We start from the raw sequence: 71,104 nt of genomic DNA on the forward strand, positions 1-71,104 counted from the left end.
GGGTTTTTCTTTCATTTCGACATTTGTAGAGGGTTTTCTGGGTTGGAAAATGGTTTTGCTTTTAACTCTATTTCCCGAACAACAACGACAACAAGTCACCCACACACAGACTGCAGATGTGGCCGTGCAAAGCTGAGTTATTGCACCTGCGGAGACAGTATTTAAACCCAGTCCTACTCAAAGAACCAAGATCTCAACAAGCCAGAAACATCATCATTGTGTGCTTCGAGCCCTGGGGGAGAGAGGAAAACTATCACATAACACCCTCCACTATCTCCTGGGCATTAATAACCTACTTAATTCTCAAGATAGTTTTCACAGGAAATATTCCCCTTCTCTTTATTTTTATGACAAGGAAATAAAACACACAGGATGGGGGTGGGGGAAGCTGCAGGTAACCACACAGAGAGGCTAAAATTCAAATGTCCCTCAGACACAAAATAATGCTGTAAATAAGTATTTAGGAAGAAAAAAAGAACTGGATCTCCCAAAGAAAATGCTGAAATTCTTGCAAAGCAGGAGGGTCTATCCCCTTTTAGAACAAGAGCTGGTGTATGATCAGTATTTTAAAGCCCTACCTCTCAGTTAATGGGGAAAAGATGGAACTATCCTAAGGCAACATGTGGTTCCACAGTGGAAAACCTAAAAACACCCCCCGCCCCAAAAGATAGGAGACTGTTCATGGTTTTGTCTTGAGGACGAGGTTGGAACAAGTTGTCTCCCCTTAGCTACAGAAAAGGGAGTCGTGTTTTAAGTGGATTTCCTGGGAGGTGCCTCCCTGTATGTGGTTCTTTAATAATGAAAGGGTTTCTTTCTCTTGTAAGTTTGTGGAAAGGTTGTCTGGGCTAGGAAGGAAGGAAGGAAGGAAGGAAGGAAGGAAGGAAGGAAGGAAGGAAGGAAGGAAGGAAGGAAGGAAGGAAGGAAGGAAGGAAGGAAGGAAGGAAAGAAAGAAGGAAAGAAAGAAAGAAAGAAAGAGAAAGAAAAAGAAAGGAAGGAAGGAAGGAAGGAAGGAAGGAAGAAACAGAGAGAGGGAGGGAGGGAGGAAGGAAGGAAGGAAGGAAGGAAGGAAGAAAGAAGGAAGGAAGGAAGGAAGCAAGGGGGGAGGGAGGGGGAGAGAGAGAGACAAAAGGAAGGAAGGAGAAGGAAAGAAAGAAAGAAAGAGAGAGAGAGAAAGATGGAGAGAGGAAGAGAGAGAGGAAGACAGACAGGAAGGAATAGGGAAGGCAGGAAGTAAGGAGGGAGGGAAAGAGGAAGAAAGGAAGGAAGGAGAGAGAAGGAAGGAAGGGGAGAGAAAGAAAGAAAGTAAGAGAGAAAGACAGACCAAGACAGAGAGAGAAAGGTAGGCAGAAAGAGAGGGAGGAAGAGAAAGAGGAAGGAATGGGGAAGGCAGGAGGGAAGGAGGGAGGGTAAAGAAGAAAGGGAGGGAGGGAGGGAGGAAGGAAGGAAGAAAGGAAAGCAGGAAGGAAAGGAAGAAAGGAAAGACAGAGGGAGAGAGGGAAAAGGAAAAGAAGTAAGGAATGAAGGAAGAGGAGAAAGAGGAAATGAGGGATGGAAAGATGAAAGGAGAAAGGAAAGAGGATGGAAGGAAGAAAGGAGGGGAAAAGGGAGGGAGAGAAGGAGGGAAAGACCTCTTTCCCCTCCCAGCAGCACCACTCTGAGCTTGCGGAATCCATGAGCTCTGTAACAAAAGATCTGACGACGACTCATGGGTGGAAATCATGACAAGGGTGAGCTCGGTGGGGTGACATAAGGGAAGACATCTTCAGAGCATCCTGGCCACTGTCAATGGAAAACAACCCAAACTCCATAAAATAATTTAAAGAGGTATATTCTGAGCCAGATTTGAGGAGGACTGTGGCCCAGCAGAGATACATCCAAGAAGCTGTGAGCATGTGGTCTTGCCATGGCTGGGTCACAGGGCGGTTTTGTACATTTCAGGGAGACAGAAATTATAGGAAAAGTCATAAATCAGTACATGGAAGGTGAACATTGGTTTGGTCCAAAAAAATTGGGACATCTCAAAGTGGAGAATTCCAGGTTATATAGGTGGGTTTGAAGATGCTCAATCTGTGTCATTGGTTAAAGAAATGAGGCTTTGGTTCGGCGCCCATAACACAGTGGTTATGGCACCAGCCACATAAACCGAGGCTGTCAGGTTTGAACCCAGTCCGGGCCTGCTAAACAACAATGACAACTGCAACAAAAAATAGCTGGGTGTTGTGGTTGGCACATTCAGTCCCAGCTACTTGGGAGGCTGAGGCAATAGAATCACTTAAGCCCAGGAGTTTGAGGTTGCTGTGAGCTGTGATGCCACGACACTCTACCAAGGGTGACAAAGTGAAACGCTGTCTCAAAAAAAAAAAAAGAAAGAAAGAAAGAAAAACAGAAATGTGGCTTTGTCTACAGATCAGTGTTAAGAAAGTCTGCTAATTGATAACAAGTCACCAGACACATACCCAGACACAAGTGACCCATTAGGTAAAGGGAGCTGTGTCTTGCATTTTTCATGGTCTTCGCCTGTTGGTGAGTCACAGAGGACATTTCCAAGGGGATATGACAAGGCAGGTCTGACCTCCCCTCCCATGACAGCAACTTAGTATTAGGGTATTTGTGGGGTATCCCTGGCCAAGAGGGAGGCTGGGGACCTTAACAGTTTGCTTCACTTCACACAATGCTGCCTTAGAATGTACATGAAAGGTGACAGCAAATATGTCCTCAAACAATCACGTCCCACCTGCCCAAATTGACCACCAAGCCCTGGAATAGGGATGGTATGGTGTGGAAGTTGGCCTGAGGGGGGGGGTTCTTCAGTCACTGAGGACCCCAGACCCCAGTGTCACTGGTCCAAGTGTGCCCTTCCTGGTGGCCTGGGGCCCCAGGATATTCCCCTCAGTCCTTGAACAGCAACGAAAATCCTGACGTTGGTCTTGGAGGCTGTGCCGCCCTCATAACATCACATAGGAGTTGTCACTTGTCACGAATGTGAATCCCCCAAGGGAGACCACATTGCCACCTTTGGGCAGCTGGTGAGGGAACTGGAGAGAACCCCTAGAGGACTCCTCATCCCCCATCTTCAGGCACACAGGACCCATCGTCTTGGGTACATTGGCCACCTGGACCACCAGGGCATCCTCAGGGCCACAGTCCTGTTCCCCGCCACTCCCCATCTTATTTAGCTGGGCCACGTCCTGGGTGTCTTTGATCCACTCCTGCTGGGACAAAACATTCCTGCTCAAACCCAGTGGAGACATAGCCCAGTGAACCCATCTCAGATCCCCCAGAGAACTTTTCTGACAGCCAGGCAGCCTCCCGATGGTGGCGGAGAATGCCCCTCCCAACGTGTCAGAGGAACCCTCACATATGGAATCTCTAAACCCACATGAAGCTCCTATTTGGGGCATGACGCTCTTACAGAGAGGCTGTTTACCAAAGATTTCTCCTGAGCCCCCAAATAAGATTGGACTCACACCCCTCATTCCTCTGACATGGGAGTGAGTTTTCCCCCCTCTGCTACTGATTCCCTGTGGCAGTTTAAAAGTTTTAGGAGGAGAAATAGTATGCTTCTGGAACCATCCTGTGGACAGAAAGAACCTACAATCTTGCTTAAAGGCAGATTCTGACTCCATGGGGCAGAGTAGAAACTTTCAGAGTCTGCATGTTAGTAAACATCTAGGTGACCTTCTGATGCCACTCAGGAGGCTCCGCAGGGCTCCCTACCAGGGGCAAGCGTCCCTCCCTTCCCTTCCTCCCTGCTCACCTTCTCCTTGCCCCAAGTATTTAAAACTTCAGCTTTTCCTGAAAACTCCCCCCCTCTCCCTTGAAGAGGGACAATGGGCAGCCTCAGCTATTCCATCTTGAAATCAGGATAATTTTGAGCAGAAAGAGGCCTCTGACCTCCCTGCTTCTGCCTGAGTGCAGCACATGAATTTCTTTTGAAAAGGAAATTTGCACTAGGAAGGCTGTTATCTTCTCCCTTACACACTGGACACAACTCTTACCACCGGAGAGGTTTTGAGTCTGCATAACGAACCATAATAAAGGGCCCTATTTCCCTTATATTTTCCCCTGTCACCTTCCCCAAACTTCACCCATTCCTGGGGCCAAATACCACCCTTTGATAAAATGATATGTGAACTTGTGGGCCTAAACATCTGTTTGAGATTTCACTTCTTTTATGTGAGGGCCCCGATGTGAATATAAACTACATGTGAATCTTTTCTCCTGTTAATCTATCTTTTCTCAATTTAATTTGCAGGCCCCCATCACAGAATCTAAGAGGGTAGGAAACAAGGTTTTTTGTCTTTCTCCCTGGACACCCTTGAGAAGGGTTTTTTTCTAGATGTAATTAAATTAGGCATCCTAAAGTAAGATCTTCCTGGATTAGGGAGGACCTTAAACCCAAGGGCAGGTACCCTCCTGAGAGACAGCAGAGGAGACACCAACACAGAGGAGAAGCCACGTGGAGATGGAGGCAGAGACTGGAGTGATGTGGCCACAAGCCCAGGGACACCTGGTGCCCCCTGGAGCTGGGAGAGGCAGGAAGGGGCCTCCCCTGGGGCCTGTGGAGGGAGCGGCCCTGAGACACCTGCACCTCAGACCCCTGGGCTCCACGGCTGCGGGAGGGTGGATTCTTGTGGTTTAAGCCCCCCAGTTAGTGGTTCTGTCTTGGGGTAGGAAAGTCACACAGCTTAAATCTCATTGCACTGTAAAGTCTACACCTGGTGGGTTCCTGACGGTGGGCTCATGCCCCCTCCTCTCTGGGACCCCCACCTCCAACCCCAGCACACACTGAGGACTCTGTATACTTTCCACTACGTGAAGGAAAGAACAGCCATCCATGCTCTGAGACTGAAGCAGATGGTTTGTCTCAGCCCTGCAGAGACAGCGGGTTAAGAACACAAATTCCTGATGAGATGGGCGGGGATAAGCTGGCAACACCCTTGGGGTGGGGGCAAGGAGGGTTCCAAGCTCCCGGGCGGACTTAAGGCAAAGCTTCCTCCCAATGTGTTGAGACCCTTGTGGCTTCTCTCTCTGACCCAAAGACAAAACAGCAAAGCTTCTCCTTTCACATAAAACAGGAGGCCCCCGAGATCAAAAGAAGCAGTGGGGTAAAGTCTATTTCTCAAAATGCTTCCTTTGGGGGATTTGAGGGCCAGCCCGGTGTATCTGTTTAGTGGGGGATGCACAGGGCAGGGTGGTTACCTGAAAGTTTCCTTGATGCTGCTCAAAGAGTCCAGGGAAGGAGGCCTTCGGGTCTGGAATGCTGGGAATGAGCAGCTTCTTCACTCTGTTAGACACAAGGAGAGTACAGTCGGGCGGACTGGAGCCCCCAGGAGCCTCTGTGTGGTGCAGACCCCCTGGCAGGGACCAGGCTGATTGTGATGTTCCCTGTGGGCAGCAGCACCTGGTTAGCACAGTGGAGTGGACCTCGAGGCCTGTGTCCTCCCCCACATGCCCCAGGGAGGTGCCTCTGGGGTCTACATGAAGCCCCCGCCTCCGGGAGAATGGGGTTATAGGCACAGAGCCATGCCATCTGCTCGGTAATGACTTATAAATATTCAATTATAAGTCATAACTAAGAGGTGGTTACTTCAGCTTTGTGGATGTTACGGCTGAATTTTACCACTCTCCCCAAATCTATATATGGAAGGTCTAATTCCCCAGGACCTCAGAGGTGGCTACATTTGTAGACGGGTCTTTAAAGAGGGGAGTAGGGTACAATGGTGTCACTAGGATGAGCCCTGATCCTACAGCATTAGTGTCCTTATAAGGAGAGATTAGGACACAGACACACACAGAGAGATGACCCTGTGAGGACACAGGGAAAGACAGGCCAGATTATAGCATATGGTCCTCTCACCTTAGTCTGTAGTCATGTCGGTGAAGCTGGGACATCTGACAGCTGCCACGTGCTGAACTGTGCCCCTCCCAAATTCCCACAATGAAGCCTTGACCCCCAGGATCTCAGACTGTGGCTGTGTTTGGAGATGGGTCTTTGCAGAGGTGATTAAGGTAATATGAAGTCACCAGGGTGGGTCCTGACCCCCCAGAACTGATGTCCTCATAAGAAGAGATGGGGACACAGACGGGCACAGAGGGACAACTTTGTGAGGACACTGGGAGAAGACGGCGTCTGCATGCCAAGGAAAGAGGCCTCAGGAGGGACCAGCCTGGGACACCTTGATCTCAGATTTCCAGCCTCCAGGATGTATACGGTTTAAACCTCCCAGTCTGTTGATCTCCCATGTGGCCCCCTGAGCAGTCCTAAGGCTGATTTCACACCTCCTTGTGGACAGCGGTCCCTCCTTGGACACAGGACAAGCATTAGTGCCTCTGAGCATTACTCAGTTGTCCTCGGGGGTGATTTCAGCTCTGAATGAAAAACAACTGTCTAGTCCCTGATGTGCCCCTGTGCCTGGCCCGGCTGCCACCCCCATCTGGCTCCTTCCTTGTCACCCCACATCGGAAACATCCATTTGAGCTGCTTTAGGAAATCAATCTAGATCTGGAGGTAATTAAAAATGAAGCATTCCCATGCTGAATCAAACTAGGATGGACCACCTTTTACGTTGCCCACCAAGAGGCAGCTCAGACATCCCACGTGGCTGCCCTGCACAGGACATCTGTGATTCTCTCTGCATCCCGCTAGCATTGCTATAGAAACCTCACCCTGAAAAACTAAAGTGGTACCCACCACCTCCAGCATAGCACCTCCAAATATCAAATGCCCACGTATAAATAAGTTTCTTTTTTTTTTTTTTTTGAGACAGAGTCTCAAGCCGTGGCCCTGGGCAGAATGCCGTGGCATCGTAGCTCACAGCAACCTCAAACTCTTAGGCTTAAGAGATTCTCTTGCCTCAGCTTCCAAGTAGCTGGGACTACAGGTGTCTGGCACAACACCCAGCTATTTTTGTTGTTGTTGTTGTTGCAGCTGTCATTATTGTTTTAGCTGGTTCAGGCCGGGTTCGAACACACCAACCACGATATATGTGGCCGGTGCCCTATCCACTGAGCTATGGGTACTATCCTGTAAATAAGTTTCAATGAAGATGGAAGTCGAGGTGGTTAAATTATCATGTGGGAGATTCACAAAGAAAACTAGTAAGTATTGTAGTTGTCAAAGCCTCTCTTCCACCTCCAAGTATATATATATATTTATGTCTATAATTGGATTTATAAAGCTAAAAATCCAGGTGTAGATCTAATAAAGACAGTGTTAAATCTTTTGCTATTATTCTTGCTGACTGCACCATGTCACCTAGTTTAATGGGTCTTATTCAAAATTTAAAGGTCTTTTATGCACCTGTTACTCCAACTATGATAGAATGACCTGGCCCCACTGCGTCTTCCTTGGACACAAGACAGCCATCTATGGGAACTTAACGGAGGCATTAATATATTCTTTTTTTTTTTTTTGTAGAGATAGAGTCTCGCTTTATGGCCCTCGGTAGAGTGCCGTGGCCTCACACAGTTCACAGCAACCTCCAACTCCTGGGCTGAAGCGATTCTCTTGGCTCAGCCTCCCCAGTAGCTGGGACTACAGGCGCCCGCCACAACGCCCGGCTATTTTTTGGTTGCAGTTTGGCCGGGGCCGGGTTTGAACCCGCCACCCTCGGTATATGGGGCCGGCGCCCTACCGACTGAGCCACAGGCACCGCCCAATATATTCTATTATCTGCAGAAGAATCTCTTTCAGTGAATGCTCCAGAGAGCTCTGCAAATTTTGTGTTAGGTTTCTCAACTTTCTTGCAATGCGCCATTGGCAAAGTGGACATGTGTGGGAATCAAGGCTCAGAGAAATGACCACATCAGGCCACTCACTCTTTCCAACTCCACAGACTCCTCCCTTCCCCCCCCCCACCCCCGGAGCCAGAGCCCTCTCCCAACCAGAGTGAAGTGCTCACAGGACTTGCCCTTACCTCCTCAGCTTCCACAAAGATAGGAGGAGAAGCCACACTGTCAGCAGAGAGACCAGGCTACAAATTAATATAAATTTGGGGAATTTGGGTTCGACAGCCTGTTGCTCCTCTGGGCATGAATCTGAAACAAAATGAGATAATTGCCATTAAGTTTTCAGTGTGATATTACATCCACTCCATCTCACCCCCCCCCATTCTTTTCCTTCATGAATATTGATGTCAGTGAATTATGACGGCTATGAGACACATCCTGGAATGACAGAGGGTGTCTCGGGACTGAAACTCACCTCACATCCGGTCCCAGGGCATCAGTCTGGTTCAACACGCTGCCCCAGGGAGCCTGGGTTCACCACGGGTCTTTAGGGAAGATGGGGTTTGTTTTTGCCTATTGGAGGGTGTGTGCATTGGATTTCATGACCCCCAAAAGGTATGTTGAAGTTCTAATATCTGGAACCTTTAATGGAAATTTATTTGGAAACAGAGTCTCTGCAGGTATAATTAGTGAAGGATCTGAAGATGAGACTGTCCTGGGTCAGGGAGGGACCTAAACCCAGTGACAGGTGCCCTCCTAAGAGACAGCAGAGGAGACACAGACACAGGAGAAGCCACATGTAGACGGAGGCAGAGACTGGAGTGATGTGGCCACAAGCCCAGGGATGCCTGGAGCCCCCAGGAGCTGGGAGAGGCAGGAAGGAGGCTCCCCAAGGAACTGGATACAATTTTAATGGGTTGAATGGTGACCCCAAAATATATATGTCCATGTCCTATCACTGAGAACTTAGGAATAGAATGCAATCTGGCATAAGGTCTCTGCAGATATAATTAGTGAAGGATCCTGTGAGGAGACCATCCTAGATTAGGGAGGCAGAGACTGGAGTGATGTAGCCCCAAGCCCAGGGACGCCTGGAGCCCCCAGGAGCCGGGAGAGGCAGGAAGGAGCCTCCCCTGGGGCCTGTGGAGGGACCAGCCCTGAGACACCTGCAGCTTAGACTCCTGGGCCCCAGGACCACGAGAAGGTGAATTCAAATGGTTTCAAGTCACCTGCATGTTTGTACGTTATCACAGCAGCCCCAGAAAACCTACAGAATGGCTAGGAGAGATCCTAGGACCTGTATTCCTGAGTTCCTCGGGCCCAGTGCCAGCTAGGAATATTTCTTATCCAAAGTGAGAGATTCCTACACAGTCATTTTAGCCTTGAGCAGCCCCCATTCCTGGGAGGGAGGATGCCACGGCAGGCCCTGCCTGGGACTGACACCCACGCCCACCTTCCTTTAAACAAAGACTCTGAGGGTCGAGCCGCTGTGCTGCCCACCTGCAATAGGGGGCTTCCAAATGCCTCCCCCTGCTCAGAACGTCTGCTCAGAGCTTCAGGGCTCCCCAAGCAGCACCTGAGATCTCTCCAGCCCTGGGGGAGACAGGGGCAAGGCCCATGGGCACCACTACCCTGGTGTGGGTGGAGACTACTCTTTACTGCCTGCATTTTGGAAATGCCGGGTGTGTGTGTTTCATTGCTGTTCCTTTGCTGCATAAGGAACGGATAAAGAAGCATGTATGGCCCTGAGTTCAGGTACAGAGGGGAGAGGGCAGACTCAGGAGATAAGGGAACAGCAGGGCTGCCGTAGTAGCAATAATAACAACTGTAGCAAGAACTTAGCAACAGTAGCAAGAGCAATGTAGTAGCAATTATAGCAACAAATTTAACAATTGTAGTAAGAAAGATAACAATTGTAGCAAGAGCAGAGACAACTGTACGAATAGGGATAGCCACATAGGGGCAGCACGGTTCACTCACAGTCTCACCCAGTGGGCTCCTCCCACCCCGCTGGGCAGCTATTAGCACACCCAGCCTTCTGCAATGGCCATGCCTGGTCCCCTCCCCGCTGAAGTCCACTCGCTAATAACAACTATTATAATAGTGCTAATAGTTGTTAGCAGCGAGTGGACTTCAGCGGGGAGGGGACCAGGCATGGCCATTGCAGGAGGCTGGGTGTGATTTTTAACACTTTGACCCAGACGTAGGGAGAGGTGACAATGATCAGGGGCAGAGGAGGGAGGTCCCCAGAGTCCACTGCTGAGGGGCCATGCATGAGGGCCACCTGTCTCGGTGGCCTCTGCAGACCCACCAATTGTTTCGTGGCTCTTCCATGACAATACATAGCAGTGTTCTGTCCCCTCCCCCCAACACAAACCCGTCTGCCTTGCAGGGAGGGATCTAGGCACAGATAAGAGCCATTCTGCACTGTCTGTTTAGATTTTACATTATGTGACAAGTGAAAAAAAGATGGGGATTCCATTGTTTTCAGAAATTGCAAGTTACAAAGGAAAAAAAAAGTACATACACAAACCACTCATTGTCCTGGCACCCAGCTGGCAAGTTTGTCCCCTATTTTGTGTGTGTGTGTTTGTTGTTTTTATTGTTGTTGTTTTGTTTTTTATGGAGACAGAGTCTCACTTCGTCACCCTCAGTAGAGTGCTGTGGCATCTTTAGCTCACAGCAGGCTCAAAGTCTTGAGCTCAAGTTATGCTCTTGCCTCAGCCTCCTGAGTAGCTGGGAGTACAGTTGCTGGCCACCACACCTGGCTATATTTAGAGATGGGTCTCACTCTGGTTCAGGCTGGTCTCAAACTCTTTATTTTTTATTTTTTTTATTTTTTTTTGTAGAGACAGAGTCTCACTGTACTGCCCTCGCGTAGAGTGCCATGGCATCACACGGCTCACAGCAACCTCTAACTCTTGGGCTTACGCGATTCTCCTGCCTCAGTCTCCCGAGCAGCTGGGACTACAGGCGCCCGCCACAATGCCCAGCTATTTTTTTGTTGCAGTTTGCCCGGGGCTGGGTTTGAACCCGCCACCCTCGGCATATGGGGCCGGCGCCCTACTCACTGAGCCACAGGCGCCACCCCTGGTCTCAAACTCTTGAGCTTAAGGGATCCTCCCACCTCGGCCTCCCAGACTGCTGGGATTACAGACGTGAGCCCAGCCACGAATTTGATGTGAGACCCTGCAGGTGACAGCAGCTTCCTTAACGTTCGTAGCTAATGCTTCTTTTGCTGACCTGTCTCCCAGTAATGACAAGCCCCTCTCACCTTCTCTACAGGTGCCCTTTTTTTCCATCCGACTAATTTTTATTTTTACTATTACTCTGTTTTTGCAGACCAACTGAGGCATTCACGTGCAACATCTACTCTTGAGTACAAGTGTCCAGATGTTTGAAGGAACACGATAGGAGAGATATTTAAGAAGAAAAGACTCAGTGTAACAACTAATAATAGCAATAATCAAAATTTGGATGGATTTTAAACACGCTTAAAAATGATAATAATAGGGTGGCGCCTGTGGCTCAAAGGAGTAGGCCGCCAGCCCCCTAGGCCGGGAGGTGGTGGGTTCAAACCCAGCCCTGGCCAAAAGCTACAAAATAATAATAATAATAATAAAAGGAGGTTCAGATGCACTGCCTGTTCAGTTACAAGAAGGGCCCTACATTTGGAATCTCACCTTTGTTTACAAGATAACACCACAAAAGATTTACAGTGAATGAAAGGCAGCTCTGACAAGGTTGCCAAGAAATGGGGTCTCCTTCATTGATGATTTTGGGGAGCAGAGAATGTCTGTCTAGCCATTCATCTCTCTTTCATCTATTACCTATCTTTTACCTATTTATTTATTTATGTATGCATCCAACTTTCATATGCATCCACCTATCCATCTATCTGTCTGTCTATTCATCTCTAATCTTTGTAGCTATTTTTTTTTCAGATTAATAGATGCACACAAACGATTCAGTTGCATTGCTTGCCTTTATCTGTGTGTCTATTAATTTATCCATGCATCCATCTGTTAAATCTATCTATCCGTCTGTCTGTGTCTGTGTCTGTCTCTGGCCATCTGTCTCTCGTGTATCCGTCTCTCTCTCCATCCATCCATGATCTATCTTTGTATACATTTTTTCATCTATGCATTTATTTTCTTTATCTATTTATCTATCTATACATCTATCCACTTATCTGTCTATTCATCCATCATCTATCTTTATCTTTATGTATCTATCCACCCATTATATATATTAATAATATTATAATATATATTATATTATATATTATATTGGTACATGTGGCCAGTGCCCATAATGTATATAATGGGTGGATAGGTAAATAAAGATATATATATATAAATAATATATAATATATATTAATATATTATATATTATATAATATAATTATATATAATATATATTAATATATATATATTAATTTTTTTTGCAGTTTTTGGCCAGGGCCAGGTATTGAACCTTTGAATCCACCACCTCCAGTATATGGGGCTAGTGCCCTACTCCTTGAGCCACAGGTGCCACCCTCCATCCACTACCTTTATTTATCTCTGTACATCTCTCTACCCATCTGTTTCCATCACCCATCTATCATCTGTCTTTCTACAGCCTCTATTATGACTGTCTAGGATGGATCATCTGCATCTATATAAAGATATAGATATCAGTATAATAGCACCGACATTTTCAAAGATCTTTCAGAGATAAGCTATAAGGTACATCGTCCCTGAGACACACCAGTTTTGTCATCCCTGAGACACACAAGGTTTCCCATAAGTGGCATTATTAATATTGCTTCTGTGTTCACAGAAGTAAAACTGAAGTTGGCCCAATGAACTGGCATTATCACGGTTGCTTCTGGGTTCACAGAAGTAAAATTGAAGTTGGCCTAATGGGGAAGGCAGATGGGGAAGGAAGTAAAAAGTGGAAGTGTTTCCCAATTTTTTTTTTGAAACAGAGTCTCACTGTGTCACCCTGGGTAGAGTGCCGTGGCATCACAGCTCACAGCAACCTCCAACTCTTGCCTCAGCCTCCCAAGTTGCTGGGATGACAGGCGCCCGCCACAACAATGCCTGGCTACTTTTGTTATTGTTGTTGTTACTGTTGTCATTGTTGTTTAGCAGGCCCAGGCCAGGTTCAAACCTACAAGCCCTGGTGCATGTGGCCGGTGCCCTAACCCCTGAGCTATGGGCACCGAGCAAGTTTCCTGATTATTGATCTGTGGAGGAGGACTTAAGGCTGGTGTGTTCTCAGGTATGACCCCCTCTTCCCTGAAGGCAGGACGGCAGCCCGAGGCTGTGTGACAAGCCTTACCCCTCCGCTGGCCTCCCTGCCAGAAGGTCACCTCCGACCAGTCGCTGGGGTAGGTGCTGGGGCCATAGCTGAGTTCATCTGTCTTCACTCTGGCCCGCAAGTAGTAGCATTTCTCAGCGTCCAAGCCTCGCACTGTGACATGACAGGTCTTTTCCTCCTTGGACTGGGAAAGCACAGTTGGGAGCCCAAAGGGGCACACACACACCAGTTACTGATTTCACCCACACTTCTCACCCAAATTTGACACTCAAATTTCCAACCCATCTGCAAAACATCCTCCCTCCACCCCAGTCTTTATTCCAACAACAAATGACACAGACCCAGCAGGTGCTTTCCTCCAAAAGGAGGAGGAAAAACCCTTTTGTAACAAACACTATTACAGATGCCTTTGAAGGATGCACTGGTGACAAGAACCTCCTTAAAAAAATGAATCATTTTCTTTATGATTATAGAGTAACACAGGCTTACCTTTGAAACTTTAGGAAACAGAAACATGCAAAGCAAAGGCAATAGAAAAAAACATAAAAACCTACTTTGTTTTAGCGCCAAGGTATAAGCCCCATGAACAGATGGGGCTGGGTTTCGCTCCTGCCAGGGCACTCAAACAACGCAACGTTTTATCCCAGAGTTTCCACCTTGTCCCCAGATATTCTTTATTCTTTCAGATACCTCTAAGGGCTCTTAACAATTTTAACTTTTTTTTTTTAGAGACAGAGTCTCACTTTGTCGTCCTCAGTAGAGTGCAGTGGTATCACAGCTCACAGTGACCTCCAGCTCTTGGGCTTAGGCAGTTATCTTGCCTCAGCTTCCCAAGTAGCTGGGACTACAGGCACCCGCCACAATGCCCAGCTAAGCTCTTAGCCATTTTATTGCATGAATGTTCTTTAATTTATTTAATGATCTTCCTATGTTAGGGAATATAGGTGGTCCCCAACATCTTGTGTTTATTTTAGATAATGTCTCAATAGACGTCCATGTGTATAAAACCTCCTATACACTTTTCTTCTAAAAAAAAAAAAAGAGAGAGAGAGAATAAGTCAAAAATGAGATGACTAAAAAGCTCTTACAGGGCGGCATCTGTGGTTCAGTGAGTAGAGCGCCAGCCCCATATGCCAAGGGTGGCATGTTCAAACCCAGCCCCAGCAAAACTGCAACAACAAAAAGAAATAGCCGGGTGTTGTGGCGGGCGCCTGTAGTCCCAGCTGCTTGGGAGGCTGAAGCGAGAGAATAGTGTAAACCCAAGATTTAGAGGTTGCTGTGAGCCATGTGACGTCATGGCACTCTACGGAGGGCAGTACAGTGAGACTCTGTCTCTACAAAAAAATAAAATAACAAAAAATAAAAAGCTCTTACAGTTTCTTCATGGTCAGCATCATGGAGCCATATCTTGTTTTATTATTTGCATTTTTTGTTTGTTTGTTTGTTTGTTTTTGAGACAGAGTCTCACTATGTCACCCTGGGTACAGTGCCATGGCGTCACAGCTCACAGCAACCTCAAACTCTTGGGCTTAAGCGATTCTCTTGCCTCAGGCTCCCAAGTTGCTGGGACTACAGGCACCTGCCACAATCCCTGGCATTATTTTGTTTCAGTTGTCATTGTTGTTTAGCTGGCCTGCACAGGCTGGGTTCGAACCTGCCAGCCTTGGTGCACATGGCCGGCGCCATAACCACTGTGCTACGGGCACCAAGCCATTATTTGCACATTATTTAGGTAAAAATCCATTCTCTCCCATCTTTTGAAATATATCAGAATGTCCCTTTGAAATATGTCAAAATGTATCAAATATGTTAAATATGTCCCAGTAATACGTCCCTTTTCACCCCATTCTGATGGGTTCCTCCAGCTCCTGCTTCTTACAGCTCCATCAAAGCGGCATTTATTTTATCTTTCCATTCATCCTCGCTGCTATATTTTATCACACAACCCTTTCTACGTTGTAGGGAGAGTCACATCCGTGATGCTGCAGCCCTCAAACCCTCTCCAGCCCTCACCCTGTAAGGCACTGATTATGCAAAATATCCTCTTTCCTGTCTCCTTATCTTCCTGGAATCCACGCCCTGTTTTCCAGCTCAAATAACAGCACAAATCAGTCCACTATGCACATTCTTCTGGCTGGAACCTGGTGGTCATCTGCCCTAAATTCCTAGAGGCTCCAATGACTTCCCCCAGCTGTGCAAAGGACGTACTCCAGGAAAATTGTTTGTGTCTCCGACAGTACCATGTATAAAACTGTAAGTGAGAAAGTGCAAACACAAGAGAGGAAGGGAAAATGAGATGTCTTCTTCTGGTTGTCTTGCCAGCTCACGTCCAAACACCCTCATTTCAATATTCCAAGCCCCACCGCTCTCTCACGTACAAGGAAAAAAATGCCGGTGAAAGACCCAAGTGGGGTTGCGTGACCCCAAAGCACTCTGTAATGTCAGAGAGACACCAGCCCACACGTGAATAATTGTTATGAGTTAACTTGTAACCCCTCAAAAAGATACGCTCAAGTCCTCCTCTGTGACCCCTGCAAACGGGGCTTTATTTGAAGATGAGTTCTTCCCAGATGGGATCAAGTTAAGATGAAGTCATTACTCTGGGTGCTAACCCAATAGGACTGGAAACCTTATAAAAAAAAGGAGGTTACAGAGCAGCACCTGTGGCTCGAGGAGTAGGGTGCCGGCTCCATACACTGGAGGTGGCGGGTTCAAACCTAGCCCCAGCCAAAAACTGCAAAAAAAAAAAAAAAAAAAAGAGGAGGTTACAGCTGGGCACAGTCGCTCAGGTCTATAATCCCAGCACTCTATGAAACTGACACAGGTAGATCCCTTGAGCTCAGGAGTTCAAGACCAGACCGAGCAAGAGCAAGACCACATCTCTACTAAAAATACAAAAACAAGCCGGCCGTGGTGGCAGGTGCCTATAGTCCCAGCTACTTGGGAGGCAGAGGCAGGAGAATCACTTGAGCCCAGGAGTTGGAGGTTGCTGTGAGCTGTGATGCCATAGCACTCTACCAAGGGCGACAGCTTGAGGCTCTGTCTCAAAAAAATAAATAAAAATAAAATAAGTAAATAAGATGACAAGGTGGGTTTTCCAGGGCTCCTTCCGTGTATCAGCAGCAGGCACATCCTGGGGGAGCTTGGAAGTGGGCAGCAAAATCAGAGGGAATGGGACAGAAGCAGAAACCAGATGGTTTGACAAAGTCCATCCCACCCCCGGGAGCTCACCTCTCTGAGCACCTGTCCTGCCTGCCTTCCGAGTCATGCTGAAGTCTCTGCAGGAGGGAGTCCATACACCACAGATCTCAACATGCACTTCCTCCAGATCCACGGGGCAGTGGCCTTTGCAAGCTGAGGCATCGGGTCCACCAGTCTTCTCACACAGAAGCAAATCTCCGCCAACCACCCCAGGGAAATCAGCCTTTCTTCTGCGCGCTGGGCTGTCCTGTCCACAGCACTCACCATACCCTGCCCGTTGCAACCCATTCTTGTCGGTGTGTCTCCTACGGAAGGTATGCTCTGTGGGGACAGTGGCTCCCGTCTGCTTGTCAACCAGCCACCTTCAGCCTCTGCAGACTGGTGTGCCCTGGACAGCAGCACGTGTAGCTCCTTTGCCGGGTCTCGAGAGGCAGAGTGCTTTGGGGTCATGCCGTGTTAGATGCTTCACGTGTAGCACTTTTTGTCAGCATCGTTATCTGAGCCGCCAGGGCTCCCTGCACACCTGTGCTCACAGAACCGTGGGCATTCACGTAGTTGAGCATTCACGTAGCCAGACAACCCAGCTGGTGCTAGGCCTTAAACATCAGCAGAGCCGCTCCAGGCAGACTGGAGTCTTTCTCAGGCCCCTCCAGGGATGGTTGCTTTGCTAAAAATGTCCCTAATTTTGGGTGGTGGTACGTGTTCTTCTTACGAGATCCAGGCCTACAATGTGGGGAACTTAATCCCTCATTTACAGCGTAGCCCTTTAATTATCAGGTGACAGCCACCAGCCCCTGGGTTGTTCAGATCTGTATAATTTTACTTTTTTCCCTTGATGGCACTTACAAACTCATAACCAGAAATTGTTTCCATGTCTCTAAACTGGAGAGTGGGGTTCCTGTTGCAGCCCGTAGCTACCCAATGGGGACGGGGGTGTGATGGTGAATTTGGGGGGTCTGCCTGGCTTGTTCAGCCAAACACCAGTCTAGATGTCCTCGGGAAAGTATTTTGCAAATGTGATTAACCGTGACAGTTGATTAACTCTGTCCAGTGGCTGAGCCTCACTACATCACCTGAAGGTCTCAGAGAAGAAGGGATTTGGCCTCAAGACGGAAGCAGAAACCCTGCCTCAGGGCTCGGCACCTGTAGCTCAGCAGCAGTTAGGGTGTCAGCCACATACACCAGAGCTGCCAGGTTCGAACCCAGCCCGGGCCTGCCAAGCAATAACGACAACTGCAATAAAAAATAGCCGGGCGTTGTGGTGGGTGCCTGTAGTCCCAGCTACGTGGGAGGCTGAGGCAAGAGAATTGCTTAAGCCCAAGACCTTGCAGTTGCTGTGAGCTGTGACTCCACGGCACTCTACCCAGGGTGACATAGTGAGACTCTGCCTCAGTTTCTGACTAGCCAGATGTCATCATCACACAAGCTAATCCCTGAAAACGAATCTCAATCTCTCTGCGTACGCAGATGTAGAATATATGGATAAAGATATGAAATATGGATCTATATATAAAGATAGAACACATGTATCATAGGTACCTCACAATATAAATCTGTTTCTATATACACAAACCTAAGGATGGACATATACAGATATGTGCAGATGGGTGCAGATATGCTATTAGGGCAGGTGTTTGGGGCGTATTAGATGTCTGTATCCCTTTATTTCTCTCTATATATATTTTATATTAATATATTTATCATTATAGATATAATTACCTATATTGATGTAGAATACATAGGTACCTATAATGTTCATATAAATAAACTAAAACTTCCATAGGTGACCACCTCCCTACCCTGACCTCCTCGTTACGTTCACCTAATTTTCTTTTTCTTTCTTTTCTTTTTTTTTTTTTGAGACAGAGCCTCAAGCTGTCACCCCCTGTAGAGTGCTATGGCATCACAGCTCACAGCAACCTCCAACTCCTGGGCTCAAGCGATTCTCCTGCCTCTGCCTCCCAAGTAGCTGGGACTACAGGTGCCCATCACAATGCCCGGCTATTTTTCTTTCTTTTTTTTTTGCAGTTTTTGGCCGGGGCTGGGTTTGAACCTGCCACCTCCAGCATATGGGGCTGGCACCCTACTCCTTTGAACCACAGGCACCGTCCTGCCTGGCTATTTTTTTTTTTTTTTTGGTTGCAGCTGTCATTGTTGTTTGGCGGGCCCAGGCTGGATTCAAACCCACCAGATCAGGTGTATGTGGCTGGCGCCTCGGCCACTTGAGCCACAGGCACCGAGCCGATGTTCACCTAGTTTTCACAGAGCAGACGTCACCATCTGTACGAGTCAGCACCCCAGGCCTGGTTCCTATGCTGACAACTCTGTATGTTGACCAGTTTGCTACAGTTCCTCAGGTAGTTAACTTACAGAGGTTCTACCGTATTATTTAATTTCAGAATATCACGGCATACAAATATTTTTGTTCCATGAATTGCTTTTGTACAGTTTGAGTCAAAATTATAAATGTGGAAGTTTTTCTTTCTTTTTTTTTTTAATTTCAGCTTAATGTGAGGGTACAAACAATTAGGTTACAGCGCTGTTTCTCAGGTAAACTGCAAGCTGTTGTTGAGCCCTCCACCCAGGACATGTCCCAAGCACCCTATACTGAGCCCCTGTAGGTGAAGACTTACCAAGCGTCCCTCCTCCTCCCCCACTTCTTCAATTTAATTATGTCTTTCTCCCGTGTGGGCGTGTAGCTGTTCATCTACTGGTTTCGTATCAGTATTGAGGACATTGGATACTTGCATTTCATTTTTTTTTTTTTTTTTTTTGCAGTTTTTGTCCGGGGCTGGGTTTGAACCTGCCACCTCCAGCATCTGGAGCCAGCGCCCTATTCCTTTGAGCCACAGGTGCCGCCCTTGCATTTACATTTCTGTGGTCCTTTACTAAGGAGAATGTTCCCCAACTCCAATCCAGGTAAATACAAAAGTTGCAAAGTCTCCGTCTTTCTTTCTGGCTGAATAGTATTCTATGATATACACATACCACAATTTATTCCTCCTCAGAGAGCTAAACACACACTTGCCATTGGATCCCGCAATCCCATTACTAGGTATCTACCCAGAAGGAAAAAAAAAAATCATTGTACCACAAGGACATTTGCACCCAAATGCTCATAGCAGCTCAGTTCACAATTGCAAAGATGTGGAAATTATCCAAGTGCCCAACATCCCATGGGTGGAGCGTGGAAGATTTTAAGTGGTGCACCTGCAGCCAGCAGCCCCATCATGGCCACAGGGGAGTGTTGTCATGGGTGTCAACTGTCAGTGACCACAACCTGGGCTATGTGGCACATGACCGTATATGTGTGTGTGTGTCGCTAGAAAGACAGATGAGAGAGAGAGAGGGAAGGTGGGAGAGACTGAGAGAGAATGAAAAGATAGAAATGTGAACAGGGAGAGAGAATTGCACAGACACGGCTCCATCACCTGCTGTTTCCACTGCTCCAGACGACCCTCACAGATGCAGAGAGAAGCTAAAACATCCCAGCTGAACTAGGCATCACTCAAGAGGAACTGTCAGCAGCCAGGAAGGTGGCGGAAAGGCAGGGCGGAGGAGAAGGCCTGCTGGGAAGTGCCAGCCCCACCACTCAATCTCAGGGATGCTTTTCCACTGTGGCCCCGGGCTGGTCACCCAACTCACCTGCCAGGTGGTGTCAAAGGTACTCCTGTGCTGGACCTCGTACAAAAAGTCACCGTAGGACAAGTTGGAACACGTCACGGTGACCTGCTCCTTGCACCACAGGAAGCGCAGGCCTCTCGGGGAGCTGGGCTTCACTGGGCAGGAGAAACAGGAGAATGATCAGTGGCTGGTGAAGACCGTCCTGCCGCCTCCCCACACCAGGCGGCGGGTCTGTTCAGACCTGCTTTCTTCCGGCCGTTTCCACACTTCCTTTTTCACCTTGTGGGACTTGGGCTTGGAGGAGCCTTTCTCCTTTTAGAGTGCAACCCTTCACTAGAGCTACAAGTACCTACAGGTGTATCCTGCAAGGAACGCTCTGAAAATCACCTGTGTATCTCCCATGGAATGAATTGTGTCCCTCTGTAAAAAGGTGTGTTAAAATTCGAACTCCCCAGGACGGCAGAATGTGGCTGCATTTAAAAGTAGGATCATGGGTGGTGCCTAGAGCTCAGTGGGTGGGGCGCAGGCCACATATACCGAGTGGTGGGTTCAAACCCAGCTCAGACCAGCTAAAACAACAATGACAACTGCAACAAAGCAACAGCCAGGTGTTCTGGTGGGCGCCTGTAGTTCCAGCTGCTTGGGAGGCTGAGGCAATAGAATCACTTAAGCCCAAGAGTTTGAGGTTGCTGTGAGCTGTAATGCCACGGCACTCTACTGAGGGTGACATAGTGAGACACTCTCAAAAATAAATAAATAAATAAAAATAAAAATAGAAAAATTAGCTGCATATGGTGGAAGGTGCCTGTAGTCCCAGCTATTTGGGAGACTAAGGCAGGAGGACTGCTTGAACTCAGGAGTTTGACACTGGAGTGGGCTAGGCTGAGGCCATGGCATTTTTGTATGGGTGACAAAGTGAGACTCTGTCTCTAAAAAAGAGAGGAGAGGAAGGGCTGGGGAAAGGAGAAGAAAAAAAGAGAAAAGAAAAAAGAAAGGAACAGAATTCCTTTCCTTTCCAGAATGGAATCCCAGAATTCCAGAATAAAGAATCAGTATTTTGGAGAGAGGGTTTCACCACATTTGCACGCAGTTGAATCCCTCCAAGATCGAGGGACAAAACTCCCAGGGGGGAATAAACCCCAGTGGGACGGTTTCTCTCTCCCTCCATGGGTGGGGGCAGCAGCTCCAGGCCGTTCTGACTCACAACCTTAAAGCACAGCCCCACTGTGCTCACCTGCCCCCACTCAGGGCAGATTCCTCCCTGAGCTGTGTTATGTGTAAGGTGGAACTTTCTAGAAGGCAGGGCTCCTCCCAACTGGGGCCAGGAAGGGGGCAGTGCAGGTTACAGCAAAGGAGGCCACAGGCTCACGTCTCAGTACTTACGGTAATCAGTGATCCACCGACTTTCGGTGAGAACAGGCTGCAGCCCGTTCCTGATGGAAAAATACAGAATTCCGTCATCGTTCGTGTCCAGGAGGCAGCCGACCGTGTGGCTGTGTTGAAGAATATACCTGGTGCATTGGTCATATTCTCCCTCACTGCTGAATCTGGGAGTTGGAAAACGACCACTTAGCCAAGGGCGGCTTCCACAACAGCATCTCAGCAAACCTAATGGCAGCTCCCTCCCACCACGTCCTTATAGCAGACTCACACAGGCAGAGACGTGCCCTCACAGAGAAGCATCTCTTCTCACAACTGTTAAATGCCATGAATTTCTCCTGGAGTGGGTTGTAAAGTGGCCTCCCCAAAGGCAAAAGACCAGGCCTCAAAATCCAAAAGGTGGGCACGGGACTTTATCTGGAAATAGGGTCTGTGGCAGATTAAGTTAAGGACATATGGATAAGACCATCCTGGATTAGGAAGGGCCCTAAACCCAGTGACAGGTGTCCTGCTAAGAGACAGCAGAGGAGACACAGACACAGAGGAGAAGCCATGTGGAGAGGGAGGCAGAGATTGGAGTGATGTGGCCACAAGCCCAGGGAAGCCGCCCAGGAGCTGGATGGAGCAGGAAGGAGCCTCCCTGGGGCCTGTGGAGGGAGCGCAGCCCTGAGACCCCTGCACTTCAGACTCTTGGGCTCCAGGGCTGGGAGAATAGATACCTGTTGATCTAAGCTGTTTTGTTTTTGGTACTTTGGAATGCCAACCAGGCAAATTAGTAAGGGATCGTTTGACTGGCAAAGTAAACCAATTAGGGGACCCCTAATTGGGGGACAGGGCATGAGGGGCTTTAACAAGGACATGCCAAGATCAGACCTCTCTCCCCTGTGGCCTTCCTTACAATCTCAGAAGCAGCTCAGGTTCTGGCCTGGCACGAGCCTGTGTTTCCTCCCTCACATCCTAGCGGGGGACGGTGCCAAGATTTGCCCCCTTTGCAGAAGACAAAAACCAAGACTTGGAAAAAACTCAAATGACTTATCTGTTCTGAGCACCTGGAAAATACAGCAGTTTTTCTTTTTTTCTGTGAATCTTATTTTTCACCTAAATGCATGAAAAATTTTCCCTGTACTGTGGTCTTTCCCGTTTATCTCCTGAGTTATCAAAATCGAGGCCCAACCACATATGACACACCTCCTGTTTACAAACTTCAGACTAATTTCATTGGAAAAACCCTCACTCCCGCTTTCATTTGGGTATAAGAGGCAAATAAAACCACACCAGACGCATGGTTGGAAGGTGGCCCCTGGTGACGTGGCGTAAAAATTTTAGAGCGTGATTCTTTCTTCCTTTTTTTTTTTTTTTTCCAGATAATATGAGAATACATTCAATTAGGTTACATTGTTTGCATTTCTTAGGAGAAGTTCAAGTTGTAGTTGAATCCTTCATGCAGGAAGTGTGCTGTGTACCACAACATTATACCTGTTAGGTAGCAAGTTACAGAACCCCTGTGCGCCCCTCCCTGCTTCTTAAATTTACTTGTATTTTTCTCTCATCTGGGGGTGTAGTTGTTCCATCGACTACTTTCAAATTAGTATTGAATATATGGGATCCTGGTTTTCCATTCTTTTTTTTTTTTTTTGGTGGAGACAGCGTCTCATTTTATTGCCCTCAGTAGAGTGCCATGGCGGCACACAGCTCACAGCAACCTCCAACTCTTGGGCTTAGGCAATTCTCTTGCCTCAGTCTCCCAAGTAGCTGGGACCACCCACCACAACACGTGGCTATTTTTTTGTTGTTGCAGTTGGGCCGGGACCAGGTTTAAACCCGCCACCCTCAGCATATGGGGCCGGCGCCCTACCTACTAAGCCACAGGCGCCGCCCCTGGTGTTTCAATAACCTGTTATTTACAATAACAGATTTACAGGGGGTAGAGGTTTCCTGCCATGTTGCAGAGGGCCCAACAGAGATTTACAAGAGGTGGAGGTATAATTTGGGGCTATTTCCTGCCATGATGGAAAGAACCCAGGGGCAACAAGGCTGTTTGCCAATATCCTTGTAAGAACCTAGGTGATTTTGGGTGGTACCTGTGGCTCAAGGAATAAGGCGCCAGCCCCATATACTGGAGGTGGCGGGTTCAAACCCGGCCCTGGCCAGAAACTGCAAAAATAAAAAGAACCTAGGTAACTTTGAGGGTGACTTAGTCATCACATGGGGTTGAGAAGGTTTAGGGACAACTGTGGTTGTGACTGTGGTTTGGGTGAGGTCTGAGAACTACACAGAACACAGTCATTCAGGCTCTCCACACCTTCACTTCTGGCTCTCCCACCCCCAACGTCTCTCAGAAGGAGAACTCTCTCAGCACCAGGGGCAAGGCTCTAGGTCCCCAAGGCCACTTACGTGTAGAGGAAAGTGAGGTTTGTCCCCGAGTATTCACTTGCGTTCCAGGTAACCTGCACCATTTCAAAATTGAAGTAGATGATTTGAAGCTGCAACTTTTCTCCTGGGCACAGAGGGACACATGAGTATGTTTTGAGGCATCACTAAAGGGAATTTGAGATTTAGAAAGGGAAGTCAGTGTTCTTGTCATCAGAAAGTTAGAGGGAAAGTGACAAAGAAAAACCAAGATTTTTGCAAATGCATTAGTTGTGGAATGTATCAAGATGGTTTAGAAAACTTTGTTTCCCCGAGAAGTAAGTCAACTGTACATTAACAGTGGCTTTTCTTTTTGGGTTTGCCAAAGATAATGGTGATGAGCGAGTGAAATGCACAGGAGTGCCCACTGCGTATCCTGGGATGTTTGCTTGTGTGGTCACGTAACAAAGCGCTGTGCACTGTCCCCATCGGCCTACCTTACCATTTTTCTGAGAATACCACGTTTGCAACTGGAAGGACAGCTAACGGAGAAAGGAAACCTGTCTTTGCTTCAGAATATAGACTTGAATAGCTTTGATTTTTCCCAGAGGTCTGAGCATGTTGGTTAGTGAAAGGGTATGCCCTAGGATTGACTAAATAAGTCATGATATTTCAGATAGTGGGAGCCAAGTCTGTCATTTTCAGAGAAGGGAGTTACAAATTGGGGAATATGGAAGGTCAGAATGAATGCAGATAGATAAATGAATGAATGGATGGATGGATGATTAGATAGGTAAATGGATGGATGGATGGATGGATGGATGGATGGATGGATGATTAGATAGGTAAATAGATGGATGGATAGGTGAATGGATGGATTAGTGGATGAATAATAGGTGAACAAACAGATGGAATGGATGAATGGATGCATAGATGGATGATTAGATAGGTGAATGGATGGATGGATGGATGGATGGATGGATGGATGGATGGATAGATAGATAGATGGATGGATAGATGGATGATTAGATAGGTGAATGGATGGATGGATGGATGGATGGATGGATGGATGGATGGATGGATGATTAGATAGGTGAATGGATGAATGGATGGATGGATAGATGGATGATTAGATAGGTGAATGGATGGATGGATGGATGGATGGATGGATGGATAGATGGATGATTAGATAGGTAAATAGATGGATGGGTAGGTGAATGAATGGATTAGTGGATGAATAATAGGTGAACAGACAGGTGGGATAGATGGATGGGTGGATGGATGGACAAATGGATGGATCAATAGATTAATGGATGGATGGATGAACAGATGAATGGAGATGGACAGATGGATGAATTGATAAATAAATGGGCAGATGACTGGATGGATAGATGGACCCATGGATTGAGTTTGAAGTTGCTTGAGTTATGATGATCCCACTGCACTTGGGCCTGAGCTACAGACCAAGATACTGTCTCAAAAAACGAACAAACAAACAAACAACACACACACACACACAAAGACGCCAGGGAAAGGGAATCCTATTCAATAAATGGTGCTGGGAAAACTGGATAGCCATGTGCAGAGGAAAGAAACAGGACCCCATCTCTTACCACTCACAAAAACTAACTCACGATTGGGTGGCACCCATAGCTCAGTGGCCAGGGCGTCGGCCACATACAAGGAATTCTTCCCGGGTCAGCTAAAAAGCAATAACAACAACAACAACAAATAGCTGGGCATTGTGGCAGGTGCCTGTAGTCCCAGCTACTTGGGAGGCTGAGGCAAGAGAATCACTTAAGCCCAAGAGTTTGAGGTTGCTGTGAGCTGTGATGCCACGGCACTCTACCCAGGCAATAGCTTGAGACTCTAGCTCAAAAAAAAAAAAAAAAATTAAGATAGATCAAAGATGGCACCCGTACTCAGTGGATAGGGCACTGGTCACATACACTGAGGGTGGCGGGTTCGAACCCAGCCCAGACCTGCTAAACAACAATGACAACTGCAACCAAAAAATAGCCAGGTGTGGCAGGCACCTGTAGCCCCAGCTACTTGGGAGGCTGAGGCAAAAGAATTGCTTAAGCCTGAGAGTTTGAGGTTGCTGTGAACTGTAATGTCATGGCACTCTACCCAGGGCGAGAGCTTGAGACTCTGTCTCAAAAAAAAAAAAAAAAGATAGATCAAAGATTAAATGTAAGGCATGAAACCACAAAAGTTCTAGAACAAAACATGGGAAAGTCTCTTGCAGACACCCCAGTAGTGAGCAGATGCACATCTGGGGGCCCTAGTTCTCTTTGCTCAGCTTTTGCAGGAAGGTCTCAGGGCTGGGTGTCTTAGCTGCGGGATCTTTATAGGGTCACACCGTACCTCCTGGTCCAGGATTATTTGTGCTCTCTCACTGTGGCTCCTCAGTGGTTTAAATTCAACCCATTTTCCAAAACCCACGTCCTATCCCACCAATGCCTTTCCCAAGACCTCCAATCGATCCTTTTCCTGTGCTATTCACCCAGACCAAAGGGCTGTTCTACTGTGCAAATAAGCAAAGACCACCCAAGTGAAAATGAGCCCAGGAGGCTTACTCAGAGGCTGGGTGCTGTCACTTATCTCAAGGCCTGGGACTGGCCAGGTCTCAGGCCAGCTTAACTAGGTTCCGGATGCAGACTGCTAAGCTACCTTGCTCACGAACAATTTCTCTTAGGTGCCTGAGGGGTATCCACTTTTGCAGGAGAGAGAGAGAGAGAGTGTCTTAGAGAGAGTAAAGCAGTCTTCTTAGAAAGATAGATTTTAGTCTTTAGTAGAGCTTAGTGATCATGAGCAGAGAGACGCCGTGCTGGTGTTCTGCGGGCAGGAGAGGAGACAGAGTCAGAGTCAGAGGGTCCGTGATAGAATGCACATGCTCCCGACTGCCTTCTCCTCCAGCCTAATATAAGGCTGATCTCGTGTCTCTCAACACCACGGGTGTAGGGACTGTCAGTTCACCACTGCTTTCATCTCGCGAGCTCTCATGCTTGTTAGGAGAGCCAAATCCCTCCCCAGGCCTTTTTCGCCAAGGTGTTCCATGGTTGAGCTCTACAGGTGTTTCTTATAACTCTCACTCCTCCTAGCCATAGGCTATACGGGCTGCTACACACTTACACATGGCAGAGACTCGTGGGTTGGCAAAATGGAAGGGCAGATGGGTAGTAGCAAAACGGAAGATTTAGATGTGTCCACATAGGGGGCTATTTAGTTTTTCTTTTGTTTATTCTTTTTTTTTTCTTTAAGACAGAGTCTTAATTTGTTGCCCTCAGTAGAATGCAGTGGCGTCATAGCTCACAGCAACCTCAAACTCTTGGACTCAAGCAATCCTCCTGCCTCAGCCTCCTAAGTAGCTGGGACTACAGGCACCTGCCACAGTGCCCAGCTAGTTTTAGAGACGGGGTCTCTCTCTTGCTCAGGCTGGTCTCAAACTCCAGAGCTCAGGCAATGCACCTGCCTCGACCTCCCAGAGTGCTGGTATTTTAGGCGTGAGCCGCCTCGCCCAGCCACTATGCTGGCTGTTTGTATAGACTGACCTGGACGTGGCTCCATAGATGGGGGTGTTACGTGTGCTCGGTTCAGGGAGATACTTGGTTTTCTCTGGTCGATCTCAAGTTGGAAGCAGGAATGAAAATTAGGGAAGCTGACAGTTATGTGTCCAGTCCTGGCCTGTTGGATTGGTCACTGCTAAACTAAAGACAGAAATTGGGCTTCATATTGGTCTGACTTATAGCATGCTGGTCACCTGGGCTGGTGCCCCCAGGTAGCGTATCAGTATTCAATTTTTATAGTGGCATATAGACTGCGTTCACTCTGTGGATGCCCCACATTTCAGTAACCTGATTGTCACCAGTTGAGAGCCCATGGTATCTTCTGTCTGCCTGTCACAACCAGTCCCCTTCCTCTAAGCTTCTTTTTCCAATCTGGTCAGCACCCACTGAACCATTCCTGGAGCCCAGCCCTGGGCTGAACAGGTAGGAAAAAGTTTAGAGATGACGTTGAAGAATGCTAAGTTGGGACGAAACAGGAAAAGGAGGACCACACTGTGTGGCTCTGGGTTTAGGCTGATTTCTAGAATTTGGGGGTCACATCGGAGATGTAAAGAGTCTTTGAGTTTTTGAAAAGAAAACCCCAGTAGGGACATGAGGTGTGTGGACTATTTCTGTTCTGTCCCGGCCATCATTGATAACATAGCTGACCACAACATAGACTCTGTTAAATGTGAGCCACAGCGCCGTGACGTAGGGAGTGGAGATATCGGTTAGGGCGTCCCAGAGTCTGGAAAACCCTAACCTTTACAAGGGGAACTAACATGCATGAATCCCTTACTGGAAAGCCGCATCACGCTCTGGAAGAGGCGGGAGCTTTAAAGTTCAGCGAACACCAGGAAATTTCTAATCGATAACGCCCGTTTTCTAGCCAGAAAGCAGAAGTGTTTTGTGGTTAGATGTTTCCTCTATCATAATGAGTCAGCAGCTGCAAAAGGATAAAATTTACTGTGTCTTTAAAAACAAAAAGAAAAGGAAGTGAGGTGGATCTTTGTTTCTGCTAACTGCCCTTGGAGGACTCAGCCATTTCTGCTGAGCCACCGATAGCCACAGTGGCTTAGGCGAGAAATTAGAAAGTGTTGTTGGGGTTCTCAGACTCACCATTGGGTGCGGATGGGAGACAAGATTTGGAGGGTTTCACACCGAGCCTATAAAATATTTTTAGACTGTGCAAAGGCCCCTTCTCACAATTGGACCCTAAAGAGAGCTCAAGATTTTAGTAAGTTATTTGCACGGGGTTAGAGGCCAGGTAGGATTCACCTACCTGTCCTCAGCCCTGCTCTGGGTCTGGCAAAGAAAAAGAAGCTTAATTCTTCGTGTTGAAAATAAGGGGGGAAAAAAACTTTCCCATCCATTCTCTTAGTGGATTTATTTTAGAAAACTTGTAATTGTGAGTTTTCCCTCCCTCACTGAGAAGGGTGCGTGAATCCTTTCAAAAGTTAAATACCTTTTGCCAGAATTAGAACTTAGGAATGTCTTTCTTCAGGATCTGAGACCTTGTTGTACATCTCAGGGGAGATGACACTCCACACCCCAGCTTCACATTGTAAACCTTCTTTTATAAAGGTAGAAAGTGGGTGGGGGTTGTTTGTTTTGTTTTGTTTTTCTTGACATAGTCCCATTCTGCACTCCAGGCTAGAGTGCTGTGGCCTCAGCCTAGCTAACTGTAGACTCCAACTCCTGGGCTCCAGCAATCCTCCTGCCTCAGCCTCCCAAGTAGTTGAGAGTACAGGTGCCAGCCACAACCCCTGGCTATTTTTTGGTGTGGTGGGAGTGGTTAGAGACAGGAGTCGCACTCTTTCTCGGACTGGTCTCAAACTCAAGCAATCCACCTGCTCTGGCCTCCCAGAGTGCTGGGATTATAGGTGTGAGCCACTTCGGCTGGCCAGACAAATTTATTTCTATTTAGGATAAAGCTAAATAGTTGATATAGATTGCCATTGGACTTACCAGCTGAATTTAGAATGAATTCATTTAGAATGACTGCACATAACAAGTGGGCTGATGGGCCCTTTTATGTAAGGACCAGTTACTTATTTATCTTCAAAACATGAACAGAGTGTCTTGTCTCCACCCAACCTCTCCACTTTCTGTGGCTGTGGCTGTGACCTCTGTAGTGGGTCACCTGTGATGTGAGCCCTACATTCTGGTGTGACAGCGACATTGGAGTTTAAGACACAGCACCCCCAAAATATGACCACATAACACCAAATGAATATACCACCCAAAATAACCATGGCGGAGCAAAATATGCCACTCCCCAAATAGACTTTTCTGAGACGTTTTGAGGTGGTTATTCTGAGACACTACAGACAGAGTTCTGAAAAGCTATCCTTTTACAAAGGAAATTTACATCTATAAAGGCAACCACCTTAGTGAAATTATCTTAGTGAGTCAGGAAGAGGGCTGCTTGAGACAACTTTTTCCTGACAGGGCGTGCCTAGCAAGGCACTCTTTATTCACCATATAATTCCTCCCTTCACCTTCCCCAAACTTATCTGCACCCCTTAGAAGCTATTCCTATTTTTTCCCCTGTTAATTTAGGATGATTTATAAACTTCAATCATCTCTGAGCCTCCTATGTTTGTGTGAGTCTCACATAGCATGCGTATAAGGAAAATGGTTTTTCAGCTGTTAAGCTGGTTAACAGCAGTTTAATTCATAGCCCAGAAGGGTGTTAGGAAGCTGTTTTTCCCTTTGTGACACTGATTCACTAAGAAAATTGTTTTTCTCTTTCATCTACCATTGCAGGGAGGATTTCTGGGTTGACAGGAGATTTTGGGTTTTGTTCTATTCAGCACGAAATACACCCATGTGTGTAGGAATTACCCACCGCCCTGAGCTATCCTTCTACCCGTCATTAGCCTCCCTGCTGGTGACACATCCACCAACAAATGCCACCTTACAGTGGCTTTTCCAGTCCCCACCTTTGAACATCAGCTCTCTGTGAAAAGGACGCAGGTCACCAAGATTTTTACCCACAGTGGTCTCTCAGAAAGCATCTGTTGACTTTACCAGACATGGTGAACTCATTTGAAAATTTGAACTCTAACTAGACCTCGCATATGACCCTGCAGTTCCATTATTAGGCATCTGCCCAGAAGGGAAAAAAAAAATCCTTTTGTCCTAAGGACATTTGCACTAGACTATTTATCGCAGCTCAATTTGCAATCACCAAAATGTGGAAACAGCCTAAATGCCCACCAACCCAGGAATGGATTAACAAGCTGTGGTATATGTACACCATGGAATACTATTCAGCCATTAAAAAGATGGAGACTTTACATCTTTTGTATTAACCTGGATGGGGGTGGAACACATTATTCTTAGTAAAGCATCACAAGAATGGAGAAGCAAGAATCCAATGGACTTGATCCTAATATGAACCTGTGGATGAGCTAATACAAGGTGGGGGGTGGGGAATGAGGGAGGTGCATGGGGGTCATGGTGTCTGGCACACCTCTTGGGGGTGGAACACGATTATAAGAGGGACTTTAACAAATGCAATCAGTGTAACCTAATTCTTTGTACCCTCAATGAATTCCAAACAATAAAAAAGTAATGATAATAATAAAAATTTGAAGGGGTAGAGCTGTAAATTGTAAATTATTCCTGGAAATTTGTAGCCCAGGGTAGTTATGGTGACAAAAACTGAGGAGAGAGAGGTGACAGAGAGACCCCCACACCATCCCCAGGAACACCGTTGGGAACATTTTTGTCGTAACACCCAAAAGGTGAGTAACTTTTTTTTTTTTCCGGAGACAGAGTCTTACTACGTCATCCTCGGTAGAGTGCTGTGACGTCCCAGCTCATAGCAACCTCCAACTGTTGGGCTTCAGCAATTCTCTTGCCTCAGCCTCCCAAGTAGCTGGGACTACAGGCGTCCACCACAGTGCCTGGCTATTTTTTTTTTTGTTGTTGTTGTTGCAGTTGTTTAGCTGGCCCGGGCTGGGTTTGAACCCGCCACCCTCGATGTATGTGGCTGACACTGTAACCACTGTGCTACGGGCACTGAGCCAAAAGGTGAATAACTTAAAAGACAAATTCTGTAACTTAAAAGCTCACATTCATCTGAGCTCGCTAGAATAGTCGTACCCTCACCAAACAGAGTAGAAGGGTGGTTGCCAGAGCTGGGAAGAGACAGGGCCCAAGAGTTGTTTGTTGAACAAGTGGGAAGTTTCCGTTTTGAGAGATAAAAGGGCCTTTGGAAATGAGTGATTTCTGCACAACTGAAACTTGCTTACTATGCTCCAAAACATGGTTGGGATGGGAAATCTTCCGTGAAGTGCACATTACCACAATTCTTTCTTTTTTCTTTCTTTCTTTTTTTTTTTTGCAGTTTTTGGCCGGGGCTGGGTGTGAACCCGCCACCTCCGGTATATGGGGCTGGCACCCTACACCTTTGAGCCACAGGTGCAGCCCCATGCCACAATTATTTCTAAAAGATAAGCAGCTTAATTGTGTTTTTTCCCCCAAAATTTTATTTAAAGACACATGTACATATTAGACTGTCCACTGGCTTCATATTAGAATTGAGTCCATTGGATTCTTGCTTCTCCATTCTTGTGATGCTTTACTAAGAAGAATGTGTTCCACCTCCATCCAGGTTAATACAAAAGATGGAAAGTCTCCATCTTTTTTAATACGCTACACTGCTTGAGGGCCGGATACAATTATAAGAGAGGCTTTACCTAACAAAAGCAATCAGTGTAACCTAATTCTTTGTACTATCATTAAATCTGAAACAACAACAACAAAAAAGACATGATTGGACAACCACTCTGGAAATCCCTGCTCATACCCTGCCCTTGGGAACATTTGTGTTAAGAAATAGCTGAGTTCAAGTGTCTTTTTGTTTTTATGCTTCAAACTATGTGACTAATATGTATGTATCCCTGTAATATTCAGAAATAAAATGAAAAATAAAATAAACAATAAATAAAATGAAGTACAGGGAGGGGAAAAAAATAGAAATGGGTAAAATGCATTTCCCGGGCTATTTGGGATTTTTGAACACAGACCACACAAACATTTCCGTCTGAGGATATTGGGTTGGCTTCTGTTTAATTTATTTATTTATTCTTTTTTTGGACAGTTGCCCCAGGCTAGAATACCCTGGCATCATAGCTCAGAGCAACCTCAAACTCCTGGGCTCAAGCGATCCTCCTGCCTCAGTCTCCTGAGTAGCTGGGACTACAGGCACCTGCCACAACACCCGGCTAGTTTTTCTGTTTTCAGTAGAGATGGAGTCTTGCTCTCGCTCAGGTTGGTCTGGAACTCCTGAGCTCAAAGGATTCACCTGCCTCAGCCTCCCAGAGAGCTGGGATTAAAGGTGTGAGCCACTGTGCCCGGCTCGGGGCAGCCTTCTTAAAGCCCTCTTGTCACTGCTGGGCTTAGTGGCTCACGCCTGTAATCCCAGCACTCTGGGGCACTGAGGCTGGAGGATCCCTTAAGCTCAGGAGTTTGAGACCAGCCTTAGCATCAGCAAGACCCCATCTCTACTAAAAATAGACAAACCACCTGGGCCTTGTGGCAGGTGCCTGCAGTCCCAGCTACTTGGGAGGCTGAGGTAGGAGGATCACTTGAGCCCAAAATTTTGAGGTTGCTGTGAGCTGTGACGCCACAGTACTCTACACAGGGTGACAGAGTGAGATTCTGTCTCAAAAAAGAAAAAAGTTATCTTTCCAGATAAGAGAAACACAGTCTGTTCATTAATGGAATATTCAGCCATAAAAATAAATAAGGCTTTCAGGCCTGGTGGGACGTGGGTAGACCTTGAAGACGTCACACTTGGTAAAAGAAGACAGACATAAAAGGAATCACATGTGTGATTCCATTTATATGATGTGTCCAGAATGCGCAAATCCACAGAGATAGGAAGTGGATTCCTGATTGGGTTGATAAACCACCCTTTATAAAATTAATAGAGCCAGAGGGTGAGATTGCAATAGAGGCCTGATGTCCGAAAAGGTGTAGGCATAATTAAAATATATTTTAGGTATGAACATACACATGTTTAAATTGCATTTCATATCTAAATATACATTTAAATATACGTAATAAATATATATATGTATGTGTATATATATTGATATGTAATGGCCCACTGCTCCATACGTTGCTTTCCTATAATTATTTACTACTCAGGAGTCACACAGCTGATGGTCATAAAAGATTCTCAGCTTCCTCGTCCGTCTTCTGAAACCCGAAGCTAGCTTTTGAGATATATCCCAGGCCCTAAATTTCAGGACAATGGCCGACCCACCCAGACCAGTGGCCCCTACGGAGGGGCTGACTCAGTTCAAGAAGCCAATATCTGCTTCTGACCCCTATGAGCTCATCCCCAGTCGGTCAGCTGACCCCTGTCCTGGGCTTTTGCCCACCAGACTATCTTTAAAAACTTCTCCCATGGCTTGGCACCTATAGCTCAGCAGCTAGGGCGCCAGCCACATACACCAGGTCTGTCAGGTTTGAACCCAGCCTGAGCCTGCCAAAAAACCAATGACAACTGCAACAAGAAAATAGCCGGGCGTTGTAGCAGGCACCTGTAGTTCCAGCTACTTGGGAGGCTGAGGCAAGAGAATCGCTAGAGCCTAAGAGTTGTATGCTGTGAGCTATGACAACACAGCACTCTACCCAGGGCAACTTAGTAAGACTCCGTCTACAAAAACAAACAAACAAACCATAAAAAAAAAAAATCCTTCTCCCAAACACTCTGAGAGGTGGACTTGAGAACTTCCTCCTGCTCTTAGACTTGGCACCTGTTTATTTGACCCTTTCTTTGCTGTGAGCCTTCCTTTCTCTGTGACTTGGCTTCCTCCAGGGCATCAGGCAATAAACCCAACTGGGGGCTGTAACAGTAGCCAGGATGTTCTGGAGCAAGGTGGAGAGTGCAAGGCTCTGTGAATAGAGGCAAAACCACCCAACGGTATGTTTGAAATGGATGAATTATGTGATGTGTGCATTTTAGCCCAATAGAGTTATTACGAAAAACAAGCAAACAAAAAGTCATCTGTTTCCCTGCTCCTGACTACACGGGGTCTCTGATCACTGTGACTTCCAACACAGACTTGCTCTAGCTTTGACCACAAGGCTGGATCTGTCAGAACAAAGACTGCTATCACCAACATCTCAGATCTTAGGGTTACAGACACAGGGAAGCCCCATGCTTGTGTAAACAGGATTTTCATTCCGTATCCCTCTCCTTCCCCCCTCCCATCTCTGAAAAATAGGAAGGTTGTAGGAAATTTGCAGATGAACAAATTTGCAAACTCTGAGTCTCACGTATACCTGGGCACATCATTTAAATACGAGAAATTTCTTTCTAAATGTAGAATGTGTGTGTGTGTAGAACAGGGGATTACTCGCAATAACTTGTTTTAACAACCCTGGGTATCCTAATAGACTTTGCACCCAAAGTGTGTGGGATACGTCATTGGGGACAGGGAGGGCCACACGAGGTCATGTTCATATCTTACATGAGGACATCACAGAATGTGTGAGCTGTATCGTTTCTTTCAAAGTCCTTATGACCCTGCACGTCTAGGCAGGATAAAAAACGAGGTTTGAGGAACCTTTGCAATTGTAGAGGTAGCAAGGGCCCATGGTGACGATCAGATATGAAAATCTTTGAATCATATAGCTGGTTTCTTCCATTCCAGAGGAGGCCAGGGCAGAGAGTCAGCCTGAACTCTACCACTGCAAAGCCAGGTCCCAGAGCCACGGTTAGAACGGCCTCTGGTTTTCAAAAGTGCAGCAGCGTTAGTGTGACTCTTAGGTAAAGTGGGAGCTGTAAGTATAACCTTTGGGATTTTCTTTTCTTTCTTTCTTTTTCTCTTTTCTCCCTTATCAGAACTTGGTGGCCAAAGTGATGACCGATACGCCTGGTGGGGAGGCCCTGTCCAGCTCCAATTTGGCAGCTGGTCACAAACTCTTCCTGGGCGCCCACCACGGAGAGGATTGCGTGGAATTTATTCCAGATCCTAAGGAGAAAGGACAGGAAGTCTGCCAGGGCCACAAAAAGAAACCACCACAGGCTAGGGGCTTCAAACCATAGGGATCCACCTTCCCCCAGCCCTGGAGCCCAGGAGTCTGAGCTGCAGGGGTCTCAGGGCTGCTCCCTCCACAGGCCCCAGGGGAGGCTCCTTCCTGCCTCTCCCAGCTCCTGGGGGCTCCAGGCGTCCCTGGTCTTTTGGCCACATCACTCTGGTCTCTGCCTCTATCTCCACATGGCTTCTCCTCTGTGTCTGTGTCTCCTCTGCTGTCTCTTAGGAGGACACTTGCATATTGAACTAAGGCTCACCCTAATGACTCCATCTTAACTAATTACACATGCAGAGACCTAATTTCCAAATAAGGTACTATGCAGATGTTTTGGGAGATACCACATGGTGGGGCACACCCAAGCCACAATAGAAAGATGCCCAAGACACAGATGTCACGACAGTGAGGCATTCACCGCCACAGCTGAAAATTCAGGTCCCTGTGCGTCCTTCCTGCAGGGGCCTCCTGAGACCCCACTCTGTGTCTCCCTAAGTATCTGAAGAAGCCAGATAATTCCCAGGAACCATGTGTAAGAAACACCTCAAGGCAACCTTTGCCCATCAAACGGCCACCTCCTACAGGTGCTCACCTGTCTCTGACCCCCTTGGAGGGCACTTCCTGTCTCTGACCCACCTGGAGGACACTTCCTGTCTCTGACCCCCCTGGAGGACACTTCCTGTCTCTGACCCCCCTGGAGGGCACTTCCTGTCTCTGACCCCCCTGGAGGGCACTTCCTGTCTCTGACCCTCCTGGAGGACACTTCCTGTCTCTGACCCACCTGGAGGGCACTTCCTGTCTCTGACCCCCCTGGAGGGCAGTTCCTGTCTCTGACCCCCCTGGAGGGCAGTTCCTGTCTCTGACCCTCCTGGAGGGCACTTCCTGTCTCTGACCCCCCTGGAGGGCAGTTCCTGTCTCTGACCCCCCTGGAGGGCAGTTCCTGTCTCTGACCCTCCTGGAGGGCACTTCCTGTCTCTGACCCTCCTGGAGGACACTTCCTGTCTCTGACCCTCCTGGAGGACACTTCCTGTCTCTGACCCCCCTGGAGGGCAGTTCCTGTCTCTGACCCCCCTGGAGGGCAGTTCCTGTCTCTGACCCTCCTGGAGGGCACTTCCTGTCTCTGACCCACCTGGAGGGCAGTTCCTGTCTCTGACTCCCCTGGAGGACACTTCCTGTCTCTGACCCCCCTGGAGGGCACTTCCTGTCTCTTACCCCCCTGAAGGGCACTTCCTGTCTCTGACCCACCTGGAGGGCAGTTCCTGTCTCTGACCCCCCTGGAGGACACTTCCTGTCTCTGACCCTCCTGGAGGACACTTCCTGTCTCTGACCCACCTGGAGGGCACTTCCTGTCTCTGACCCCCCTGGAGGGCAGTTCCTGTCTCTGACCCCCCTGGAGGGCAGTTCCTGTCTCTGACCCCCCTGGAGGGCAGTTCCTGTCTCTGACCCCCCTGGAGGGCAGTTCCTGTCTCTGACCCCCCTGGAGGACACTTCCTGTCTCTGACCCTCCTGGAGGACACTTCCTGTCTCTGACCCACCTGGAGGGCACTTCCTGTCTCTGACCCCCCTGGAGGGCAGTTCCTGTCTCTGACCCCCCTGGAGGGCAGTTCCTGTCTCTGACCCTCCTGGAGGGCACTTCCTGTCTCTGACCCCCCTGGAGGACACTTCCTGTCTCTGACCCACCTGGACACTTCCTGTCTCTGACCCCCCTGGAGGGCAGTTCCTGTCTCTGACCCTCCTGGAGGGCACTTCCTGTCTCTGACCCCCCTGGAGGACACTTCCTGTCTCTGACCCACCTGGGCAGTTCCTGTCTCTGAACCTCCTGGAGGGCAGTTCCTGTCTCTGAACCTCCTGGAGGGCACTTCCTGTCTCTGACCCCCCTGGAGGACACTTCCTGTCTCTGACCCCCCTGGAGGACACTTCCTGTCTCTGACCCCCCTGGAGGGCACTTCCTGTCTCTGACTCCCCTGGAGGACACTTCCTGTCTCTGACCCCACTGAAGGGCAGTTCCTGTCTCTGAGTCTCCTGGAGGGCAGTTCCTGCTTTGTGCCCCTTGCCCTGGCTCCAAATCTCCACCATCCTCCCCCCACCCCCCACCCCCCATACTCCAACGGAAGACATATGTGGACACTGATGGCATCCTCAGGGCTAGTGTCCTGCACCCTACACCCACCCTCCCCTGGATGCTATGATGGCTTCAGGACTGGCCACCCCAAACTGTGGCATTTGAGAGAACAGCAGAGGCAGAAACTGTCTGTGACTTTCTCCCTGAACCATGGCAGAAACCTAGAAAGGACACTCAGACCATGCCCTGCAGCAGACGCAGACCCTACATGGAGAAGTGTCCTTCGAGTCCCCAGATGGAAGAAGCCTCTTTATCCCTGAGGACACTGGAAACCTGATGAGACCTGACATCATGCCCAGGAGCTCAGACTCTTTTCTTTTCTTTTTTTTTTTCAGACAGAGTCTCAAGCTGTCGCCCTGGATAGAGTGCATCACAGCTCACAGCAACCTCCAACTCTTGGGCTTAAGTGATTCTCTTGGCTCAGCCTCCCACATAGCTTGGACTACAGGCACCTGCCACAACACCCGGCTATTTTTTGTTGCAGTTGTCATTGTTGTTTAGCTGGCCCAGGTTGAATTTGAACCCACCAGCCTGGGTGTAGGTGGCTGGCACCTTACCCACTGAACTACAGGCACCACCAGACTCTTTTTATTCATTTTTTTCTCATATATTCTCCCCCACATTCCAATCCTTATCAAATCCACAATCAAAGCTTTCAGAATTATCTGTTTCTCTGGGTCCTCTCTTCCCAGTGAAGAGTCCTGTGTCATGCAGAACTTTGGTGACATAACTAAATAAGCTTTTATCTTGTTGGCTTGTGTTTTCTCCCAGGAGCACAGCCAATGAGGATGTCTGGGGAGAAAAGACATTTTCCCCCTGCCTGGGCCTTGCAAATGTCTGAGAGGCAGATGCTGCTGCCACCACCGGTATTGTACAGCCGGTCTTAGGGGAACCAAATCACCTCCCCAAGATCGCAGAGTGGGAGATGGACGGCGGTGCCCTGGGGCTCAGCTTCAGAGCGCAGAGCTCCTGGATACAAACAGCCCCTCGTTTGCCTGTGGTTTCCGGTGTTGTGCTGGCAGGTGCCTCTGTCACTAAGGTGGTCCCACCTCCTGCTCTGAGTTTCCAAAGTTCCTTTCTCCTCATTCTATGCCCTGCACATTGCAAGGCAGAAAAGCAGGCACACAGATGGCTGGCCAGTGCCCTGCAGCCTCGTCCCAGACGACAGACTGATGCTTAAAGGAGTTGCTGGCCTGCATGTGACACGTGGGCAGCCGCTGCCCCCACCAAACAAAGCCTGCACGCCTTTCTCCTCCGAGCTCTCACCCATTTCTATTTCATTTCCTCCTTTTTTATTTTGGTACTAGCCCACCATAGATTTAGGGGTGTTTTGTTGAGGGCCAGCGTGGGCCATGACACCCCATCAGATGAGTCAAAACCCCCCTTGGGAATGTTTTTGGATGGCCAAGTGGAGTCATTATAGCAGCCTGGAAATAGATCATTCTGCAGGGACGGGGGTGGAGCAGTTCCAGCCCCCTTGCTCCCCACTGTTGATACCCCAGGCAGGTGTCTGGGTGATGAGTTTATGGGTTCTCCATAGGCACCCAAGGCTGAAGGCAGGGGAGGGAATTTTTTAAGGACTTTTTTTTTGGGGGGGCCCTGCTCCCTGGGGACCAGCTAGTCCCAGGTCCTTACTGCAAAGCAGTTTTTACACCTCTAATGAGGTTCTGTTCTGTTGAAGGAAAAGCAAAGCAAACAAACCACAAAAGCCTTTCATTAAAAAAGAAAGAAAAAAAGAAAAAAGCAAACCTCAGCGTTTTCTAAGAAGTTATTAGAAAGACCTGGAGGGTGCTCTGGCTCCAGGGCCAGAAGCTTTGTTTTAAACCTAAGTAGACAAGTTTTATGACCAGTTCTGCTGACTGCTCTCATTCGAGAGGGTGAGAACCCAGCACCCGTCTACACTGCCCCTTCCCCGATCAAATCCCAGGGTAGGCAGGATGAATAAGTAGATTATATAAGGGGGCTGCAACAATTCAGTAGGGAAAAAATCAAATAAACTGATTTAAAAATGGACAAAGGGGCGGCGCCTGTGGCTCAAAGGAGTAGGGCGCCGGCCCCATGTGCCGGAGGTGGTGAGTTCAAACCCAGCCCTGGCCGAAAACAGCAAAAAATAAATAAATAAATAAATAATAATAAAAAGCAAAGGATCTGAACAGTCCTCTTCCAAAAGAAGCGAATCAGAGGGTCAGCAGGTGCATAAAACACGCTGAGTGTCATTAGTCATCAGAGAAATGTAAATCGAAGCTACAGGGAGTTGTCACCTCATCCCAGAAAAAAATGGCTTTTATTAAAAAGACAGGCATAGTGAATGGTGGGAAGGATATGGAGAGAGAGAAACCTCGTGCACGGCTGGTGGGAATGTCGTCAAAAAACTGAAAACAGGGCCCCGTGCCTATAGCTCAGTGGTAGGGCGCCAGCCACATACACCGAAGCTGGTGGGTTCAAACCCGGCCTGGGGCCTGCCAAACAACAATGACAACTACAACAGCAACAACAAAATAGCTGGGCATTGTGGCGTTTGCCTAGAGTCCCAGTTTCTTAGGAGGCTGAGGCAAAAGAATTGCTTAAGCCCAAGAGTTTGAGGTTGCTGTGAGCTGTGACACCACGGCACTCCACTGAGGGCGACATAGTGAGACTCTGTCTCAAAAAAAAATTTTTTTTTTAAATAAAAAACTGAAAATAGAGCTTACCATCTGACCCAGCACTTCCAGTGCTGGGAATATATGCAAAGGAAGGGAATTCAGTATTTTCAGAAAATATCTGCACCCCTATCTCTATTGTAGCACTATGCACAGGAGCTAGGATTTGGAAACAACCTCAGTGCCCATCAACAGGAGAATGGATAAAGAAATTGTGGTACATGGCACACAGCAGAATATTCTATAGCTGCAGAAAGAATGAAATCCTGCCCTTTGCAGCAACTTGAGTAGAACTGGAGAATGTTGTGCTAAGTGAAAAAAGATAAATTTCTCATGTTCTTTCTCACGCTAGGGAGCTAAATATTAAAAACAATTGATGTCACAGCCGGGCGTCGTAGCTCACGCCTGTAATCCTAGCATTCGGGGAGGCCGAGGTGGGTGGATGAACCTGAGATCAGAGCTTCGAGACCAGCCTGAGCCAGAGAATGGAGGTTATGACTGTGGAGAGACACAGGCTGTGGGAGGCAGGGGGTGGGCTACAGGGGGGACAGTTAATAGATGGATAGAATAAACAATATTTGGCAATAATAAACAATATTTCTCAAAGGAATGGGGCGCTGGCCCCATATGCCGGAGGTGGCGGATTCGGACCCAGCCCTGGCCAAAAACTGCAAAAAAAAAAAAACAAAAAACAATATTTGATAGCACAATACAGTTACTACACTCATCAATAAGTCAGGATATACTTTAAAAGAGTGGAATTGGAATGTTCCTGTCACAAAGAGGTGATGGAAATTCCAATTAGCCTGATTGTTTAATTCCCACTCTGTGTTCCCATCAAAACGTCTCATAGACCCCGTGAATATATACAACTGCTATGTACACAGAATAATTAAAAATAATGATAATCATGATAAAACTCAAGGTTGGGATTGTCAGGGGCAAAGGGAAGAAACTCAAGAAATGGCCTGACATGCACAACCATACGTGTACAGCAAAGAGCTCAGATTAAACAGCAAAACTCCCCGTCTCTCTGTTTATGTGGCTGGTGGACAGAAGGGCTTGAGTCCTGCACCTCTCTGGGGACCCTTAGAAAGCCAGGGGTATGGGCAGCAGCCTGGCACAGCCTCCGAGATCAACTGCGGGGGGCATCACGGTGGACACACAGGGACTGTGCGGAAACCAAGCAGCCTTAATGCACATCAACGTGGGAGTTAAATCTCAGCTCTCCTGGGCAAGACCTGGTCTGCCCACTGGGCCAGAGCTGGACTTCCCCCTTCCGACTTTTCCTCTTGGACCTTTTAAAGAAAACTGAACACAGGAATTCAGAGCCTGGAAACAGACTTTCTGGAGAAATTCCAGGCACAAATGTGGACACAGCAAGGTGACGTCTGTAATCATTCCCAGAAAGTACAGATATGCACGGCCAATCTCACGTCCTGGAACACTTGATATCCGTCTGGACACAGTCCCATTGGGTCCCCTGTGGATTTGATCACCCCTCAACCTTCCCTGGGGCTCATGGTGGGGCGACCCTCACCCATTCATCGCAGGGGCCCCTTTGCCAACCAACCTCCTGACAGGTAAAAGGATACTGATTTTTCAACAAAAGCATCCTTCTACCTTTCCCATGAGACCACCAGCAAAGTAAGCCTACATAATCCCTTCAGCCAAAAGAGCCCCCTTTTCCCCTTTGTCCCCCCTGGAGCCTAATCCTGCACCCCAACAAGAAAAGGCAGCTTGCTACAGGTTTAGCAGAACTGAATTCAGCGTCACTTGTCAGTGGAAACTCACTGTGCAACTTTTACAAAGAAAGCAGCGTGGTTGCAAGGAAGACCCCTAGACAAAACAGGAGGAGTGGATGTTAAAATAAAGGGCGCTTCACACACACACACGTGACTGGCCACACCTCTGGGCCTGCTCTTACCAATTCCTGCTTGCCCAGGACACGTGAGATCTCCCAGCAGAAAGATGGCAGCTCCCCAGGACAGAAGGAATCTCTGCATGCTGGGAGGGCAGAGGGCAGAGTGACAGAGCTGGTCAGGGGCACGCAGAACAACAGAGAAGTAATTTCACTTCGTGAATCATACACAGAGGTCACCTCCCTTTTTTAAAAAGCAGAACGGGAACTAGAGAAATGATAACAGGCAGGAAATCCAGTCATGATTGATTTTTTTTTTGAGATAGAATCTCACTGTGTCACCCTGGGTAGAGTGCCGCAGCGTCACAGCTCACAGCAACCTCCAACTCTTGGGCTTAAGCGATTCTCTTGCCTCAGCCTCCCAAGGAGTTGGGACTACAGGCGCCCACCACAATGGCCGGCTATTTTTTTGTTGCTTAGCTGGCCGGGGCCATGTTCGAACCTACCATGCTTGGAGTATGTGACTGGCGCCGTAACTACTGTGCTATGGTCACCGAGCCCATGATTGATTTTTTAAAAATGACACTGATTAAGGGCGGCGCCTGTGGCTCAGTGAGTAGGGCGCAGGCCCCATATGCCGAGGGTGGCGGGTTCAAACCCAGCCCCGGCCAAACTGCAACAAAAAATAGCCAGGCGTTGTGGCGGGCGCCTGTAGTCCCAGCTGCTCGGGAGGCTGAGGCAAGAGAATCACGTAAGCCCAAGAGCTGGAGGTTGCTGTGAGCCGTGTGACGCCACGGCACTCTACCGAGGGTGGTACAATGAGACTCTGTCTCTACAAAAAAAAAAAAAAAATGACACTGATTAAGAAAAACACACATGGGCGGCGCCTGTGGCTCAGTGAGTAGGGCGCTGGCCCCATATGCCGAGGGTGGCGGGTTCAAACCCAGCCCCGGCTGAACTGCAACAAAAAAATAGCCGGGCGTTGTGGCCGGGCGCCTGTAGTCCCAGCTGCTCGGGAGGCTGAGGCAGGAGAATCGCTTAAGCCCAAGAGTTAGAGGTTGCTGTGAGCCGTGTGACGCCACGGCACTCTACCTGAGGGCGGTACAGCGAGACTCTGTCTCTACACACACACACAAAAAAGACACATGTACATACACATACACACCCCAAAAAACCCAACCCTCCAGAAGCACTCATTACTCATACCCCAATGACCTTTACTATAAAGCAGATCAGATGTTCACTTTGTGCACCCAGGATTCCTGCCGTCCTGTGCTCAATGAGAATTATCAACGTTCCTGTAATTGCGAGGTAATGATGTGTGATGCCTGGACAGCTGAGCTCGGCTGTCCATTCAGGGGCCTTTCAGAGGCAGGGTGAGGCCTGACCATTCCCCTGTCTCAAGCCAAAGAAGGAGACCACCTTCTGCCCCACCCGGCCCCCCACCCCCCGGAAAGAGGAAGTCAGGCTTTGGAACAATCTTGGGACTCCACAAACACCGCAGTGGAGAGCTCCACCCTGGAGAATTGACATCTTAGTTTCAGATCAGAGAGAGTTGACTGTCAAAGGCATAAAACTCTCGAAAGTTTACGGCAGTGTTTTTCAATCTTTTCCCCCTCCCCACACCACACTTGAACCTATAATTCAACTTCCACGGTGCACTGAAATTATGCTGATCAAAAGACTGCCAGTGGGACTGCAAACTCAATGCAGCTTTTTTGTTTATGGCAGCTCAATTTACAATCACCCAAATGTGGAAACAGCCTAAATGCCCATCAGTGCAGGAATGGATTAACGAACTGTGGCCTATGTGTACCATGGAGTACTAGTCAGCCATTAAAAAACCTGGAGATTTTACATGCTTTGTATTCACCTAGATGGAGTGAAACATATTCCTCTTAGTAAAGTGTCACAAGAACGGAGCAGCAAGTATCCAATGTACTCAATACTAATATAAAACCAATATAAAAACAGTTACACGCCTACAGGAGAGAAAAACTCAAATCAATTCAAGTCGAGGGGAGGGAGGATGAGAGAAGGGAGGGAGGGTTGGGATTTGGGGTGCTCTCACGGACTGGGCACAAGGTAGGGGTATCTGACGCAGCTTCTGGGTGCAGGACACAGCTACGAGAGAGACTCTACCCAACAAATGTAAATATTGTGACCTGGTTGTTTGTACCCTCCCATTAACCCGAAATTAAAAAATAAAAGATTTACATTTTAATTAAAAAACAAAACCAGTACCCTCCCATTAACCCGAAATTAAAAAATAAAAGATTTACATTTTAGTTAAAAAACAAAACCAAAAGGCAAAAAAAGGAATATACTTACTGTGCTCTGAATTTCTTTCGAAAGTAATTTAGTTAGTGGTCCTTTAAAGTTTTCGCAGCACATCTAAGATCATCTGGACTCCCATCTGGAGATTTCTTAGAGTGCTGGGCAGAGCCAGCAGGTCCTCCGTGGCTGACCCAACAACACCTTCCTGGAAGCCGCACACAAGTCAGGATGGTACGTGGGTCCCTATGAAAGTTTTGAGACAGGCTGTGTTACAGTCCCTTATTTCACCTCCGGGAAGCACCATCACAGGGTCCTGTCTGACTGCCCTGTGCAAGTGACAACTTTCTCAGCTTATCAGTATCCCTGGGAGAGCTGCCTTTGTTTCCATCTGTCTGGACTTTTATGCATCTCAAACCATCCATAATGACCCATTAACTGCAAGGGATGTGGGTTATGGGACGTCCAGAGCACAAAGAGAAAATTGTTTTCGGGACATTACTGGGGAGGATTTTATGTGTTCCTTGCTCGAGAGTGGAACCCGGATTGACCGTGACCAGATTCTCTGTGCACGAATTGGCTCTGGGAAGCAGGACCCCAGAGAGGCTTACCAAGAATAATGACACTTGTGATGAGTTGTGCTTCTGAAAGCATCTCATAGCTACAAAGTGCTTTTGCATTTATCTACTTAGAAACATCTGTGAGCCCTGTGGGACTTTCAATGCGTATGCCAGTATCTCCACTTCTGAGCTAAAAACTGAGGCTTCAGATGGGGAGAGGGAGGTGATTTGCCCTCAAACTGCCTGTTGAGGGCAGGGCGAGACGCAGGTCCAGGGGACCTTCTGGCGCCTCTCTGGAGGTCCCACGTCCAGCATGAGTAGTTCAGTGCTAAGTCAAGGTGGGAAAGCAGGCTGATAACACCAGGGCCATGTTCTAGAGGAAGTCCACGGGTGGGTGGGGACAGAGGGCACCTGTTCTCTTGCCATTTGTCACTTCTAGAGGCTGCCTGCATCCCAGAGCTGAGTGAGACACATTCCTCTAACCCGTGCTCCCGTCCTCACACCTGTCTCTTTGACCCTGACTGTCCCGTCTGCTTGTCATTAGGAATCTTCTAAGTGCACTTCTGACACACTTGGGTAAACCAACATGATGGGGCCCTCACAAGACCTATAACTGAATCCTTTCTGCAACATCGCTTTTCCCAAGTAAGGACACGTTCAAATGTCACATAAATTAAGAGTGGACACCTCCGGAGACATTATTCTGTCTACCACATGGGATTAGGATGTGGACATCTCTGGGATGTTATTCTGTCTACCACATGGGATTAGGACATGGACATCTTGGGGACATTATTGTGTCCACCACATGGGATTAGGACTTGGACATCTTGGGGACACTATTCTGTCTACCACATGGGATTAGGACGTGGACATCTTTGGGGACATTATTCTGTCTACCACGTGGGATTAGGACATGGACATCTTGGGGACACTATTCTGTCTACCATATGGGATTAGGATGTGGACATCTTTGGGGACATTATTCTGTCCACCACATGGGATTAGGACGTGGACATCTTTGGGGACATTATTCTGTCTACCACATGGGAATTAGGATGTGGACATCTTTGGGGACATTATTCTGTCTCTCACATGGGATTAGGATGTGGACATCTCTGAGGACGTTATTCTGTCTACCACATGGGATTAGGACATGGACATCTTGGGGACATTATTGTGTCCACCACATGGGATTAGGACATGGACATCTTGGGGACACTATTCTGTCTACCACATGGGATTAGGATGTGGACATCTTTGGGGACATTATTCTGTCCACCACATGGGATTAGGACGTGGACATCTTTGGGGACATTATTCTGTCCACCACATGGGATTAGGACGTGGACATCTTTGGGGACATTATTCTGTCTACCACATGGGAATTAGGATGTGGACATCTTTGGGGACATTATTCTGTCTACCACATGGGATTAGGACCTGGACATCTTTGGGGACACTATTCTGTCTACCACATGGGATTAGGATGTGGACATCTCTGGGGACGTTATTCTGTCTACCACATGGGATTAGGACATGGACATCTTGGGGACATTTTTCTGTCCGCCACAGGAGATTAGGACCTGGACATCTTTGGGGACATTATTCTGTCTACCACATGGGAATTAGGATGTGGACATCTTTGGGGACATTATTCTGTCTACCACATGGGATTAGGATGTGGACATCTTTGGGGACATTATTCTGTCTACCACATGGGAATTAGGATGTGGACATCTTTGGGGACATTATTCTGTCTACCACATGGGATTAGGACCTGGACATCTTTGGGGACACTATTCTGTCTACCACATGGGATTAGGATGTGGATATCTCTGGGGACATTATTCTGTCTACCACATGGGATTAGGACATGGACATCTTGGGGACATTTTTCTGTCCGCCACAGGAGATTAGGACCTGGACATCTTTGGGGACATTATTCTGTCTACCACATGGGAATTAGGATGTGGACATCTTTGGGGACATTATTCTGTCTACCACATGGGATTAGGATGTGTCCATGGAAACCAGAGCACTGACACATCTGGGGTGGGTATTATTCTGTCTGCCCCAGTGGCCAGCCCTGGACGAGAGAATGAGTGATACGAGTCTATCTTTACCTGGCTATAGTGCAAGCTGGGAAACTGTCAACCAGGAAGCAGAGGACCCCAGGAGCGGGGCAGGTGCAGGGCAGGCTGGGGTCTTGCATGGAAAAGCCTGGATTAGTCCCCTCGGAGAGGATGAAGGGGACATCTTTTTAGAGTCTTTTATATATAAGAGTCTCCATAGCATTTTTTGCCTCCCCACATCTGTCACTTCAGGAATTTTGCATATGAAAGGGGGGAAAGCAGGCTGATAACACCAGGAGAAATGGCCCCCATGCCTCTTCCAAGACTAAGGAATTAGTAATTTGGTGACATTCGTATTTTACGGAAACAGAAACATGTGTTTGCCTGGAAACGGATGATTACAACCAGTCAGGTCAATTAAATGAAATAGAATACTTGCTCTTAGGGGACAGCGGTGATGCTGGATGAGAAATTTGGAATGCACCCTGTCCTCTGGCACTGCCTTGCCAATTATAAGAGAGTTTCTCCCATACTTCACCGCAAACGGAGAAGGATGTGGGTGTGGGAAGAGCAGCTCCTTGGAGCTAGGGGAGCTCAATGAGCTGCCAGGGACGTCCTCAGCTGCTTAAATTCTCTGGCTGTTCCTTTTACCAGGGGTCGAATTTGGGGATTGGGTCTGAGTGGGCAGGGGAAGCCTTGCCTCCCTTCTGGACTCCAGAATGGAAACTCTTTCTCAAAGCGTTCTGAAGGTCATCCTTCTGTCTCATGTAGATGACACACACCCATCTTCTCTGCTGTCTCTTCATTCACTGTCTCTGTCCCCAACCACACCCGACATTGGGTTTCGCAACTCCAGGCTCGCAGGGCGAGTCACCCAGAGAGAGAGAGAGAGGCCATGGAGCCCGTCGAAAGTCGATTTGCACGCAGCTGAAAAATGTAACCACTTCCTTCTCCGAGAATGTTTCTCTGACTTTCCCTCCTGTCACTTTGCACTGAGCCTGAGCCTGGGCATTTGGTTATCTACTGATGCGTGGCGAGTAAAGCTATGAAAGTGGAGGTTGGATGTCCAGCAGCCCGTGGTTACCCGGCAGGATTCTGAGGCCTGAGGCTGTTGGGTGTAGCCAATGGGGACCTCGACTGGGCAGGAACGTTCTAGGTGGCTCACTCGTATACCTGGAGGATGCTTGAAGCCTTGACGTGGGCTGTGTCAATCTGCAGGCTTTTGAGATCCCATACTATTCTATTTATTTTTATTTTATTTATTTCTTCTTACTATTTGTTTGTGAGACAGAGTCTCATTTTGTCACCCTGGGTCAAGTGCTGTGGCATCACAGCTCACAGCAACCTCAAACTCTTGGGCTCAAGCCATCCTCCTGCTTCAACCTCCTGAGAAGCTGGAGCTACAAAGGTACCCACCCCAAAGCCCGGCTATTTTTAGAGACAGGGTTTGCTTTTGCTCAGGCTGGTCTCATACTCCTAAGCTCAGGCACTCCACCTTCCTTGGCCTCCTAGAGTGCTAGGATTACAGGTGTGAGCCACAGAGTCCAGCCTTTCATTTTTTAAATTTCTATTTATTTATTTATTTTATTATTTTTTTCTTTTTTTGAGACAGAGTCCCACTTTGTCACCCTCGGTAGAGTGCAGAGGCATCAAAGCTCACAGCAACCTCCAACTCTTGGGCTTAAGTGATTCTCTTGCCTCAGCCTCCCAAGTAGCTGGGACTATAGGCGCCCGCCACAACACCCGGCTATTTTTCTTTTTTCTTTTTTTTGCAGTTGCCTTTGTTTTACCTGGCTCAGGCTGGGTTGGAACCCGCCAACTTCAGCGTATGTGGCTGGCGCTGTAACCACTGTGCTACGGGCGCCGAGCCTGTTTATTTATCTTTGATATAGAATCTCACTCTGTCACCCTGGGCAGAGTGCTCTGGGCTCTGCCTCCCTCACTGGTCTGGTTACTTTAGGTCCTAAGGGATGTTCCTTTCATGTCTCCCATTTTGTTGTTTTATCAACACAGCTTTAACATAAAAGTGTGTATCTTGGGCGGTGCCTGTGGCTCAATGAGTAGGGCACCAGCCCCATATACTGAGGGTGGCAAGTTCAAACCCAGCCCCAGCCAAACTGCAACAAAAAAATAGCCAGGCGTTGTAGCAGGTGCCTGTAGTCCCAACTACTCAGGAGGCTGAGGCAAGACAATCGCTCGAGCCCAAGAGTTGGAGGTTGCTGTGAGCTGTGTGATGCCACAGCACTCTACTGGGGGTGATAAAGTGAGACTCTGTCTCTAAACAAAGAAAAAAGAAAGAAAGGAAAAAAAGTGTATATCTTGAATAGTTTTTGAGAACTGATTCAGGAGATTATCTTTTTTCTCTGTTGCCCTCAGTAGAGTGCTGTAGCATCATAGCTCACAGCATTCTCAAACTCCAGGGCTCGAGCAATCCTCCTGCCTCAGCCTCCCAAGGATCTGGGACTACAGGCACCTACCACAACACCCAGCTATTTTCAGAAATGGGGTCTAAAAATAGACCCCATTAGGGGTCGAAGAAAGAATTTCCATTCTGGAGTCCAGAGGGAGGCGAGCTGTGCAGGCTGCTCTCCAACTCCGGAGTTCAAGTAATTCACCTGTCTCAGCATCCCAGAGTGCTAGGATTACAGGTGTGAACCACTGTGCCTGGCCTAAGGACATTATCTTTTGAAATAGAAATGTTGTTTTGGGTTATGAATTATGTCAATTATTGTTTATTATGGGTCATGGGTTGTAGTGATTATTGTTGTTTAAGATAAGTGTCACAAGATAAGGGTTCCTACTATTCTCGCTTTTAACTTTTATGTATAAAACTGTGATTTTGGAAATGGAAGAACAGAACAGTCTTGGAGAAGCTACCCTCACTGTTCTCCAGAATCCCGGATGTCTGATAGATAAAGTTTAATGGACCTACCCTCATCTCTGCATGTTGGCTGACAATGACAGGCAGCCGGACCTTCATTGATAACAACAGCAACCACGAACTCTTGGCCTCAAGCAATCCACTTGCCTCAGCCTCCTGAGTAGCTGGGACTACACACGCCGCCACCCTACCAGGATAGTTTTTCTCATTTTTGTGGAGATGGGGGTCTCAGTCCTGCTCAGGCTGGTGTCAAACTCCTGAGCTCAAGCAATCCACCTGCCTCGGCTTCACAGAGTGCTGGGATTCAGGCATGAGTGATGGTGCCAGGCTAGATCCAGAACATTCTAGATGGTTGACTCATATACTGGAGAGCAGGGCTGTTACCTGAGAGCCCCAGCAGTGCTAGAGGGTGCATACAACCAGAGCATCCTACTCTTTTTTTTTTTTTTGAGATAGAGTCTCACTATGTCGCCCTTGATAGAGTGCTGTGGCATCACAGCTCACAGCAACCTCAAACTCTTGGGTTTATATGATTCTTTTTTCTCAGCCTCCCACGTAGCTGGGACTACAGGTGCCTGCCAGAACGCCTGGCTATTTTTTGTTGCAGTTGTCTTTGTTGTTTAGCTGGCCGGGGCCGTATTCGAACCCGCCAGCCTCAGTGTATGTGGCTGTTGCTGTAACCACTGTGCTACAGGTGCTGAGCCCAAAGCATCCTATTCTAGGTAACCCACTCACAAGACTGGCATTTCGTCTGCATTTTCTTGGCCAAAACAAGACTCAGGGCCAGCCCAGAGTCAGCAAGAGGGAAACTGGACCCCAATTCTCTTTGGAGAATTACACCCACCTTTATTTCTCCACAATAGATATTTCCTTTTTATAAAGTTTTTTGTTATTTCCGAAAGAAGCGCTCGGTTCTCAGAATAAGGCAAGATAAGATGTTCTCATCTCTAGGACAATCCCTTTAAAGATTCTTAAGGCCCCATCAGCCTTAAATGTCAAACTCTTTCCTCATCGAATCGTGTGAAAATGTACGCTGTAGGTGAAGTCTTATCTTTACTCACGCAGGTTCCACTTCAAAATCTGCTGACCGAGCTGGATGTAATCGTGTAAAGGAATAGGGTCCGTCTGCTGTGAGCAATGTGGTTTGCTATCAGATTCAACGTGGAGCAAGAGCTTGAATGTTCTGTAGCTGCGATGGGGGTTACATAACACAAGGGTTTCCCCATCCCCCAGAAAAGGGGACAGCATTTTGAGCTTTGTATATGATCCAGCAGTGTTTTGAAGGAGCTAAGGAAATAATTACCCTGAAGTATGATGACTTCACACAAAGAATATTTTGAATCCAAGGCTATTCATGATCAGGAAACAGTGCAAGGGGCCTCCACTCTATCTACATAAAACCCAACTAATCTGATGAAGGATCAAAAGCATCTGCTGATTTCCTTTTCTGAATGCTAGCAGACCTGGCCCCAAACCATTAAAACACAACACCTAAATGGAATACCAAAAATAAATAACTAAATAAATAAAACGTTTCTATTCAAAAAAAATAAAATAGGGGGCGGCACCTCTGGCTCAAAGGATTAGGGCGCCGGCCCCACATACCAAAGGTGGTGGGTTCAAACCCGGCCCTGGCCAAAAAACGGCAAGAAAAAAAAAATACATAAAATAAAACAAAACACAAGACCTATCTCTCAGGTTAATTTACAAGACAATCTGTTCCCCGGCATCTATGAATCCCACCCCCTCCCCGCCCAGTAACCGCTTGCTGTACCCAAACTCCACCTTCTCCCCCATCCCTTTTAAAAGTCATATATCAAGGTCTCTGACCATCGCTGAGACATTGGGTAATCATTCTTGTGGCTCCCCCCATGCGCATGGTATTTGTAAATAAACCTTTCTCTTCTTCTTCTTCTTTTTTTTTTTTTTTGAGACAGAGTCTCACTATGTCGCCCTCTGTAGAGTGCTGTGCCGTCACAGCTCACAGCAACCTGAAACTCCTTGGCTTAAGCGAGTCTCCTGCCTCAGCCTTCCAAGCAGGTGGGACCACGGGCTCCTGCCACAATGCCTGGCTATTTTTTTTAGAGACACAAAACATCAGTTATGCAGAAGAGAATGATTTAAGAGGCCTACTGAACATAGTGGGGTGGCTACAGTTAGTTAATAACAATGTGTTATAAACTCAAACATTGCTAAAACAGGAGGTATTCTGTCTTCCCACCAAACACACACATACACACACACACACACACACACACAAAAGAAAAACAAAGGGGAAAAGAATATGTGGTGTGTTACCTATGTGTGTTAGCTCAATTTTGTATTTCTACTTGAATGATGAATACGTATTTTAAAACACCGCAGTCTGCACCACAAGTAGATACAACATTTATGTGTCAATTAAAATAAACAAATACAATTTTAAGGATGAAATAAGAAAGTTCCTTTTGTCACAGCTGGGCAGCAGGCTCTCTGAGCTGAATTGCAAATAGTTCCTTACCAGGCTTGCGGCTTTGTCATGGAAATCAATGGTTTACAGGGGTGCAGGGGGCCCCAGGACACTCTCGTTAGGTATTGCCCCTTTCTCCTCTCTGCAGCCTCTGCAGGCTGGGGCAAGATTTGAATCTGTCTTGGTTTTATAAAGGCAAGAGGCTCAGTGCCCTGGCTCACCCCTGTAATCCCAGCACTCTGGGAGGCTGAGGCAGGTGCACCCCTTGAGCTCAGGAGTTTGAGACCAGCCTGAGCAAGAGGGAAACCCCATCTCTACTAAAAATAGAAAAACTAGCTGGGCATTTTGGGTGGTGCCTGTAATCCCAGCTACTCGGGAGGGTGAGGCAGGAGGATCGCTGAGGCCAAGAGTTAGAGGTTTCTGTGAGCTATGACACCATAGCCCAGTAGCCTGGAACAACATAGTAAGGCTCTGACTCAAGAAAATAAAAATAAAAATAAAAATAAAACCAATGCAGGGACTAAGCACCAGACAGGTGGAATGCCCAGGAAAATGCCATCTCCAAGGACGTATGCCACAAACTGTTCTAACCCCACCTGAGATGGAATCTGAAGGTCTAGGCCACCACCCTGGTCTCCCACCAAGACAGCTCCCCAGGCTCCATATGCGATCCAGCACCTCCAACCACACGGGTTCAAAGCCTTCCCTAATTTAATCTACTCGAATTCAGACAACAAGAACCACAGCGCGGAACCAGGAAAAGTGTTTCCAGGTCATCAGTGTTCTGATGAGTGTCCAGGAAGCTGTTTCAGGCAGGCTTTGGGGGCTGATGACAAAACCCACTAAAAACGGAGATTGTTTCTGCGGGGCAGGGAGTGACTATAACTCAGTGGAAAGAGTGACTATAACTCAGTGGACATAGCATGCCTTTACAAAATCAGACAGTCAAAGGAAGTTGTTAGTTCATGAGGATCGATTCTCTAAATGCATTTGTCCTATACGCAAAAATGAGTCTGAAATCATTTTGGATCTCTGTTAACGTGTCTTCCCTGGATTGAATAGTGCCCGCTCAAAATGCCTGTCTACCTATCACCCATGAATGGGATTTTATTTGGAGATGGGATTTTAGCTGATGTAATCAAATTAAAACAAAAGTATATCAGACTAATGGAACTTAAACTGGAGAAGTGTCCTTATTATAAGAGAAAGGGAATTTGGACACAGAAAGAACTCCAGAACGAGGGAGGATGGATCTGTGTTGTTTTAGGTCACCGGGTTGGTGATCACTTGCTGTGGCTGCCTCAGGGCCACTCCCTCAGCTACAGAACTAGAAATTTCCAGGCTCAGCGCCTGTGGCTCAAGCGACTAAGGCTCCAGCCACATACACCTGAGCTGGCGGGTTCGAATCCAGCCCGGGTCTGCCAGACAACAATGACAGCTACAACCAAAAAATAGCCGGGCATTGTGGTGGGCAACTGTAGTCCCAGCTACTTGCGAGGCAGAGGCAGGACAATCGCTTAAGCCCAGGAGTTGGAGGTTGCTGTGAGCTGTGATGCTAAGGCACTCTGCCCAAGGTGGAAGCTTGAGGCTCTGTCTCAAAAAAAAAAAAAAAACTAGAAATTTCCACCTGTGATACAGGAGGTGGCTTTGCCTGGCAGGGGAGCCCAGGGCAGGGGACCTCTGCCAAGATGGTCACCCCTTCATTCTCCATGTCTGGACCCCGATTCTCCCCTCTTTAAACTCTTGAAGACCCTTTTCCTTCCTCATTGAAGAAACTTCTAATACTTTTAACTGAGCCAATAGATGTGAATGAAAATTCCATGGAGACAGGGCAATTTAGCAGATGCAATTATTAAAAACACAGCAGGTTAGCAACCAAGGACAAGCACAGGAATTAGAATGGCCAACGTGGGGACCAGAGGAGGCAGCTGTTTGCACACTGGGCTACTGGGTCACTTTGATGCTTCTCCACCCTCTGGTTTCCTGGGATTGAAAACTCTTCTGCTGGCTCAGCACCCATAGCACAGTGGTTACGGCACCAGCGACATACACCGAGGGTGGCAGGTTCAAACCCAGCCCGGGCGTTGTGGCAGGCACCTGTAGTCCCAGCTACTTGGGAGTCTGAGGCAAGAGAACTGCTTAAGCCCAAAAGTTGGAGGTTGCTGTGAGCTGTGATGCCACAGCGCTCTACTGAGGGTGACATAGTGAGACTGTCTCAAAAGAAAAGAAAAGAAGAGAAAACTCTTCTGCTGCTGGTTGGGCTGGTATTTCTTCATGAAAACTTGCATGTTAATGCTGGCCCTCTCCCAGAGAAGGGATTGGGAAGTGAGTCTGACAGCCACCTTCTAACCACCATCAGCAGGTGCAAAGCTTCATACCGACCTTTTACACCTGCAGACTCAATTCTTTCTTCCGCTCACCTTGGTAAGACCCCCAGCACCTCCCAAAGGCAAGTCACTTTTGGAGAGAAAGTGAGGACATCTCCTCCGAAGACTCAGGGATTCCCCCTTGAAGCATAAACTCTTTCAAAAGAACAGGTGTCGGGCAATTGAGCCCTGGCAAGGCGGGGATGGGATCCTGCCCTTGTGGCCTCATTTGTTTTCCCAGACCCCACCCTGAAAATTCCCCTTCTTTACTCCCCCCCACCACCCGGGGTGCTTTGTGCTGCTACATTGAGAGTGCAGGCTCACGAAGGAGAATTTGGAAAAAATTGCAAAAACGTGTGCAAAGAAACAAGGCAAAACATTTGGAAACCGTGTGTTTGGGGTTGAATTGCATTGTTACAAAAAACTCCTATGTCGAAACCCTGACCCTCTACACATCAGACTGGGGCTGTGTTTGGAGATGGGTCTTTGCAGAGGTGGAAGAGGGAGATGAGGACCCAGCCAGGCCCAGGCCCTGTGTGAGGACACAGGGAGGAGACGGCAGCATCTGCACACCAAGGACGGAGGCCTCAGGAGGGGCCTGCCTGAGACACCCTGATCGGGAACATTCAGCCTCTAGGACATGAGAGAAGAAATGTGCTTTAAGCTGCACAGTGTGTGGGATTTTGCCACACTGGGCAGAGCAGACAAATACACACGGAGCTACGATGACCATATTTAGGGTACTGCAGAAAAAGAAATAATTTTGCCTTAAGGCAATACGGAAAGAAAATGAGAAGCTTTCTCTTTCTGTCTATTCCCTTCCTTTCTCTCTTTCTTTTTTGTTTTCTTTCCACTTCTCCTTCCTTCCTTCCCCTCCCTCCTCCCTCCCGTCTCTCTCTCTCTCCCCCAGAGTCTCACTCTGTTACCCCAGTTGAGTGCTGTGGCATCACAGCTCACAGCAACCTCAAACTCCTGGGTTCAAGTGACCCACCTGCCTCAGCCTCCCAAGTAGCTGGAACTACAGGTGCCCACGACAATGCCCAGCTAGTTTTCTATTTTTAGTAGAGACAGGGTTTTGCTCTGGCTGGCCTCGAATTCCTGAGCTCAGGCAATCCACCCCCTCGGCCTCCCAGAGTGCTGGGATTACAGGCATGAGCCACCTTGCCCAGTTGTTTCTTCCTTTCTGAGGAGGGATACCAGTCCCTACCAGGCTGGGCGGTCCCACCAAGCCACCGTCCCCAGATTCACTTGCACACTCCTCCAGGAAGGAACAGTCTTTCCTTCACGTTGTAAAAGTGAGGTTGTCCCAGGAGAAGAAAGCAGGTAAACTGAGGCCTGGGTGAGGCTTGGAGGGGGCAGGCTGTGTCTTGTGCCCACTCAGAGCAAGGATGTGCCTGAGGACCACCCCAAACCAGAGCTGCCTCCTGAAACAACCCAATTCTGGCAGGGAACAAATTCAGTCCTGCCCACATTGGCAGTGACACAGACATGACGGTGTGGTGTCCAGAGGCCCCCAGGAGGCCAGACACTGGCTGCAGGGTCCTGCTCACTCCCTGGACAGGAAACCATGTCCCGGGGTCCCGTCCACCCACATCTGGGGCCACGGCACACAGAGCTCAGGGAGCCCTATCTGTGCTGGTGACTCCAGGGGGCACCTGCCAGGCCCTTTCTCAACCATCACTTTCCTGGGCTTCAGCTTCATCTTCTCACAGATGGCCTGAGGGTCCCCCTGCTCCCCGTGAACTGAAGAAGCTATCAGGGGCTCCTCTCCTGCTGAGGGTCTCCACTTGCTGAACAGACTCTGGAAGCAGGATGACAGAGAATGGCCCCTGTGCTCCACTGCCCCAGGACCCTGTGGATACACCTGCCACGGTGTGGTGACCCCCACATGACTTCCCTCTGCACATCTCTACCTTGTACAAGGACATGGGTCCCCTTTCTGCGGACTGCCATGTGTGACTCACCCTCGGGGTGGGTGTGGGGTTATGTGGCTCGATCCGTGGGCCCCCAGCAGAAAGGCGCCCGGTCCTGGAGCCCGGAAGTCTGAGATGCGGGAGGTGTCTCCCTAAGAATCCTCTGCTCTGTGCGGGAGACGGCTCCCTGTGGGACAGGGGGACAGCTGGAATCCCATGTGTGGTTTAACTCCTTCTATGTTTCCTGTGCAGCTGCAAGAAACTTCCCAAAATGAAGTGGACTAAAGGAACAGGAATTCACCCTCCCCCAGCCCTGGAGCCCAGGAGGCTGAGGTGCAGGTATCAGGCCACGATGCTCCCCCAGAGGCCCCAGGGGAGGCTCCTTCCTGCCTCTCCCAGCTCCTGGGGGCTCTAGGTGTCCCTGGGCTTGTGGCCACATCACTCCAGTCTCTGCCTCCCTCTCCATGTGGCTTCTCCTCTGTGTCTGCGTCTCCTCTGCTGTGTCTTAGGAGGACACCTGCCATTGGGTTTAGGGCCCTTCCTGACCCAGGATTGTCTCTTCTGGAGATCCTTCACTAATTACACCTGCAGGTACCCTATTGCCAAATAAAATAACATTTGCAGGTCCTGAGCAGACATGAATCTGGAGTAAGTTATTCAACCCAGGACAGGTGGGTCCAACCTAAACTCTCTCTAAGGTTAGGTATTAAGTGGAGCCCAAGGAGTCTGGAATGAAGGCAGCAGGGCCGTTGTCAGCCTCAGCCGGGATGCTTGCTCAGAGCTCCCTCTTTCAGCCACACCTCCCTGCCCAGGTTCTGGTCCAACGTCTCATTGGATGTCTGAGTCAGGCTGATAAAACCACCACACCCCTCTCTGCCTTGGTTTCCTCTCATGGAACACACTTGGCGGGAAAGGACGGATGGAGGAAAGGAAGTCAATGTGAATACTCCAGGGGAAAATGAGAGAAATCCTCCGCTGTGTGCCTGGAAGCACTGAGGGGTTTCATCTGCACTCACTTGCGTTTGATGGATCTGGTGACATCACAAAAGCAAACAATGCTCTCCCACGCCTGGGGGAAGGGACGCTCTGGGCATCTTCCCCATGGCCGTCTGGAGGTTCACTGAAAATCTCTGACACTCAGTGAATTAATAGGAGAAAAGGCGTAGAATTATATTTAATGTGTGTATGCACAGGGGCCTTCAGAATGAAGACCCAGAGATATAGGGGAAAGTGCCCTGTAGTTGTTTGTTTTTTGAGACAAAGTCTCACTCCGTTGCCCTCAGTAGAGTGCTGTGACGTCGCCGCTCACAGCAACCTCCAACTCTTGGGCTTAAGCAATTGTCTTGCCTCAGCTTCCCCAGTAGCTGGGACTACGGGTGCCCACCACAATGCCCAGCTATTTTTTGGTTGTAGTTGTTATTGTTGTTGGGCAGGCCCAGGCTGGGTTCGAACCCCCCCACTCTGGTGTATGTGGCTGGTGCCCTAGCTGCTGCGCTACAAGGTGCCTGTCCTGCAGTTTTTATGCTCGGATTTGACAAAGCCTGGGCAGCCAAATAGAAATAGGCTTGCACAAAAAGGGCTTGATCTGGTGTTAACAGACCGAGTGGGGACCCCAGCAAGGCTGTCTGTCTGGACTCCACTTAGCCCCTCTGAGCAGCATCCTCCCTCCTGGGTATGGGCAGGACCCTCCCTGGAATGGGAGTCTCACGACCTACAGTCCACAGGCTTGGTCAGACAATTTCCCTGTGGTCAGTTCTTCCACCTAAAGTGGGGGAAAGTTGGACTCAGACTTTTAAGCTTTGTGGTTGCCTTTGGGGGGAAAAAGCATCCTGGTTTCTTTGACCACCTCCCTTAGGGAAGAGGAATTCTACCTTGCCCAATCTGCCTTGGGGAAGAGGGATTCTAGTTTCCATGCATAAACTTGGGTGAGAATGGAGCAGAAACAGGAGGAAACCAAGAAATTTTTCCTTCTGAGTCTGCTGCTGAGAACTGTATTTCGGGGAGCTGTTTATGGAGACGCCCACAACCTAATGGGGTTGGTTTGCAAGTGAGGAAAACTTCCTTTGGTGGAAAGGAGAGATGAAAATCAGCAACATGATGGGATAAAGCCAAGAAGACCGGCCCAAAGCCCACCCCCCAAGGAATTGGAAGCAGCATCTGGAACAGGTGTCTGCCTCACTCCAGAGATGCAAGGCACCCAAGTTTCCATCTGCAAATGAGCAGAAAAACGCAAAGTGGCCCATCCACTCTGTGGAGTATTATCAGTCTCAGGATAAGGAAGGAAACTCTGGTGCCTGCTCCAGCAGGGATGAGCACTGAAATAAGCTAGTCACCAAGAAACAAGCACAGAACAATCCCACCTATGGGAGGTCCCCAAATGCCATCTGATTCACAGACAGAGAAAGGAGACGGGTGGGTGCCGGGGGGGTGGGCGGGTTAGTATCCAGTGAAGGCAGAGGTTAGTTCTGCACCGTGAACTGCGATCACGGCTGCTCAACACCAGCTGTGCACTTAAAAGTTTCATTTTTTTTTTTTTAAATTGGAATGAATTGATCCACTTCATGCATGCATATGAAGTGACACTCAAGATGGGTCAGCTTTTTGGGATATATATGTCACCATAATATACTTTTTTAAAGTGTGTTTTCCTCTTCTGAAATAGGAGAAGAATGTTGTTTCAGGACCCACTCACGCTATAAAAAGACAGAAAAGTAGGGGAGAGGTTGGCCCGGACGCTGGAGCATCTTGGCCCTTGGGGAGAGCCCTGGTAGTGACTTCAAGCTGTCGTGTTTGGCACAGTGGCACATTCTAACCACATTGAGATGGGGAAGTGCACGGGGGACCGGCCATGTGGGCTGCGTCCCTGAGCACTGTCCTTGCAGCCAAGCCTTGGTGGGTGGCTGGTAGCCATCACAAGGATCTGAATGTCTTCTAGGAATACTGACACCACCCACACTGGTGACACGTGGACGTGACAGACAGGCCTCGTGACCCTACAGAGCGCGTGTGTGAAGAAGAGATCAGATATAGGATCGGTGCCTGTGGCTCAGAGGCGAGGGCACCGGCCACATACACCGGAGCTGGCAGGTTAGAACCCAGCCTGGGCCTGACAAACAACAATGACAACAACAACCAAAAAATAACTGGGCGTTGTAGTGGGCACCTCCCAGCTACTTGGGAGGCTGAGGCAAGAAAATCGCTTAAGCCCAAGAGTTTGAGGTTGCTGTGAGCTGTGACACCACGGCACTCTACTGAGGGCACCCTAGTGAGACTCTGTCTCATAAAAAAAAGAGAGAGAGGGATCAGATATAGTCGGGATCCTATCCTGGGAAGGCAACATAATTCCTGCAAGTAACAGCAGTCCTTGAATCCACGTCTCAAATCACTTCCCTAGAGTTTGGGATATGTCTGGTGTCTGTTTGCTTTTGAAAATTGTTCACCTTGTTCTGTCTTCTCACTCTCAGAAATATTTACCTTCAGATTTAATATTTTCTATTTTATATGTTCCTTTTAAACTGGCAAATGAAAGTTGTATTAATATCGATTAGTGGGGCACAACGTGATGTGTGAGTAGACGGCGGCTTACAATTCAGTTTGTGGACCTGCCACGTGGGGTGCTGGTGTTAGCAGCAGTGTACGAACAGCTCGGTAAGGTTTCATAACCTCGGTTTACCGGGGTCTCATGGCCGTGTTTGTGTACATGTGGGGAGGTGTCTTGCTGAGAGGCCTTTGTTATTATTGTTTGGTGTTTTCATGTGCCATCATGAGAATGACAAAGTTTGATGAGAGCAACTAGCAAATATTAAATTGCTTGTGAAACGTGACAAGCCCGGAACGGAAATCAGGGACCTGTTAGTCCACGTGTATGGGGATAAACCCATGAAGAATAAAATAGCAATGTACACATGGATTAAGGGTTTTTCTGAGGGTAGAGAAAGCATCACTGCTGAGGAGAGGTCAGGGCGGCCAGTGATGAGCCCAACTGGCAAAAACATTGCAAGAATGTATGGAATTGTGTGTCAAAATCATCAGCTGAGTATGAGAAGCATAGCAGACGGAATAAATATTGACAAAGCGGTAGTTAAGAAACTCTTAACGGAAAACCTTCCCCCAACAACTCACGGCTCTTGCGTCACAGCAATGCACCAGTTCACACAACACTGTCTTTGCAGGAGTTTTTAGCCAGTAAACAAATAACTGTATTTGCACACCCTCCCTACGGAGGGCTACCTGGTCTAGCCCTCAGTGGCTTTTTTCTTTACCTGAGCATAAAGGAAAACATTTTGGTGAGTAGTACAGGACCGCTGTGATGGCTATGACTGAAGAAAGAGTTCCAAAATGGCATTGAAGGCTGGACGAGGCGCTGGCGTAGGTGCAGAGCTTCTGCCTCAAAGGTGACAGTAGTGATATTCAGCAGTGAGGTATTTAGTCATTTTTCTAGGATAAGTTGCAGGTTTTAGGTTCATTGTCTGACCTTGTATTGACCTGTCCTATTACACCCCCTAAAGATTTGCAATTACCGTTCATCAATTATGAATAAAATTTTAAAAGTGGGGAAGAGAATGGAAAAGAGAGTGGAAACAGGCCGAGGGGAATTATCTCCAGGTCAGAGTGTTTCCTAGCATGCAAGTGGATGTTGGGGGCAGTGGGAGTGGAGCTCTTAAAATGCAGATTAAAATGCAGATTACAGAAGCAAGTCACCCAGAGGGCTGCTGGTTCCAGGTGCCTGCATTTGAGAATTAATGACATGAATGCTCAGTGTGATGGGGGAGAATGAGGCAGGGCAGGAGGGCTCCTTTGCGGATCTTAGGGGGCCCTAAAGGATGCTGTCTAGGGTTGGCACCTCCTGGGCAGTGAGGACGCACTCCCCTACTGACCAGGAGCTGTGACCACGTTCCTATCCTGGGCACTGAGGCTGTGTTAGGGCTTTTGAATAGGCCCTTTTTGAGCGACCCTATTATCTGAGAATTCAAAGGGATGGTTGGCCCAGATTCCTGGGGCCTAAGAGGCCAGGGCCACCACTCCAGGGTTGCACCCCTCCACCACCAAGCAAGGAGGCTGCTGTGAATGTCCAGGGTGGAGATTTAGGTTATTTCTGAGGCCAATTTAGTGACAAATCTGGTGACCTCCTGGTGTCCTTCCTTGCACATCACTCGATGGAGAGAATTTTAACAATGTTGAAAACAACTCATTCCCTCTACCATTTTTTTTTTTTTTTTGCCTCCTAAAGTGGCTCTGGGCATAAATACAATATCATGAATCATTTGCCTGGAGGCTGATTCAGAAAAACGAGGTAAGGGATAAAAGAGGCGTTAGAAAAACCTCACCCCATCCAACAGGAGCCTTGACACCTGCTACTCACTCAGGCCAAGCCCATGTGGGAAGGTGTCCCCAGAGCACAGGCAGAAACTTGCAGAAAAGGATGGTGGACAGCAGATAAGCCAGGAAGACAGGAGACGTCCCCCAAAGCTTGCCCAGGTATTTCCAGACCCTCTGTCGCTCCAGGAGGATCCACTTGCCTGGGTTGAGGACCTGTTTCCACCAGTCTTACATCCGGAGAGGTTTTCTCCTATCTTAGTGGGTAGTAAAATAATATCCTAATCTCCCCCCTGCATCTGATGAAATGGACTCCCCTTTGGCCAAGAGTCCCCCAAAACTGAGTTTCTGACCACAGGAAGGGAACTCAGACTATACTTGGAGATGTTTGAATTAATCATCCATGATCAGGCCGAAGGCCACTTAAAACAGAGCTTAACCTTAACCCTTAACCCTGACCCTGACCCTGAAGGTCCTCACTTTATATAACAAACCACTTGTGTCTGGACAGATGCCCAGTAACTCCTATCTGACTCACTGGCTTACTTACCTTAACCGAAAACATTCCAGACCTAAAGACAAAGCTTTATTTCTTTTTTCTTTCTTTCTCTCCCCCCCCCCCCAGCAGTTTTTGGCCAGGGCTGGGTTTGACCCTGCCACCTCCGGCATATGGGGCCAGCACCCTACTTCTTTGAGCCACAGGCGCCGCCCCAAAACTTTATTTCTTTAACCAAGATCAAAGAATCTTTAAACCCATCTACACCCTGTAAGCCCCCACCTTGAGATGTCCCATCTTTTGGGGCCAGACCAGTGTGGGCCTTCCACATGTAAATTTATGAGTTTACTGTTTTATTCCTGTTTCCCTGAACTATATAAAACCAACTGGTAACCCCACCTGCTGCAAGTCCACTTGCTCAAGGCTTCCTGGGTGTGGCTCAAAACCATGGTCCTCTTCAAATTTGGTTCAGAACAAACCCTTTTAAGTTATTTTAAAGAAGCTTATTTCTGGCTTAGCGCCTATAGCTCAGTGGCTAGGGCACCAGCCACATACACCAGAGCTGGCGGGTTCAAATCCAGCCTGGGCCTGCCAAACAATGACAACAACAACAACAACAAAAAAAAAAAATAGCCAGGTGTTGTGGCAGGTGCCTGTAGTCCCAGCTACTTGGGAGGCTGAGGCAAGAGAATCGCTTAAGCCCAAGAGTTGGAGGTTGCTGTGAGCTGTGATACTACAGCACTCTACCAAGCGTGACATAGTGAGATGCTGTCTCAGAAAAAAAGAAACAAGAAACAAGAAAATAAGTTGATTTCTTTTTCTGGCTTCAGGGCTTTCTCAAACCCATCCTATTTCTCTCACCTTGTTGAGACTTCTGGCTTGGAGGCAGGAAGGGAGTTTTTACTGCTTCAGCAAAGGAAAGCTAACACCTGCAATCCCAGCACTCTGGGAGGCCTAGGCGGGTGGACTGCTTGAGCTCACGGGTTTGAGACCAGCCTGAGCCAGAGTGAGACACCCTCCCCCACCCCAGTCGTGAGCAACCTGCATGTATTCCTAGATCTGGTCCAGACCGCCCAGGGACCACCTGTTTGAAGGGCCGGGGACACCTGTCCTGAACTCTAAATTCAGGCTGAATTTTAGGCTCCCTTGGGCTGTAACCAGCAGGTGGTCCCTTCCCTAGCTGGCCATGGCTCATGTTTACAAGTTCTGAACCACCACCACACTCAAACGGGTTCTTTCCTGGGTTTGAGCAAAGCAGTGTCCCCAGGAAGGGCCACATGACCCAGGCTGCAGAGAGACCTTTCTGGGAGTATCCTGGAGTTTCCTGCCCCAGGGGCAGCTCTGGGGAATCAGATTCAACACCCAGAGTGTCCATGTAAACTCCTTCCCCAGCTCACAGTAGCCATGACGTCAAATGGGCAAACCCAGGTGCCACAGTGCTGGCTGCCCTGGAACGCTTTGCTGCCAGGCCTGGGACAGCCCAGCCCTGACAGGGCGGGAGGCCTCTCTGGCCCTGTATGCAGCCCCTGCATTGCCCACAGCCTCAGGGCGGGGCCTGCTGGCTGCATTTGCAGGGTGAGCTACTGACCCCTAGTGTCCACAGATTCCCAATGGAAGGCACATCTGCTCTGGCCAGCACCCTGTGATGGGGTGAACTCTGTCTCTGGCAACAGGACCTCATTTTGAAATAGGGTCATTACAGATGGAATTAGTTAAGATGAGGCTGTGGCACAGGGCGGAGGGCCGAAAACCCGGTGACAGGTGTCCTCCTAAGAGACAGCAGAGGAGACACAGACACAGAGGAGAAGCCACGTGGAGACGGAGGCAGAGACTGGAGTGATGTGGCCACAAGCCCAGGGACGCCTGGAGCTCCCAGGAGCTGGGAGAGGCAGGAAGGAGCCTCCCCTGGGGCCTGTGGAGGGAGCGGCCATGAGACACCTGCATCTCAGACCCCCGGGCTCCAGGGCTGATGGTGGTCGTGGGGTGAGCGCCTGTTATTTTAAGCCCCCCATTTGCGGACATAAAACGTCATAATCCAGTCTGCTTTTCAAACACCGGGAATGACCACGAGGGGGCAGTAGAGCCCCACAGGTAGAAATTACTTGGCTGAACCCATTCTTTGCTTTAATTCTAGCTATTTTGGTAAATTAGGTAGTAGACAGAGACCACCAGCTCCTCTGAACATGTCTGCCACCCAACAGGGCTTCAGCCAATGCCTCTCACTCAGATTTTCTAAGTAAGCTGAAAGAGAGAGAGAGACCCCTGTCAAGACCCTCCCCTGCTGACCTGAGCCCCTAAAACTTTGGGGTATCCCACAGTTGTCCCCAGTTTCTCCCTGATAGACCCTTACAGGTTTGAGGTAAGGGTATTTGCCCATCTCGACCTTCTTGAGTTTGTCTTTTTCTTTCCAAATTTTACTACTCAAGGCAGAACGTATCCTAAATAGGAAATTCATACCACATTTTCACCTTCACCCCACACCCACCCCGGAGGCTTCAAAGTGGTATTTTGGGCCCTGGGATCTTTTAGCACAGAAAACCCCCATTCTCAGACTCCCCCCTGAAGAGTTAAGCAGACATGCGAGAGAAATATGTCAAAAATACATACATTTAGAAAGTCCCTTTTTTTCCTGCACCCCCAACTAGAGAAATGTTTCCAACTTTGGGGGCAGGAGAAGAGGCTGAGGCCGAGAAGGTGGAACTTTGGAAAAGCTGCCCTGGGGTCTGAATCATCTAGTCTTTCAGGGCAGAGAAACCCAGGCATCTCCTCTGGGTCAGGAGCTGAAAGGGTTAAAGGAATCCTGGTGCCCCTCCCCCTGGAATTCCAACATCGGAGCCAAGACTATGCTCCGTGGGTTCAAATTCCTTTCTTACAAGCATGCCAGCCATATTGCATTACAGGCCCACAGTAATGACCTCATTTTAAGTAATTCCCTCTGCTACGACCGTATTTCAAAAGGAGGCCCCATTGCCAGGACCATAAGTTTGGAGTTCAACATGCATTTGGGGGAAAACACAATTCACCCCATCACAGGGTGCTGGCTGGAGTAGCAAAGTCTCTGCACCTGTCAGGCCAGACTTTGCCTGTGCTGAGATGCGAAAGGTTCTCTCTACGGGTGCTATCTGTGCAGGGGGCTCCCCAACCTGCAGGCCTGGGTGGCTGAGCCCATCAAGCAATTCGTCCCATCCATGATATGCCTTTGATTGGGAATCTGTAGACACTAGGGGTCAGTAGCTCACCCTCCAAATGCAGCCAGCAGGCCCTGTCCTGAGGCTGTGGGCAATGCAGGGGTTGCAAATGGGGCCAGAGAAGCCTCCCGCCCTGTTAGGGGTGGGCTGTCCCAGGCCTGGCAGCAAAGCGTTCCAGCTGGGCTGCCCCAACAGCCAGAACTGTGGCACCCAGGTTCTCCCCTTTGGCCTCACAGGTGCTGTGAGTTGGGGAAGGAGTTTGAGACATGAAGGATCTGGGTGTTGAATCTCATTTCCAGCAGCTGCCCCAGGGCTGGAAACTCCAGGATATCCCAAAAAGTGCTCTCTGCACCCTCAGTCATGTGGCCCTTTCTGGGGACACTGCTTTGCTCAAGCCTGGGAGAGAACCTATTTGGCTATGAGGTGGTTCAGGGGCTGTAAACTTGAAGCATAGCCAGCTGGGGAAGGGCTGCCTGCTTATTACACCCCCAGGGAACCTAAAATTCAGCCTGAATTTAGAGCCCAGGACACCTCAAACAAGACATGGGAGGCCCCCATTAGGTGACCGCTGGGCCGTCTGAGCCAGCTCTGAAAATACATACTGATTAGTTTTGTTGGTGGCATTTTGCTTTTTTCCCCCCCGGTTGCTGCGGAACAGAGTGAAAACAGGTTTTTGTTGTTGAGTCTTGCTGAAGTGATTAGTTTATGGAAGGTTCTGTGTGTGCTCAGAGTTCAGTGACCGGCAGGCCCTCTGCCCCCAACCACTCCTGAGAGATGTGCCTTAGGCTGGGAAATTGGGGAAGCTAGGGGTCAGCAGCTCCCTCTGCAAATCTGGCCCAGAAGGGCTCAGCCCCCAGCCACCCAAGAAGCTGCAGCAGGGATTTCAGAAGGAGGGCATGGAAGGCAGGGAGGGATAACTCTCCTCCTCAGGCTGGGACCCCCACCCATCGGGTTCCCTGGGGCCACCCTCCCTCCTAGACTGGCTTTGTCAATCTGTTTCTTGTCATCTGCTCTGAAGTCCAAAATCTAACCTGCATTAGGGGCCAGCACGGTGAAAACCAGCCCATCAGTAACTGGAGGGTTTGGAACAAAAGAGATCCACCCTCCCACTGTCCTGCAGCCCAGGAATCTGAGCTGTAGGTGTCTCAGGGCCGCTCCCTCCACAGGCCCCAGGGAGGCTCCTTCCAGCCTCTCCCAGCTCCTGGGGGCTCCAGGCGTCCCTGGGCTTGTGGCCACATCACTCCAGTCTCTGCCTCCGTCTCCACGTGGCTTCTCCTCTGTGTCTCCTCTGCTGTCTCCTAGCAGGACACCTGTCACTGGGTGTAGGGCCCTCCCTGATGCAGGAAGATCCCCTGTTTTTTTCTTTTTTTTTTTTGAAATGTAAGTATACACATTTTAATTTATTTTTAAAAATAAATTTATATTTTAAAAACAGGATAAACAGCATGGCTGACAGAGTCCAAGTGCACACTAGTAAGCTTTTGAGAACTATTTAGTATACGGACAGCAGTATTGGCAGAGGCAGACAGTAAGAATAAATAATAGTGCTTTGGCAAAAGCAGTAGTGATTGACAGGTAAAGAAACAGCAGAAACAACCTCCCGGGTGTGGAGAGACCTGTAAGACCACGACGGCCGCTGGCCTAAAAAGGCGGAGGGATGGGAAAAACCTAACCTGTAGAGATAGCTGCTCCCAAGAAACAGATGAGGCGCTAACTGCTTGTACTACATTAGGCAAACGGAGCCCCTTCCCTAAGCCCGGGGGCCCCCTCCTCAGCCGGTGAGACTCAGTACAGAGGCGTCCCTCCAGGAGGGTTTTCGACTCTGTAGGGAAGATGAGACAATTAGGCTTTCTCGCCTGAGGGCCACGAGGAGCCAGATTATTTTGAGTAAGGATGATTAGTCAGGCAGGTGTCTGTGCTTTCTTAAGTAATGGTCATTAGGCGTGATTCAGAGCCACTGTTGTTCTGGCCACTACTTAAGGCTTTCCACCCGGGGGGACGCGGGGGGCGCTTGCTCACCTGTCCTCCGCAAGCTGCCTGCAGGGCGCCTCATGGGTCTGTCCGAATCCCGTGTGAACCTTCCTGCCTCCAACCCTGGCAGTACAGATTCCATTTCAGGAGAAAGAAGAGGAAGGAAGAGGAGAGCTTGCTTTTTTCCGAGCTGTATCATTTCTACAATAAAGTGCCCTTGATCCTTCCGTTGGTGTCCTCGTCCCTGCTGGTCAGCGGCCCTGCGACACCGACACCGGGAGTGAGGTACAAAGTTCCAGGTCCCCACAAGAAAAATGCCCCAGCCCATCCAAACAGCTTCCTGACGTAGCTGGCAGCTGCAGGGGTAGAACTCAGGCAGAGTGGGCACGGGGGTGGGGTGGATTGGGAGGGCTGGCCCCAGGGACAAACTCTGAAGAGACAAATATGTGATTATACATACATACACCCAACAAAGGGCATTGCACTATCTATTGGAACTGTATACAATTTAACAAAGGAGCTCCCATCCTTCCTGTCACCTCTTTGGCAGGTCAGGCCATCTTAACTTCCGACACACAGACGTTCTCATCAAGAGGAAGACTGTCTGTCCTGTGTGGTGTGGACAGGCCTTTAGGCAAGAGCAAAACTATCACAGCTAAGCATTACTTGAACATCCCTAAACCAAAAAGGAGTTAATCGCTAATGATAAGCCCAAATTACTTCAAGTCCTATACCCCAAGGATGGGCACAGTTAACCATTTTCCTACACAACGGTGAAATAAAAAATCCCCTGATTTGGGTGGCGCCTGTGGCTCAGTCAGTAAGGCGCCGGCCCCATATACTGAGGGTGGCGGGTTCAAACTTGGCCCCGGCCAAACTGCAACCAAAAAATAGCCAGGCGTTGTGGTGGGCGCCTGTAGTCCCAGCTACTCGGGAGGCTGAGGCAGGAGAATCGCCTAAGCCTAGGAGTTGGAGGTTGCTGTGAGCTGTGTGAGGCCACGGCACTCTACCCGAGGGCCATAAAGTGAGACTCTGTCTCTACAAAAAAAAAAAATCCCCTGGTTATGTTTCAGCAAGTAGAATTAAGGGATAGAGGAAGAAATCAGGTCCCATATGCTAAAATTGGCGCTAAGTTTTAATGTGAGTCAAAATAAAACTAAGTCTCCCAGGACCCACTAAGTCTATGATGGACTTTCATCTGCTTCTTCAAATTAGGCCCAGGAGCTAATGGAAGGCCCAGCTTCATGGAAGCTGCCCAGGGTTTCAAGCACACCTAAACTGCTGAAAAACTAAAGCCACCCTCCCTACATAATGAGGCACACTCTGGGCAACAGAAGCCACAGCTAGTTGACTTCAGGGCTTCTCAGGAGTTCTTTGGTCGAATTGAGGACTCAAGAAGCAGCGTCAGATGTGGAAGCCTTTGAAAGTTTTCGCGCAAACTCAGAATAGGTGCTGACAACAGAAATAATGCTGAAGTTGCGCTGGAGGGGAGTCGAGTCAGGGTACCCACTGCTCAGGATAGTGCCATTGAGCTCCAGGTTCTCCTTGTCAGGCCTAGGCCTCCCGGCACAGGGTGTTTTCTTCCTTGAACAGGTGGAAGGGGCAACTGGCTTGCTGCCAGAAGGAGGAAGTCGAGACACAGGGGAGCGGCAGATTGTCCCCCCAAAGACAGGCCGAATGCTGCTATTGGCTGTAGCATTGCAGATAGTGTTGGTATTCAGCTTGCGCACTTTGCCTGGCGTGTTGGGTGTCAGTCCTCCCCGCTTGCTGGGTGTTGGGCGGCACTCCCATAGAGCATCTCCGTCTCTGTCTGCTTCTTGTTGTTGAGTTGTCTTTCCTGCGTGGCTCTTTCTGTAATCGATGCATCCCCCTTTGCTCCGTCACGTACTCCATGAATTTTTGCCCATTCACCACAAATGCCTTTAAGTGTTCCCATTCCCACCTTTCAATTTGTGCCTTCAACTCCTCTTCCAGCTGAGGTAGTGTTTTCTGAAGTTCTGCTTGGTGCTTTTCTTCTTTTAGAAGATTTCCTCCCCGGTTTGTAAATCGACTTGGATCTGAAGCTTTTCTCTCAAACTCTAAGAAAAGCTTCCGGGGCGGCGCCTGTGGCTCAGTGAGTAGGGCGCCGGCCCCATATGCCGAGGGTGGCGGGTTCAAACCCAGCCCCAGCCAAACTGCAACCAAAAAATAGCCGGGCGTTGTGGCGGGCGCCTGTAGTCCCAGCTGCTCGGGAGGCTGAGGCAAGAGAATCGCGTAAGCCCAAGAGTTAGAGGTTGCTGTGAGCCGTGTGACGCCACGGCACTCTACCCGAGGGCAGTACAGTGAGACTCTGTCTCTACAAAAAAAAAAAAAAAAGAAAAGCTTCCGGCTTTCTTCCCACTTCTGAACACCTTCAAAGAGCTCCTTAGGCGTCTCATAATAATCTTTTGACTTCACAACCTCGGCATCATGGATCTGGAGCAGATCTCCTGTGAAGTCCTCTGTAAAATACAGGCCAGTGTAGGAAGGGGCAAAATCCTGTCTCTGCTCCTGGCTGTAAAAACACGGGTCCCAGGACTCAGCCAGCTCCAGCCATATTGCCTCCATCACTTTCTTCACGTTTTGTATTTTCAGTTCTTCCAACTGATCCACCTCTAATTGCAGCGCTTTTCTGACCTTGGCCTTTGACCCAGTCATAACCATGGCCACAGCCTCTCTCTCTTCTTCAGGTATCTGCAACCTGTCCCAGAGCTCTCGGATTGTAGCACGGAGCCCTTCACACACTGCCTCCTTTTGTGACTTTTGCGTTTCCAGCTGCCGAAGCAACTTTTAGAGTGTTGCAGTATTCTCCAAAGACAAACAGAAGGCATCTTCATCTTCACACACCACGTCTCTTTCAAAGCTTGTGTCTGGTGTGTGATTTATTCTTCCATACACAGTCTGATCTGTTTCTTTATACTGACAAATTCCTGGTGCCGAGATGCCTTTGATTCCCTCCGCATGGCCACAGGTTGTCTGAACTGATTCAGCTCTTCTAAGCTGGGGGCAGAGGCACTGTCAGTATTATAAGGAGGCATGCAAAGAATTTCACGCAGCTCTTGATTTTGTTCTCGAAGTAGTTTCGGTTCTTGTTTTCTCTCCCAATAGTTACAAAATGGTTGTCTTTCCTTTTTCCTGAAATGGCTGTCTGTGTAACTCACTGCACAGAGTGTTCAGCTCTTTCGGACAGAAAGATATGCTTTTGATGAGCCTTTCCTTCAGGCTTTCTCCTCGGCGATCATCATGTCCAGGAGTTCCTTGATATGCTTCTTTACAACCTCAGCTCTTTGTAATCGCTGGTCCTCTGGAATCCCAATTAATTCCCATATTTCTTGAAGGTGATTTAGGGCTTTCTGGACACATAGTATAGACTCCTCTGCCAGCACCTCACTTCTCCTCATGGTGGACGTCCAAGCAACCGGGCGTCGAGAGCCGACCTACTCCACACAGCTAAATACAACCACCCCACAAATGCTGACTGCCACCCTCCAACCATGATCCCCTCTTGAGATCCCTCACTATTACATCTGCAGGGGCCCTGTTTCCAAGAAGGCCCCCCCACCGAGGTCCCAGGTGGACGGAAGTTTGGGAAGGACGCTCTGACTCCCTACTGTGGTCCAGCACACCGCAGAGGCTGCCTTCCACTAGCCTAGTATCAAATACTGAACCAGCCCACACCCCAGGCTAGGCGGGAGGTTTTTGTTAAAATCTCCCACAAGGACAATGTTTCTGTCTGGTGGTTGGAGGCACCACATTGGTTCTCAGTAAGCAGACAGA

The 71,104-nt window shown here is 48.5% G+C and overlaps 1 protein-coding gene and 1 pseudogene across 4 annotated transcripts; both read right to left on the minus strand.

Moving 5' to 3' along the window:
• Window positions 1–2,938: 2,938 nt before the first annotated feature.
• On the minus strand, window positions 2,939–44,298 carry CRLF2 (cytokine receptor like factor 2). 3 transcript variants are annotated; one of them, XM_053580151.1, is made up of 9 exons: window positions 44,152–44,298; window positions 41,887–41,966; window positions 23,638–23,740; window positions 21,247–21,410; window positions 19,885–20,018; window positions 13,060–13,222; window positions 7,920–8,040; window positions 5,203–5,287; window positions 2,939–3,209 (listed from the first exon to the last, which is right to left on the minus strand). In XM_053580151.1, the coding sequence occupies exons 2-9, from the start codon at window positions 41,963–41,965 to the stop codon at window positions 2,946–2,948; spliced, it is 1,113 nt and encodes a 370-aa protein (XP_053436126.1). In that variant the 5' UTR covers window position 41,966; window positions 44,152–44,298; the 3' UTR covers window positions 2,939–2,945. The 3 variants fall into 3 exon arrangements, with proteins under 3 accessions (XP_053436126.1, XP_053436124.1, XP_053436125.1); XM_053580149.1 differs by having other exon boundaries at window positions 2,939–3,212; XM_053580150.1 differs by lacking the exon at window positions 44,152–44,298 and having other exon boundaries at window positions 2,939–3,212; window positions 41,887–41,986.
• A 24,402-nt stretch (window positions 44,299–68,700) lies between these two features.
• On the minus strand, window positions 68,701–70,787 carry LOC128577971 (protein regulator of cytokinesis 1-like; annotated as a pseudogene). The gene is made up of 2 exons (XR_008377653.1): window positions 69,679–70,787; window positions 68,701–69,405 (listed from the first exon to the last, which is right to left on the minus strand). The product of XR_008377653.1 is annotated as a protein regulator of cytokinesis 1-like (transcript).
• Between the last annotated feature and the right edge of the window lie 317 nt (window positions 70,788–71,104).

Source organism: Nycticebus coucang, chromosome X (assembly GCF_027406575.1).
Source record: "Nycticebus coucang isolate mNycCou1 chromosome X, mNycCou1.pri, whole genome shotgun sequence".
Taxonomy (NCBI): domain Eukaryota; kingdom Metazoa; phylum Chordata; class Mammalia; order Primates; family Lorisidae; genus Nycticebus; species Nycticebus coucang.

Bases quoted from the DNA above. Each gene is read 5' to 3' on its own strand.
- CRLF2 (XM_053580149.1), bottom strand. From the start codon at position 41,965: ATGCAGAGATTCCTTCTGTCCTGGGGAGCTGCCATCTTTCTGCTGGGA. The intron at 23,741-41,886 runs GTAAGAGCAGGC...CTCTGTGCCCAG, and splicing joins TCCTGGGCAAGCAGGAATTG to GAGAAAAGTTGCAGCTTCAA. The intron at 13,223-19,884 runs GTGAGTTGGGTG...GTGCTTTCCCAG, and splicing joins CCTTTGACACCACCTGGCAG to TCCAAGGAGGAAAAGACCTG.